This window comes from Tasmannia lanceolata, unplaced genomic scaffold (genome assembly GCF_043159265.1).
Source record: "Tasmannia lanceolata isolate RefF3 unplaced genomic scaffold, GAP_Taslan_0.1 ptg000044l, whole genome shotgun sequence".
Taxonomy (NCBI): Eukaryota; Viridiplantae; Streptophyta; class Magnoliopsida; order Canellales; family Winteraceae; genus Tasmannia; species Tasmannia lanceolata.
The window spans coordinates 17,450,880-17,522,968 of record NW_027518721.1 but is presented as its reverse complement, the minus strand read 5'-3'; the positions used below and the strand labels follow the sequence as shown (position 1 = coordinate 17,522,968).

General features: G+C 39.0%; 1 protein-coding gene and 2 pseudogenes across 1 annotated transcript; 2 read left to right on the top strand and 1 right to left on the bottom strand.

Annotated features, from left to right (window-relative positions):
* Window positions 1-15,185: 15,185 nt before the first annotated feature.
* Window positions 15,186-15,677, bottom strand: LOC143863361 (benzyl alcohol O-benzoyltransferase pseudogene; annotated as a pseudogene).
* A 10,586-nt stretch (window positions 15,678-26,263) lies between these two features.
* LOC143864052 (alcohol-forming fatty acyl-CoA reductase-like) lies at window positions 26,264-59,961 on the top strand. The gene is made up of 10 exons (XM_077374869.1): window positions 26,264-26,481; window positions 26,623-26,726; window positions 27,866-28,068; window positions 28,409-28,509; window positions 28,768-28,957; window positions 29,361-29,522; window positions 54,766-54,847; window positions 58,028-58,294; window positions 58,620-58,747; window positions 59,640-59,961. Exons 1-10 carry the CDS (start codon window positions 26,391-26,393, stop codon window positions 59,791-59,793), a joined length of 1,482 nt encoding a protein of 493 aa, XP_077230984.1. The 5' UTR covers window positions 26,264-26,390; the 3' UTR covers window positions 59,794-59,961.
* Window positions 29,929-34,128, top strand: LOC143864051 (putative cadmium/zinc-transporting ATPase HMA1, chloroplastic pseudogene; annotated as a pseudogene).
* Window positions 59,962-72,089: the final 12,128 nt, after the last annotated feature.

Genomic DNA, 72,089 nt, shown 5'->3' with positions numbered 1-72,089 from the left:
GTTAATAATTGCTGGAAAGATATGTTCTTTAGTAACCGAATCTTGTGAAGTGTCGGAAGTGGGATTTGGGTTCTTGAGAATGGATTGAAAAGAAATTTTCCACCATCTAAATCTATTATCAACCATCCTTCAAAAGAGCCACTACACATTCCGATGCGAGCACATGGAGTATGTAACGTATGTAACTTGAAAACCTTTCCATCAGAAATACTGTAGAACCACTCCAAACCATGCACCGACCATGTTCTTCCTATGACCATTAGAAGAGGGACTTTGCGTTTCTCTGCTACAGACAATCTCCACGAGACACAAACTGCACCTAGAAGGACGTGATCTTTTAGATTTAATCTCTTTAGGATCAAGTCCATTATCTCATTGTGAAGATCACACCGTCACAGCATTGCTATTCATTTTCTTGCTACATGATAAAGGGACATCATTTATAAGACTTTTCATCTTCACAAGTAAAACCGTAGGAAGTTTGTGTTTAAAAGTGAAACACAATGACAATGACAATGACAAGAATCCAAGGAAAATTCTCAGCTAAAAAATCTCTTCAAATCCTAAAATATTATGTATCTTTCTATCTTCCTTTGTTTTCGGAAACTCACCCCAAAAAGGTATATTTTTGGTACACATGGCCGAATCATGTTTATGGCACCCAAAAAGATATATCTTTCGATCATGAAAGAGTATATTTCATAAATAAGTGTCCCCATAAAGAATAATGGAGTTGGGGACCAAGAGTGTAACTGAACAATTAGCCTCTTAACACACTAGAAGTCTTTCTCTTGATTTTTGGCATTTTCTCCATGAAAATGGCAAAATTACCCCTCCCACCATGTTAAACAAAAGAGTATGTTTCATATTTAGGGACCATCGCACATTTCACGCCTGGGCTGTTGCATGTGCGAGCAGCCACACATGCTCAGATTTTGTCTTATTCAATTCATTCATCTGAGGTGGCTGCTCTCACATGCAATAGCTTGGGGCAAAATGCCTTTTGCAACGGTCCCTTGCAAATCCCACATAAAATGACAAAGAAAAAAAGAGAGGCAAAATATTAAAAATAAGATGAATTAGGACAAAGGAAAAGTGAATGTACATGTGGGTAGTTTTAGCTTTGGGCACCTGAAAGACTCGCATAAAAATCAAACCCCTTGTGGCCACTTTTTTGGTGGGTTTGAAGAGGTAAGATGTTGTGAAGGGGAAGAGATTATGGCGTTTTGTTTTGTGAAGATTTTAAGGCTGATTTTAATGGATATGGATATATTATTTTATCAAGTCTAAACATGGGTTATCAAGTCTTATGAACTTGTTAGTCCCTGTTTTCGTACTTGATAACCTCTTAGGAGACTCAATAACCCTGCTGAGAACTTGATATCCCCGGATGAGATTTGATAAACCTGTTTAGATTAGAGTTGTTAAATTATATTTAGACCTGTTAACCAGTTGATAACCCCTTTTTGAACTTGATAACCCCTTTTTAGACTTGATAACCAATAGGGGCATTTTGGTCAGGTTTTCTCGCAAATTCCGTTTTCGACTTCCATCTATAATTTTTCAAAACAATGTCCCCCATTGGCAATTCTCATATTTTGGTGTCCCCCATTTGCAATTTTTCCAATTACTAGTCTCGAGCTAGGACCCTCACCATAAACGAGATGGAAGACCCTAGTGATTATGTGCAAGTTGACCCAATCTAAGCCCCACCCTTACCATATTTGAGATGGAACACCCTAGTGATTATGAGAAAGTTGATCAAATCTTAAGCCCGGCTAGAGAAATGGAAAATTTGCCAAAACCTCCAACTAGAAACCCAACTTTCCAAACCCAAGAGTGCATTACATTTGACTCACCAATCCTTGGTCCTAATGAAACCTCCCAAAGTGAGAAAATTCCTCAAGGTGTAGAAGAATAAGGATTTCTTTTCCTTTCCTTTTCCTCAAACAACTAAACATATTCTTCTCTTCTTCTTTTTTGACACATCATTCCCTCAATTTGTACGACCCCTAAAAAAAAGTTGAATAGAGCGTAAAGATAAAGTGGATTCCTCTATTGTAACAATTATATGATCAAAATGGCTAGGCACATACTTCTAAGAATCATTTTTATTACTTTTTAATCCTAAGAATCTTCTCTATATTTATCCTTAGGTTTTGGTAAATGGTAGGGGCAAAACATTTTAGAGTAGTGTAATGACTCCAAATTGATTTACCCTCGAATTAATTTCAATTGTTATAACGTAAACTAAGGGGAATATTCAATTTCCAGGGTTCCATTGACCCCTATAGTAAGGGATATAACTTTTTTGACTAGCATATTTTACAACATGTAGATCAGAGTGCTAAGGCCATTTAATTTCTCAAGAACATTTTTGGGTCATGGCATATCTACAATGGGGAGAACTAAATGGATAGATTGGATCATCAAAATAAGTGAGGCCACTATATGATCCATTTCATAGTAATATTCCAGACCGTTTGAGGTGTTTAGTAATGTTTTGAACCTCTCTGGGCCAGTCCTTTTACACCAGGCTAGGATAATCTTCTTGAGAAACTTTTCGGCCACGTCCTATCTACGACCGGTACGGTTGGGGGTTCGGGTCATTTTCTTGATAAAATTTTTGGCCAATGGCCTACCAAGGTGGGAACACAAAAATTAATGACTTGGATCTCATTGCATGATACATCCTGCAATAATATTTTCAATACTTTGTGTTGTTTAAGTCAACCTCAAGTTTAAGCCAAATAGATCGGCTGGATTTGATCATCTTCTTCAGACGTTTGGGCCATGACCTACAGACGATGGGTACCAATAAATGAATCATTTAGATGTTAGATCATGTGGTCGTTAGCCCTCGATCAGAGATCCGTGATGCTCTGATTGTGACCATTGGTGAAGATCATCACATGACAATCACCAGACATGTATCGTTTTCTAAATTATTATGTAAATATTATTTTATATAAAAATAGTTACTTTTCAAATGGGTATCTTTATCAATCTCATGGCATATGCATTGAGGACAATAAGTTATGAAGACTGAAAATCCACACTCTCCCGAGAGAACACTGAGATTCAATTGGGAGATCTATACCCTATCTCTAATCCTCCCTTTTGCATGTCGACGCTTGGCATCAACACCCCTACAATCTTCATTAGACCATGCAAATACGCCAACACTTCTTTATGTGTACTACTTATAAATTCATATGTAAACACCCCTAAATCTTTTTGTACTCGCGCATTTGTGTTGAAAAAAAATAGATTGCAAAGTTGAGGATCTTAGTGGATTCGAACTACCATCCCCTTGAGAAATTTTGAGGCCATTAGGCCATTTGTGACAAACTTTTTTAAAGTGACACATCTATAACAGGCCTCATATGACTGTGATGACGCTGCTTCAATAGCGAGAGAAACCGCGCATGTTGTGTAAGGTCAGAGTCTTATCAACTTAGTCCTTTGTGAGTAGAAGAATCAAAATTCTCCATTATCATCCAACTTAACAAAAGAAGGATTCCTTCTATCAAAATATGGGTAAAGGATAGTGTCATGTGGCTCCCATGCCTTTTTAGATGCTCATTCAAATTCTCCAATATAAAACATAACGATTACTTGATCAAATTGAGGGGAAGGTAAGAAATATTTATATCTAATCCTTCAACCAAGACTCTATCCCTTTTAAGAAAACATGGCAGGGCATTTTTGTCATGTTTTTTTTACCATAGAGGTGTGGCTTTGTTTATAGCTAAATGCTTAAGCAAAGAAGAGAATCAAATCAAAGATACGATTCAAAGAGAGATAAACGAGACCAAGTGGGCTACTATCCTAGGCTACAAGCATCCCCTTCTAGCAATACAACATTTCTTGTCTTCCTTATAAATCTCCTCTCTCCTTCTCTTTGCACTACAACAACAAGAGAATTACTATAAACAAAAGCTCATATATCAAGACCAGATGTCCTCCAAATCCTTAAGCACAACTAGGCAGACTCTAGAGACCGCACCACCGCGTATCATTACAATTGAAAGAAGGCTGAGTTTGGAAAAGAGGCTTGAAACCATTCACGAGGAAAGCGAAGGCCATGGTTTTAAGGAAAAGCCTTCGGGTTTGGCGGATTCAGCAGGAGACTTCGTAAAGAACTTCCCCTCTATATTTGTTGGGTGAAGGGACTCATATGTTATTCACATTGAAGATCTTGTCTAGTGTAATTTGTAACTATTTCTGATAAATGTTTGATAAATGTTTGCCTGTTGTAATAACTTGTAAAAAGACATGATAATAAGATATGTTTAAAAAGCTCAAGTGTATTCGATACTTGAAGGAAAAAATTCGGGTTAAATGTAGTATTGATTGAGAAAAATGTAGTAAAAAATGATCAAATAAACAGAAAATGGCCAAAAATATGTTCTGAATAGATTATAGAACGTATTTGTGGGCCTCTAGGGTGAGTACCAAGCTCACTATATATGATCTCTGGGCAGGTCGTCTCATGAATTGGACCACCAATAGGTATGTTAAAACCAGGGTACCCAGTTGATAAACTTCTGTAGAAACCGAGCCAACCCGTTCGCCACTCCTGCTCCATATATTTTGCTCAACAATACAAACTCCTCACTATAGAAAAGAAAAGCTAAAAAGGGGGGCCATTGACAAATAAAAATCGGAAAAAGGACTCAGAAATTACCTAAAAATTCTGAAATTTCCATAGAGTGGATAAAAAATAGAGCTGATTGGAATGTGTCATCATACAAGTGCAAAAGACCAATATGCCCCTGTGGGCAGTTTTACCTTGTTTCAAACACATTTCTCTCTATCAAGATAAATTTGACAGGAAATAATCCTAATCCAATCTACTTTCCTAATCTCTTTGGATTACCTAATCCAATTTACTTTACTATTCTCTTTGGGTTACCTCTTCTAATCAACTTGCTTAATCCAACTAGGTTACCTCACTTAATCAACTTGCTTAATGTACCTCGATTAAATGTTGAGATGTACCCAAACAGGGCCTATGTGTGCGTGCGACATAGAGTACACTTTTAGTAGGGGTGCAACTCGGGTCGGGTGCAACCCGACAAAAGTTGGGTTGGGTTTGGTAAAATTCGTGTCGGGTTCAGGTTCGGCTTGAGTTTTCCAAACCCAGGTTGAGTTCGTATCGGGCTCAGGTTGAGGGCTTGGGCAATCCAACCTGAGTAAAACACTACATTTTTAATCATATTTTTTTTCTACTATGCTTAAAAACTTGAGTTGGGTCGGGTTGAACTCGGATCGGGTTCAGGTTGATTGAGGGTAAGCTGGAGTGCCCAGGTACAACCTGCAGCTTCACGTATATATATATATATATATATATATATATATATATATAGAGAGAGAGAGAGAGAGAGAGAGAGAGAGAGAAAGAAGTGTTGGTGCACTTAAGCGCACCATTTTTTTGGTGCGCTTAAGTTGTTATAACGCCTCCCATTGGTGCGCTTTAGCGGGACCCAAACATTTAAACGAATGGGAGGCGTTATAACAACTTAAGCGCACCAAAAAAATGGTGCGCTTAAGCGCACCAACAAATTTCTCATATATATATAGTAGTTGCAATGGTTCGGTTTCGGTTCAGTTCGACCCCCAAACCAAACCGAACCGTTTTACCGAACCGAAACAGAATTTTCGGTTTGGTTCCGCCAAATCATTGAAATATTCGGTTTCGGTTCGGTTTGATCCCCAAACCGAACCGAACCGAAATTTGAATCGGTTTGGTTTAACCAAACCGAAACCGAATTTTTGGTTCGGTTTCGGCTCGGTTCCGGTTCGGCCAATTTTAACACCCCTATTCCTTTCCTTCCCTCTTCAATGCAGCAATACTCTCCCCATTAAAAGTCTCTATCTTGTCCGCTGGCTTGGGGTTGGAACTCCCAACTGTAGACTTTTTTTTGGTATTCTAAGAAGAAATTCACTATTGGATTTAATAAGGGAGAGATGAATAAGCCTTGAAATACAAAGCTTGCAAGTAGGGGTGTAAACGACCCGAGCCGAGCCGAGCTTGGCCAGGCTCGGCTCGGCTCGTTAAGCTCAAAAGCTCGGCTCGGGCTCGAACCAGGCTCGGCTCGGCTCGGTCAGGCACGGCCAGGCTCGCGAGCCTTACCGAGCTCGGGTTATATTAAGTTCACACCCCTCATCTTCCCTGGACAGCCCTATCTAGTGTAATTTGACTACTTTTTTTACACTATGGGGCGTGGTCCAAGTAACAAATGGGGTTCCAAAAATGAAGTGAAATATTTTGCCTCCCCCTTTCACTCCTTGGATAACCCTTTTAGTGTATATATTAATATAATATATATATATATATATATATATATATATATATATAAATATTAAATTCATAACGAGCCTTAACGAGCCGAGCCTGGCCTAAATTGGGCTCGGCTCGTTAAGCTTAACGAGCCTGACAAGCCGGCTCGGCTCGGCTTGTTAAGGATTCGAGCCGAGCTCCAGCGAGCTTCCGAGCCCGAGCTAAAATTGACACCCTTACTTGCAAGCACTCTCAAAAATAAAAAAACGTTAAAGCTATCTCTCTCTGCAAAAGAACGTGAATGACACTAAATTTTATTCACTTCAAGAACAGTATATGTGCATCTCCTCTTCATTAGCAATGTGCTTTTGAAAAGTGGATTTTGCCTTCTTCTTGCTTTTCTTCGTTTTGGAAGAGGTGCTAGATTCATTTGATTGGCTTGAAATTGACTGGGATGGAGATTGGGAAAGCTGTTAGAGAAAGGTGTCCTTTATCTTTTATACTTTAACACTCCCCGCACATGTGGCTCTCTTGGCAAACACGTAGCACACATTGCTAATGAAGAGGAGATCTTCATTGGATATGAAGAACGGGTTTGGAATCTCATGGCTGCAAACACCATTGTAAAACCCCTTTCAGAAGATAAACCCAACTCACTTGGTGTTGAAATTGCCCTTTAAAGTGAAAGATCTGCATGAAAACCACTTGCCTCCTCACTTGGTGCTGAAACCGCTTTTGTCCCCAATACCACCTAGAATTTGGGTGAAGTGGTTTTGTCCAGCTTAGTGAATGATCACATTTCTCCACTGCCAAGTCCTTCTCTTGTGAAAAGAATTGGTCTTCCTGTTGTTGTTGGAGCATTAAATGTAGACAACAGCATATGAGTAGTGCTGGTCCTGGTATTGATGCATTAAAGGGACCTTCCTTCACTAGTACACCTACAGCAAATGGCTTTTCTCATGTCAGCAGCCCTCTAGTTTGTACGACTCTATTGAATAATATAGGTGGTGTGAACTAATCACCACCGACTCATGCAGTCTTTTTATTTTAGGACTGTGATTTCTAGAAAGTTTATTTTTACTCTTTACTTAAACGGTTTGGATATGCCGTGTTAGTTGAATCGGTTTGGTTTAACCAAACCGAAACCGAATTTTCGGTTCGGTTTCGGCTCGGTTTCGGTTCGGCCAATTTTGCCACCCCTATTCCTTTCCTCTCCTCTTCAATGCAGCAGTACTCTCCCCATTAAAAGTCTCAATCTTTTCCGCTGGCTTGGGGTTGGAACTCCCACCTGTAGACATTTTTTGGTATTCTGAGAAGAAATTCACTATGGCTCTGTTTGGATGCCGGTAATTCGTTGGGAGATTTATATCCCAGCGGTCAAAGGGGAGTTTAAAGGGGAGATCTAAAACAGATCAGTCAACGGGGAGATTAAGGGTGGAAGTAACATTGTTTGGTTTGTCTTGCAAATATTGGGGGGGTTTGGAATAAGGGCAAAAAGATCTCCCCAAGATCTTCTCCCCAAAGTTCTTAGGGAGGCAGGCATGATTTTGTGTACGGAGTTTTCTTGTAAGACATGGATTTATTGAAATTCTTAGGTATCTTGCCTCATTTAATTTTGAAAAATACTTGGGTAAAGGCATCAGGAATCCATCTTACAATAAGGAGCACAAACAAGAAATATCTGAACCATAAAGAATGGCAGTGTCTTACTGGTTCAAATATGTGTCTCTTTTTATATCCCTTTTATGGTCTGTTTATTCATGGAATTTGCTACATATCTTGCCATGCCATCATAATAGGATTAACATCAGTAGGTGTGTTCCATTTATAGCTGAATTTCTCTCATTATCAGTGCATTGTTATAGAAGGGGTGATGACCTTCTATGGTTGGATCTTCTAAGAAGGGCTAATTAGTTTGTGCCATAATTAAAAGTATTGTTCTTGTTAATAATTCTTTTCCATTTTTATTAACAATATTTAACTCATATAGGGGTTCAGAACCTGTGTGTTACCCTTTTGTTTGAATTCTCTATGCATCCATGTCTAAATGGTAATAATATTGTGGATCATTTGGTACTATAAATTGAACTGGAGATGTTATGGCTATTGAAATAGGTTGACATTGAATTTCTGACCCTCACTACCATTACCATTATTATCTTTCATTCAGTAACATTTTCTATTTCTTTATTCCAGCTAGTTGAATTCAATTGCTTGCTTTGATTGTATAAAACTGATTTAATTATCATTGCTTTAAACACTTCAATTGTCAGCTTTGGTATCACAAAGTCGAACCTGTTCCCGTTATAGTTGTGTGTGGGCGTATGAATGTGTGAATATGTGTTTGTATGTGTGTGTGTGACTATAAGTGCATGAGTGTGTGGCTAGTGCGCGTGTCTGTGTGTATGTGTGTGAGTGTGTCTAATGCTACTTTACTTGTTTGTGACCACGTTGGTGTACCTGTTTGTGAGCACGCTAGTTTACTTGTTTTGTGAATCACATCTGTTTACTTGTTTAGCATCTTTATCTTGGCTTGATCCTCTTCCACGAGGTACGTAGTGCAGCTTGGGATCCATATCCCAAATCTAGCCAAACTTTTTTGTAAATAATGTTTTAAACCTTCTTCAAAAAACCTTTAAAACCTTGTTTTCAAAAGATCTTCCTCTAGAGTTAGGAGTTTCCTTTTGATATGGTGTTTGATTGTTGTTTGTTGTATGCTTGTTTTAGAGTTAGGGGTCTGTCCTAAAGTTATAGGAACGCCTTCGTCCGGTCAGTTGGCGATCCATATCGCCGATTGATGACTAGAATAGGGTACGTTAGTCCACCCTTTGTTTTCCTTAGGAAACACAGCCTAGTTACACATAGGTTGTAGGAACCACCTGTATTAGCTTAGGGCTAATCTGCATTTAGTTAGGGTATATAGGGTGTCCTAAAATCTACAATTCACTGGAATTTAAATAATCGCTCAAGAAGCTTTAATAAGTAGTATGGTCTTTTAGATCGAGTCTAGGATAGAGGTCTAGGCGTCTTAGGCATCATAGTTTAGAATAGGCGCGAAGAACTACGTGACTCCAATTCTTGTGGAGGCGGGGATACGTAGCCTTCTTTAGATGAACATCAGATCATCTGAAGACTCGGCTCAAATCGTTTAGAGTCTTAGGATTTGTTGTGTTGTTATTGTATGTTTTGACGTGTTTTCTTACTTTCTTGTATTGATCCTATACCTTTAGCTGTAGCTTGCATGTGTATGTCCACTAGAACTTAGACACCATTTAGGCATGTCACTCACAACCTAGTTGTCATTAGGTGACACATCTTTTATCTTACTTTATGTATGCTTATTATTTCATCCCCGAGTCATGCATGATTAGGTAGACGTTCACTCGGGGATATTTGTTCTCATTTCATACGATTTTACCCAAAATTCTTTGGATCTAATAATAAATGGCATAAGAGACCAAGTGCTTGCACTCGGACGAATTGGAGGTGCTCTTCGGACCTTCTCCATTCGTAATCAGGCACGAACTCATTCATTTCTGGTTATCTATGGTATATGAAAATCCAAGGGTGGTCCCGAATTGGCACCTAATGAGGAGGTAAAAAATTAGGTTGCTAACAAGTTTTAACCTTTTGAAAACTCAAATCCAATTTAGAAGATTAAGAAATCAACAATGAAAATTAAGCGCACGAGTTAAATCCTAAGTGCAATGCAATTAAAAAGCAAGGGTTTAAGAGAGAGTGCACCCGAGATTTAAAGTGGTTCGGTCCTCAAAACGCGAGGCCTACTCCACTCCACCAACCAAACCCGTTGATGGCTTCACTATTGGATCTTCTTAACTTCGGCGAAGATCAATGCCGATTACAATTCCGATCGCCTTTAACCTTGTGGCAATCTTCACCACGAAGAGTGGGCTCGGCTTCTCCGAACACTCGCCCAATACAAGTTCTTGATGAGAAAGAAAGAACAAAAATCCCTCACAAGGGTTTACAAGTTTTGTAGAAGATGTACAAATTGAGGCTAATGATCCAAATCCTAATCTTAGAGGATGAGAGGCATAAACAAGCTTTGATCACTCTTTGGATGTTCAAATGAAGTTTTAGAGTGTTAGGATTGATCATTGGGAAGATTAGAATACCCATATATATATATATATAGGAAAACCCAATATGACCGTTTGAGAGGGCATTGTCGTAAATCTGGCAAAGTTCCCAACGGTCAAAATTCTTCCCGTTTTAGTGTTCTCGGAGTTCCGAGAATTTATCTCGGAGTTCCGGGAATACAAACAGAAGTTGGAAATTTTCTATTGGACCATTTCTCGTAGCTCCGAGTATTTCTCGGAGTTCCGAGCTCGGAGCTCCGAGAATTCTCTCGGGGTTCAGAGAAGCCTATGTCAAGCAGATTTTCAATTCTTGTTTCTAGGCTTCCAACTTTATACCAAGTTGGGATTGTTATGAGGGTTCCAAAGTGTTGGAACACCACAAAGACATCTCTTATACATTTAGGGTGTGTTAGATTACATTTTTTATGCCTCCTAGAATCTAAACTAAGATTGGACCGTATACATTCTATAATGACTTCGATCTTCAATTGATTCTTCAAGTCTTCATTCGTCTTGGATCTTCGATGTCTTTGGCCTTCCGAATATGGTTCAATGAGAGCTTCTTGGCCTCAATCCAAACAATCTTGTCTTAACACCAATATGATCTACAACTTAGACATTTAAACACATTAGTGATCTTAAATCACTTGTGTATTGGAATCATCAAAATAAGATGGGAATTGCCAAGGTGGGAACCATTGGGCTTACAATCTCCCTCTTTTTTATGATGACAAGCACAAGAGATTTTCAATAAAAGCATGCATATATGTCCTTATACTAGATTTCTCTCCCCCTTTGGCATCTATCAAAAAGATGGGGTAAAAGAAAAACAAAGGGATAAAATTTTCAACTTTCAAGCTCCCCATTTTTCAAGGAAAAAGACAAACATAGAACTCCCCTATTTGAAAAACAAATTCAATACAAGAGGGGATTTTAAATAACTATAAAAAGATATTCAATTTAAAGCAAAAGCCCCTAAACTAAGAACATATGAAGAGAATCATATGGGGGCTTTGGAAACTCAAGATTTCTTGGTTCCAACACAATCCTAATCTTAGATGCACATTGGAATTGGTAATGACCATTAATTCCACAATAATGGCATCTAACATGAGGGTTAGATAGACTAGTCCTATCATGAAATGCATGATTAGGTCTATGACTAGTCTTCTTCAAGATTATGTCAATAATTTTGTCGCCATTTAGGAATCCATGGAGACATAATCTTAACCTTTCATTTTCATTATGAAGATGTGTTAATTGATTTAAAGAATTATTAAATTCATCTTCATAAGATTTGGAGGAGCTTACCACATTTTGAATTTGTGCTAATTGGCAAGTTTTCTTATCCAAAATACCCTTAAGGGTTTCAATCTCAAGTTTAAAATTTACAATATTTACTTTAGCTTGAGATATGGAAGAAGAAGATTCATTTATTAAAACATCAAGTTCATTTTCTAATTTAGAAATAGATTTCTTTTGAACTTTATTTTTTGAAATTTGAGAATGCAAGGTTGTGCACAATTCATCATAAGATATTTTTTCACTATCACTACTTGATGAATTACAAGAGGGGTTAGAATTTACCTCTTCTTCATGGGTGAATGCCATGAGGCAAAGATCATCTTTTTTATCTTCCTCTTCGCTTGAACTTTTGCCCGAGGTGCTAGTAGCATCCCAACCGGCGGCAAGAGCCTTGTTCTTCTTCCAATCCTTCTTTCCCTTGTACTTTGAGGAATATGATTTGAGAAGTGGACAATCCGGTCTTTTGTGTCCAATCTTCTTGCAATTGTAACATCTTAATCCTCCTTCAACTTCATTTTCTTCTTTCTTCTTCTTTTTATCATTTTTATGCTTTTTTCTCCATAAGCTTTTAAATTTTCTTAAAGCTTCTTCTTCATCACTATCTGCCTCACTTGAGGATGATGAGTCTGCTTTCACCTTGAGTGCTAAGGATCTACTCTCTTTTTCTTTTTCTTTTGGCTTCTTCTCCTCTTGTCGGCTAGTGAGGAGCATCTCATGGGTGATAAGAGATCCTACAAGCTCTTCCATAGTTAGTGTCTTGAGATTCTTGGATTCTTGTATGGCGGTGACTTTTGGATCCCAATAAGGAGGAAGTAACCTAAGCAACTTACTCACAAGCTCATAAGTAGGATAAGATTTATCAAGATTAGCTAATTCATTAGAAATTTTAGAAAATCGGGTATACATATCGAAAATACTTTCATTTTAACCCATTCTAAACATTCATATTTGCTCTTTAACAAGTTTATTTTAGAATCTTTGACCTGTGATGTTCCCTCATGGGTAACGGCAAGTGTATCCCAAATAAGCTTGGCGGAATCAAAAAGAGCTACTCTATTAAACTCCTCTGTCGATAAGGCGCAAAACAAAGAGTTTATAGCTTTGTAATTTAAATTTGCATGTATTTTCTCTTCAACATTCCATTCTTCAAATGGCTTGGAAGGCAAAATGTATCCATTTTCAACAATATGCCAAAGTTCCACATCTATCGAAAGAAGATAGATGCACATCCTTGTCTTCCAATGTCCATAGTTGGACCCATTAAAGAAAGGAGGTCTAGTTGTGGAATGGCCTTCCGGAAGTCCGGTTCTATTTATATTTGCCATTTCACAAATAGAAAGTTTATGATCTTTCCCTTGTTAAAATTTTAAAGAAAAATTTACCAAAGATTTTAAGAAAAGAAAATCTTTTAAGAGCCAAGGCTCTGATACCAAGTGAAAATCCAAGGGTGGTCCCGAATTGGCAACTAATGAGGAGGTAAAAAATTAGGTTGCTAACAAGTTTTAACCTTTTGAAAACTCAAATCCAATTTAGAAGATTAAGAGATCAACAATGGAAATTAAGCGCATGAGTTAAATCCTAAGTGCAATGCAATTAAAAAGCAAGAGTTTAAGAGAGAGTGCACCCGAGATTTAAAGTGGTTCGGTCCTCAAAATGCGAGGCCTACTCTACTCCACCAACCAAACCCGTTGATGGCTTCACTATTGGATCTTCTTAACTTCGGCGAAGATCAATGCCGATTACAATTCCGATCGCCTTTAACCTTGGTGGCAATCTTTACCACGGAGAGTGGGCTCGGCTTCTCCGAACACTCGCCCAATACAAGTTCTTGATGAGAAAGAAAGAACAAAAATCCCTCACAAGGGTTTACAAGTTTTGTAGAAGATGTACAAATTGAGCCTAATGATCCAAATCCTAATCTTAGAGGATGAGAAGCATAAACAAGCTTTGATCACTCTTTGAATGTTCAAATGAAGTTTTAGAGTGTTAGGATTGATCATTGGGAAGATTAGAATACCCATATATATAGGAAAACCCAATATGACCGTTTGAGGGGCATTGTCGTAAATCTGGCAAAGTTCCCAACGGTCAAAATTCTTCCCGTTATAGTGTTCTCGGAGTTCCGAGAATATTTCTCGGAGTTCCGAGAATTTATCTCGAAGTTCCGGGAATACAAACAGAAGTTGGAAAATTTCTACTGGACCATTTCTCGAAGCTCCGAGGATTTCTCGGAGTTCCGAGCTCGGAGCTCCGAGAATTCTCTCGCAGTTCCGAGAAGCCTATATCAAGCAGATTTTCAATTCTTGTTTCTGGGCTTCCAACTTTACACCAAGTTGGGATTGTTATGAGGGTTCCAAAGTGTTGGAACACCACAAAGACAATCTCTTATACATTTAGGGTGTGTTAGATTACATTTTTTATGCCTCTTAGAATCTAAACTAAGATTGGATCGTATACATTCTACAATGACTTCGATCTTCAATTGATTCTTCAAGTCTTCATTCGTCTTGGATCTTCGATGTCTTTGGCCTTCCGAATATGGTTCAATGAGAGCTTCTTGGCCTCAATCCAAGCAATCTTGTCTTAACACCAATATGATCTACAACTTAGACATTCAAACACATTAGTGATCTTAAATCACTTGTGTATTGGAATCATCAAAATAAGATGGGAATTGCCAAGGTGGGAACCATTGGGCTTACAGTAGACAGAGCATATTTGTTTAAGGATCCATGGTCGTATACCATGGATGGCGACTCTAAGTTTGTTTAGGTACGTTTTGAATCCGGACTTGTTCCCGAATCGAAAGGTATCTCTTTTATATCGTCACTCGTGCTATGCTATGAGGGTGGCACCTGTTTCGAGAGTTCCTTGGTAGAGCTCTCCTTTACGCGTGGATGATCCAAGAGGCCGCTGGGGGCCCGTCCCTCACATCTCTCTCCCGGATCGGGGTCCACACTACACGACAAACAAGTGGAGCGCATAGTAATGGATACCAACCATTTTCCTTGGAAATCCCCATGAAGTGGCTGCTTTTGTGTAATATAGCAAAAAAGCCCCTATTGTTTAGCATATTCATACGAAAACATGGAGCCTATTTTCCATAATTTGCCACTATCGAGTTGAACATGGGCCAACAAGATTTCAGTTGGGCCTATGCCGCACCTGGGACACTCTAACGGACCCATAACTTATGTCTCACTCATTGAAATTTGAATGATTTGTATCCCTTCACAATCACACCCTATCTCTAATAAATTAATTAGAAGCTAGGCTTAATAAATATTTTCTGAGGAGTTTTTGAGAAACAACTAAAAAAATAAAGTTGATAAAGAAAAGGGAAATGTTATCAGCATAAACATATTTTGGTATTTGCACAAACCCAGCTGTCCTTTCTACTTTATTTGGCTCATGAGACCTTTTTAGGAAATGTAATAACCTTTTGGCATCTCTTTAAATACTAAAAGACAAGATGGGTTACTGAAAATATCAAACTATAGTTGTGCTGATAACATTTTTCCTAAAGAAAATGATGGGTTAATAAGGATCACCTGCATCAAGAGCAAGGGGCAATGGAGGATCCCTCCGGAGCCAGGAACATCATAGAGAAGCTCATCAAAGCAAGGAAATGGTGGTTTTAAGGATTCACCGAATTGCTCGAGCCTCACATCTGCATCAGCCTCTATGAACATGATACCCTCCCCATTGCACTCGACTATTATCTTCCTACCCGGACCTTCCCTAAGTCTACCAGCCAACGGGTAGTAGAAAACCAGGGCCTTCGCCACCGCATCTTTCAACACCCTAACTGGGTCTCTCCCTTTCATCGCAATATTACGGTAGAAATGTATGGACCTAATTTGGAACCTCAATCCCTCCTGGTCATCAATATCTGAAAGAGGCTTGAATTCATGGGGTGTGGACTTTGCAGGTGGAACCAACACTGGTTCACGCCTTGTTACGGAGAAGACAAGAGGGGATGCCATCAAAGAGGAGAGGGGAAAACTCCAACAACAAAGGGGGTGGTAACTTTTGGTTAGGTTGGGTGAGGTTGAGAGCTTTGTTTCTTCATGCATGGTTTGGGATATGGATTTATATATAGGGATGAAGAGTGGGTTTGTGTAAACTTCATTGTTTCTAACATAATTAAGCTAAGTAGGGGTTGGGTCTTTGAATGGCCTTAGGTGAAATGCAAAAGAAGAGTCGTCGCTGTTATCATCCATGTGATGTACGGATGAGTCAGCTGGTATTCTGCCTACTTGAGTAACTGCTTAGAAGAGGTCTAGTGTGGCCACCCTAACTACTAGGCACTCCCATGCATGTAAAAGAAATAGGACAACATATCAAATAGATATGCTAAAGTCCCATTAAATTTAGGGAAAAGATATCTGCGCCAAAGTGTTTTGATAAACATGGGCTCCACAGAAATATCCTCTGACATATCTTTAAATACTACACGACAGACAAGTGGAGCGCATGTTTATCAAAACACTTTGCCGCAGATTTCATTTCCCATAAATTTACGGCTTGCTAGCAATACCAGGAAAGTCACACAGTGGAGATCAATGGTTACAATAAATTTTTGGTTCCCACAAGGGGTGTAAATCGGAAATCAAGACAGCTGATCTTGCAGAACATCATTGATCAACCTTAAGATAAACCACTACAAAAATCAATAGTTTAGCTTTATTTCTTTGCTCAACGGTAGGGGAGGATCCATGGATCGTGTGACCAAAGCATTCTCAACAGCATTTGACAGTTGGGATTGACAGAGATCTGATCACTTACAAAGGAGGCACAAGTAGAGCACCCCCAATGTGTGTCTTTTTGGTGAAATTAATGAAGATTCATGATGACTAATCACTTTAAGTCATATACCCTCTCTCTCTCTCTCTCTCTCTCTCTCTCTCTCTCTCCCGACAGGAACAGTTGGTGGGCCCAACAAGAACCGTTGGTGGGTCCATCTTTTGAACAACCTAGGCCTTGCCCATACTTTTCAAAATGAACGCCACACCATAGGATGATCCAAACCGTCCATTTGATAGGCTATGCGTCCCAAGATATAATTTCCATAGGCTGATCCTAGCCGTCCGATCTAAATAGAAACTACATATTGTGCAACCTCTATAGGTTGGAGGGTTGCGATCATCCTATGGAAATGATTTTTGGGGCACAACCTATTTACATTGCGGCCCATCAAATGGATGGTTTGGTTCATCCTATAGAGTTGGTTGTACAGTATCATTAAGGCCCAATAGTAGGCCCCACCCATTTTTTTCAAAATGAAGTGTACGGTCCACACCATAGGATGATCTAAGCCGTCCATGGTTTGGATCATCCTATAGTTTTTTTCGTACAGTAACATTAAGGCCCAATTGTAGGCTCCAGCCATATTTTTGAAAATGAAGTGTATGGTCCAAACCATAGGATGATCAAAACCATCCATTTGATGGGCCACAATGTAAGTAGGTTGCGTCCCAAAATATCATTTGCATAGGATAATCGCAACCCTCCAATCTATAGAGGTTTCCATAATAAGCAGTTTCTCTTTATAACAGAGGGCTAGGATCATGATATGGAAATGGTTTTTTGGGACAACCTATTTACGATGTGGCCTATCAAATGGACGGATTGGATCATCCTATGGTGTGGGCCATAGTTTATTTTGAAAAAACTGGATGGGGAGAGAGAGAGAGAGAGAGAGAGAGAGAGAGAGAGAGAATAAGTGGTTATCTAGTCCCCAGTTTTTATATATACCAATTTGTTTTGTAAATTCGGAGTTGTATGGTGGACCACAACGTAGAATGATCCAAACCGTCCATTTGATGGGCCCAATGTAAATAGGTTGCGCCCCAAAATATTATTTCCATAGGATGATTACAACGCTCCAATCTAAAGAGAAACTGCATATTATGGAAACCTCTATAGATTGGAGAGTTGTGATCATCCTATGGAAATGATATTTTGGGGCGCAACCTTTTTACATAGTGGCCCATCAAATGGATGGTTTAGACCATAGGAAAATGGATGGTTTGGATCATCCTATGGTCTGGACCATACACTTCATTTTCAAAAAGTTGCCCATTTTTCACGTCAAATCAGGTTATAAGTGGGGTGTGCATGTAATGCAGGGGGGTGAAAATATCATCTCCCTTAATAGCAATTATGAAGGGATGGTTATGAAGAGAATAATTTAAAAAAAATGCCTTGTCAAAAAAGACAAGACGGGGTGGGAGCTTCTTCTCTGTACTTACAACGCAGTAGCGTCTTCGTCTAAGATCGAGATATACAGTGAAGAAAAGGGACGTGATGGCAATTCGCCTACATTATCATCTCAACTACCGTGTCACCTTGAATCCTTGATATACAAAACTATTTTACTCTTTTAAGTCTACTTTTCTCAAAAGTATTTCATATAGTTGCATTGCTCAAATTTCTCCCATAATTAAATTGGGGTAACACATCACTTCTTGTCATACACATGAACATTATCACTCATTTTATCATTTACTTGATTTGTTACTCACTTTCACTACGTAGTCTCGTTTCTTAATGCATGTCCATTACTTTAAGTGCAGTCATTTTTTTCTTAAACCAATATGCATGACATTAATTGTAAAGGGAAAGAACAATACTTTTGGGGGAGCTTTGGATACTGCATGTATACTGGCGCCGAACATCCTGATGATACCTTGAGTCACTGAAATGTAATACCCACACTGATCATGTGCGGGGCCACAAGCGATGTCATTTTTTACTTGCCTCCAGCCCTGGGCTGAGAAACTTTCCTCCAACTCCTTGCTAATAGTCTAATAGCAAGGGGTGATATTTCCACACCCTTTGCTATCAGAGGGGCTGGAGGAAGTTCCTCCAAACCCGGGCTGGAGCCAAGTTTTGTTTTTGATTATTTAGGGCATGAACGCCCAAACCTGTATCGGGTTTATCAAACTTTGATCTCTTACCCACACGCCTTGTAAGTATACATCTCCCTGGTGCGTCTCTCTACAATTGATTGAAGAAGACAAATGAATGGTTGGGGTGGGTGAGAGGGTGTACAGTCTCTAGTGGTCCTGTCTTTATGGTTGATCTTTTTTCATGTTAATTTGTAGTCCCAAAACAGGTGACCTTCGTTTTCCCATTAAAAAATCTGGTTGAATTAATGACACCGACAAATAGGAAACTGGGCTGGGGTAGTTGATGACTGCAACTGGATTATACATGAAGGACTGAACAAGAAACTGTGTCCGGGGCTAGTCTGAGCAAACTTTTAAGGGCCTGTCTGTTTTAGATTATGACAACCGATTGTGGAGTCCCCGGCCGATTATTGGACTCAAATTTAGTGCAATTCTCAGTCCAATAATCTGTTGGGACTCTACAATCGGTAGTAATAATCTAAAACAAATGGGACCTAATAAGTCTTTTAGCTCCCATTGGCAGTAGTGAGGGACCCGCATAACCTGAAATTGTGCTATTTCCACGAGCCCGGGAATCGTGGGCCTTTAATTGGTTTGGATGCTCCTAGTGGGCCCCTTGATGCATACATGGCTGAAAATCTGCAACAATCATCCTACCAATCGACTTACCCATAAGTGCTATTGTCACAGAAAAACGACTTCGGCCATCTTTGTTAGGCCGACGGGCTCACATTAATTTCACTATTCATTTAATGATAGTGTCTTTTAGTTATAGAAATTATATAGAATAAATGTAACTTACGAAAAGAACAACCTAACGTACCCTTGAGAACCTATCCTCTAATCAAACAGCCCCTACGAGTTATAAGATAAAAACTACCCTTGCTTATGATTCATAAATGTCAAGGTTGTACTAAGTTACCTTAATTATGGGGGCCTTTAATATCATTTCCCAAAAATAAAACATGTAAAATACTCGCACATGTAAAAAAATAAAATAAAGTTCCCGATATATATATATATATATATATATATATATATATATATATATATATATATATATATCGGGAACTTTTGAACTTTTGGTGGGTACCACAACCAATACTCTCCCTTCTATCTTCTCTCTTTGATGCAAATCCTTGGTGAGCCCAACAATGAATGGTTTAGATCATTGAAGAAGGTGGACCCCGTAAAAAGTGTACTCTTTTAAAAAACCACTTCCGCCTACCTAGTTCAAAGATCCTAACAGTTCATTTTTGGGGCCCAACGTATAGAGGCCTTGACCATAAAATTTCCATATATGATCCAAACCATCGGACAACCAAACACCAGTACAACTATCTCTCTCTCTCTCTCTCTCTCTCTCTCTCTCTCTCTCTCTCTCTCTCTCAACTTGAACCCTTGGTGGGGCCTAACAACTGAATTGTTTAGATCTTTGAACAGGGATGGCTTCACCCATACTTATTCTCATAACCAATATTGTCTTTCTTCCCTTTTTAATACGAACCTTTAGTGGGGGCCAACAATAAATTGTTTAGATCTTTGAAGGTGCACACCATAAAAAGTGTCGTTTTTGAAAAAAAAAAACTTCGGCTCACTTTTTAAATAGGCCTCAGAAACCATCTCCCTAGGATGATCATAACTCTTTGATACTGTCGCATGGTGCCATCGTATTAGATTGAAGGGTTAGATCATCTGATGGAGATCATTTTTTGGGGCACAGTCTATTTACGTTGATTCTTGACAAATGAACAGTTCGGATCAATGATCAAAGTGGCCCAATGAATTTTCTAAAAAAATTGTGGTATGTGATGTATGCACATAGGTGCCATATAATTGGTGGGTCCAAATGTATATTGCGTTCGTTCCTAGGTGAGTATATATTCTGAAAAATACAATGAAGCCCACTTTGTTTGAAGATCCAAACCTGTTGGGACCCAATATTACTAAACTGTGCCCCAAAAATCATCTCCATTAGATGATCCTAACCCCCCTAATCTGTATATATAAAAATCTCTATAGATCCTAGAGTTAGGATCAGCCAATGGAGATGGTTTTCGTGGTACGACATATTTACGTTGGAGCCTAACAACTAAATTGTTTAGATCTTTGAGCAAGGTGGGCCCCATTCTTTTAAAAAAAAATGCACCTACATACAGACACACATATTTATTAAATAATTCATTGTGGCCCACATTATTCTAATATATTGACTGTTCATTTGATGGGCCTCAGTGTCAATAGGCCTTTCCCCAAAAATCATCTCCATGTGTTGATCCTAACTCTCCGATCTGTAGAGGCTGATCAGAGGGTCTGGATCATCTTAAGGAGATGATTTTATGGGCAAGGCCTCTTTACGTTGGGCCCAACAAATGAACCGTACGTTTGGATCTTTGAACCAAGTAGGCACAAGTGAATTTTTTTATAAAAAAAAATACATTTTATGGGGTCCACGTTCAATGATCTAAACCATTCATAATTGGGCCCACCCAACTTCCACATATAAATACATTGTAACAGCATGTAAATTGTTGTCTATGATATCCTTGTAATATCGCCCTCATTTAAGGGCATTATTGTCATGTAACAATATATTTTGTATATATAAAGCAACTAGAGACGCGTGTGGAATCTGGGTTTCAGAATCATTTTATATTCAAGGATCAATTACCAATGAGGGACAAAAATTAGGTGAAATTATCAACAGGACCCATGCTTTTCAGAAATTATCAACGAGGGACAAAATATGTCTTGTCATTAAAAGCTGGACGAAAATGCCATTTTCTTAAGCAACACGTTTTGCTTTCCCACTTTTCCCTCTTCTCTCTTCTTTCCCTCTTTTTTTTTCACTTTTCCATTTTCAACTTGTTTTTTTGGCCCTACCAGTCATCTTCTTCATCATTTTAGTCACCATTGGAGGAGGAAAAGCTCGAAAGCTTGAAATGTGAGTTCATTCCCATCTCTCTCTATATCTAGGTTTTGTTTTTCATTTGTTTTAGGGTTTTGTATTTCTCCTTCTCCCTTTCAATGGAGGATGAGGAAGATGAATCGTATGGTAGAAAGAAAAAAAACGTGAAAATGAACGAGTGAAAAAAAACAGGAAGTAAAAACGTGTTCATAAGGGACTTGATAAGCCCATTCGGAATTTGGTAACCCCATTTTGATACTGGATAACCCCAACCCCAGAGACTTGAAAACCCCCTTCCAAAACTCCAGTACCCTTGGGCAATTTTAAGGGACTTGATAAGCCCATTCGTAAATTGGTAACCCCATTTTGATACTAGATAACCCCAATCCCAAATACTTGAAAAACCCCTTCCAAAACTCTAGTACCCTCGGCCAATTTTCAGGGACTTGATAAGCCCATTCTGAAATTGGTAACCCCATTTTGATACCTGAAAACCCCAATCGTAGAGACTTGAAAACCTCCTTCCAAAGTCAAAAGGTGTTGTATATGCCAAAGGGTATTTTCGTCCAGCTTTTACTGACAAGACCTCTTTTGTCCCCCGTTGGTAATTTTTGAAAAGCATGGGTCCTGTTGATAATTTTGCCTTCAAACTCTCTTCACATTGCAAAATCATTTTCTTTCTCATTATTTTCTTCGAAATGGACTTCCAAATGGATTCGGGGTGTATTTTTAAGTTTCATAATTAAAACTACAAAAATGCTACACAAGTAGACGAAGACTCGTATAAACCCAGTAACAAGTTCTGATTTCTCGTGACACGTGAAACTATAAATTGATAAGATATATTATCCAGTCAAAGAGTAAACTTCCTTTCTTATGCACAATTTTACATGGAATCTGGATTTCAGGTTCAACAAAAATAAAAAAATGAAAAAACACAAGAACAAGAACTTTTAATTCTCCGACATGTTTCCAAGCTGGTAATTAATTTATTTTCCCCAAAACCTGTACTTATGATCGAGTCATCGTAAAAAGAGCCTTAGCGTCATTTTCCCTTTTAGGGATATGATATTTTCACCCCTCTACATTACGCATTCGCCTCCCTTTTAACGTTTTTTTTACGTCAAAATCAAGTTAACAGGGGGCGAATGCGTACTACAGAGGGGTGAAAATATCATCTCCCTTTCACTATTTATGATGTCATCTTGACTAGGGTTTTGTTTTCCTTGACTTCTTAAGCAGTAAAACCCGGCAACCCTTTCGCCGCTTTACTTGGTACGAGTACGTCAATATCTCGTGTCCATATTATGGGAAGTTCTCGAGAATTTTTACTTTTTCTCGCAAAATATTTCAACCCCACGTTTTCCTGCATCTACACCCACTTCTGTTTGTCTTTTTCTAAAATGGGTGCACTTTCACTTTTCTGTAGGTGGGTTTCGTAGTCAACCTCGAGCTAGCTTAGTAAACTGATATTATAACTACAAAAATGCTAGTTTCATAATTATAACTACAAAAATGCTACACAAAATAATTTAAGTTGACAATATGATAGAAATATATATTCATAAATAGAAAATGCTTACACTAGCATGATATCCTCAACTGTGGCTGCAATGGGTGCAATGACCTCAACAGTTCGACAGTCACATAATGACCTGCAACAGAAGAGTTTGACAGTTACAAACTTGTCATCTACGTACAAATCCCTTGAAGTAAAAATACATATATTACTGCCTCAATAAAAACTTCTGGAACATGCAAATCCTCTTAAAGAAAAAAAGACATGGAATAGTAACAGACCACAAAACTAGTGCAGAAGTTCATGATACTAATTACACTATCATATTCTGCTTCCTCTGTATGAAAGTAACAAACTAAAAGTGGTTCAAATATATAAACGTACTCCTCCTATGCCTCTTCCTCTTCCTCTACGTCACATTCCTCTTGCCGCTTTCTTTTAGGCAACTTCTATTAGCATTAACCATAACAGAATCAATATATAAACATTAACAAATATCATTCCATATACACATACAAATGAATAAATAGGGAAGAAAACAAACCTCGCCTTTCTTTTTACATATGGACTTATAATGTCCTTTTTCGCCACATAATTTGCACGTTCGTTTCTTTGGTTGGGATACAGATGTCTCTATGCCAGATTTCAAGCGTGTTGGATTCTTTGGACGTCCCTTGGTCTTCGCAACGGGTGGGTCTCGAATTGTTATTTCAGGTATTTGACTCATGGCAATGTTTGAATATACTTCGCTACCAACGATTGGTAACTCACTACCATCCAATGTAACTTGCTTTTCTTTCTGCTTTTGTTCTTCTTCAGCGAAAAGACAATCACAAAATTCAGTCATCCTGTTGAAAATGTTGTCATCTCTTCCGGGTCCATCAACCAGTCGTTACCATCTTGAGATTAGGCACCACCTCTGAAACGGATTCACGCTACTACCTACTTGTGGCCTTGTAGATATCGTACCCTCTACTTGATACATTGCCTGAATAGACCATCTCCTCAACATATAATGGTCGGGTACCTTCTTCAATTGCTTCGTATCCATAATACGAAGGATATGTTTGCATAAGATCCCCTCCCTTTCAAACTTAGCACAATCGCATTTGACAGTCACACCATCGGAATCATCATAAAATACCCTAAACCATATACTCTTCACATCATTTCTGGGACCTACCAAATATTTTTCCACGGCCCCATCCTTGCTCAAGTGGCCGTACCAACAACCAGTACACTCGAAGAAATGTCAGCATGGACATGTATTTAGCAAGAACCGGTAAATTAAAATAAAATTAAAAGTGTGTACCTCTAAATGAGAAATTCCCAAATTTTATATTTGATACCTTGACCCATCAACAGATGCTTCATTCCTTGATTTTTGGAGGTAGTCTACGAAAGGATTTTTTGCATTGAAATTATTTACATGCATCTTTTGATTATTCATTTAATTTTTCTCCACACCTCCTGCAACGCATGGGTTTTCTTATATATCTAAGGTCGACAAAATGTGGTGCAAAGCATATAAAATAAAATATGTAGAAGAAGGTTTCGTGTAAATTCGTAGAGGTGTATATTTTTCTAATTTGCAACATCTTTAAAAAACCCAATAAAATATACAAATATAGTACAATGCGAAAATTAAAGGGATTAAGAATGAATAAAATAAATGGGATTTTGCAAAAGACGTCCACTATTTATTTGCAAAAGAGTAATGGTAGGGAGACCGAGAGTACGAATGAAAATATAGCTTCTCACCACAACGTCACGAGTGATGTAAGGCTGCCCTTAGGTTTAGGTAAATAAAGAAAAATAGTAATTTTTTTTTTGTGAGCATGGCACATGCTAATTGTTGGGCTATTCCATCGGTTCTTCATATTATTATTCTTTGGGAAAAATATCTTATAGTTTGATAATTTGCAAATAGAGTCACCACCTTTGTGTGAATTTTGCAAATCAGGTCATGTCATCGATTTATGATCTGATCATACTCATAAAAAAGAAAAAAAAATCAATTTCTGATCAAAATGGCCGTGATAGATTTTCGGAAGTGATATATCTGCCCCTTTTGATCACCAGGAACACCCACTGTCAGTGTTTGTGGCAATCAAGGGGCATTGAATTCTTCTGACATAAGTACAACAGCCCCTCTTTAGTCATTGATACATTGACAGGGGGTGTTCCTGGTAATCAAAAGGGGCGGTATATCATTTCCCTAGATTTTTTTACTTGTAAAAGACCAAAATGTCCTTATTTGTGAAAAGATGAAAATTACCCTGTAAAAAGACCAAGATACCCGTGAAGCTCAGTGATACATTTTAATAGGATGGGTCCCACCAACCCAATTCAAACACGTGCACCGGGTGGGGCCCACCATTTGCCTCATTCTTTGATGGCGTAGGTCCCACGATCTTCACCCAAGCCCTAGTATATGGTGGGGCTCACAATTTTACACGTCATGTTTTGCTTTGATGGGGTGGGCCCATTTTTTTACACCCAAGCATAAGAATTCTAGTATGCATAGACATGATATTACCACACCCTTGATGCAAAACTTATCTTTGATTGTCATGTGTATTTTGGTCTTTTTAGAAGGTAACCTTTGTCTTTTCACATAAAAGGACATTTTGGTCTTCTTCAATGAGTAAAAAAAAAAAACACTACATTGAGTATTTTGGTCACAAATTGATGGCATGACCTGATTTGTAAAATTCACGCAAACGTGATGGCTCTATTTGCAAAATCTCAAATTACCTCTCTCTCTACTAAGTATTGAGTCCATTGACAATGGATTAAGGGAAATGATATCAACACAACCATCTTTTGATATATATGCACTCACCTATCAAAGAACTTTCAAAAGGTCATTATGTTCCCGAAAGTTTTTTACAAACCAATTAAAAAAGAAATACATGCTAGAGCGAGCCCATAACAAGAAGTAGGTGCGCTGATATTATTTCCCTGATTAAGATCATATCATTTTAAAAAAAATATCATTTCCCTAGACTAATTACAGAAGATTAAAAAAAGTGTAGAACGCTGGTGAATACCTATGCTTCTATTGGTGCAATCCAAGATTTAATTATATGCCTAAATCTGTTCGTTTATCAACACGCACCAACATGAGTGAGTGAATGTTGCGTAAAGGAAACAAGTCAAGAACAGTCGAGTTTTTAACACCCACCCACACCCACACCCCCCCACCCCATTCTCTCTCTCACTCACTCACATAAGGAACCACGTTCTTGTGCCAGAACATCCAACTTGCTCTTATAAATATATTGCTCACATTCGAGGGACAGAACATACCTCTCTTCACTCTGGGCTTTCATATTTGCAAATTCTTTTCTTTGAAATGGCTTTCCAAATGGAATTGGCGTGTATTTTACAATCTCTGGAGCACAAAAGCATCTTAGTCACTGGTTCTACTGGCTTTCTAGCAAAGAGTATTAGCCCCACAATCTTTTATATCTTCCTTTTAATTTCGCCCTTCTTCGTTGCCTTGCGTATTTGATTTTTTATGATAGTTTTTCTTTCATTGAATGTAGTTTTTGTGGATGATAGTTTTTCTTTCACTGAAATTATAGTTTTTGTGGAGAAACTACTTAGAGTTCAACCTCTTGTCAAGAGGCTTTTTCTTCTTATAAGAGCTACAAATGATGAGACTGCTAAGCAGCGCTTGCAAAATGATGTATGCCACTACCCTTACTTCTCTATAGTATCATTTTTTTTGCTCCTCTTTCACACAAGTAGCTTTAACGAGGCAATTTGACAAATTATCACTTGGGACATATCAGTAAGTTTTTTACTTGGGACACATCAGTAAGTTTTTCTTATGCCAAGAGGCACCCGACTTCCACATATAAATACATTGTAACAGCATGTAAATTGTTGTCTATGATATCCTTGTAATATCGCCCTCATATAAGGGCATTATTGTCATGTAACAATATATTTTGTATATATAAAGCAACCAGAGACGCGTTTTCAGAATCATTTTAGATTTAAACTCTCTTCACATTGCAGAATCATTTTCTTTCTCATTATTTTCTTCGAAATGGACTTCCAAATGGATTTGGGGTGTATTTTACAGTCTCTGGAGCACAAAAGCATCTTAGTCACTGGTTCTACTGGCTTTCTAGCAAAGAGTATTAGCTCCCGCCCCCGCCCCCGCCCCTTTTTATCTCCTTTTTCCTCTAGCTCTTTTGTATTGTCTGGTAAATTTGTTTTTAATGATAGTTTTTCTTTCAAATGAATGTAGTTTTTGTGGAAAAACTACTTAGAGTTCAACCTCATATGAAGAGGCTTTTTCTTCTTATAAGGGTTACAAATGATGAAACTGCTAGGCAGCGCCTGCAAAATGATGTATGCCATTACACTTCATTCTTTCTTGTAATATCATTTTTTAACTGCTCTATCACTCAAGCCTCTTTAAGGAGGAGGTATCATATCTGTGAAACAACCAGTTATTCCAAAAGCTTAAGCTTTTGGAGACGGTGTTATTTAATCTTTTATACTTAACACTCCTTTCACGTGTGTGGCCCCTCTTTCTAGGGTTGGCCTACAGATGGCACATGTGGCTCATCTTTTGGGTTTGGCCATTGCATGTGGATTTTTGGTATCAGGGAGGTTTGAACTTAGGACCTTTGGCTCTGATACCATGTGAAAACTACCAGTAACTCCAAAAGCTTAAGCTGATGGTGATGGCGTTATCTAATCTTTTATACTTTAACTGAATTACCCATTAAAAAACTTAAAACTTAGTTTTGTCTTTCTAAAACATCGAACCAAGATGTTATGTATCATATCTTAACTTTGTTTTATTGTCAGGTTATGGAGAAGGAGGTATTTAGGATCTTGAGAGAGAAACATGGTAAGGATTTTTATTCATTTATATGGGACAAGGTCACTCCTGTTGCAGGGGATATCGCTTGTGAGAACTTGGGAATAGAGGAGAAAAGTATGAAGGAAGAGATGTGGAGAGAAATCAATGTCATTGTAAATGTAGCAGCTACTACAAACTTTGATGAGAGGTGATGTTGTAATGCAAATACTGTCATGTAGTATACGAAAATGAAACAGGTTTTTAAAAGCTCAGACTTGGACGAGAACTCAATTTAAGTTAAAAAGGAATTGACATAAGCAAGTCCATAATTGGCGAGGTCAATATTTTATCGATTCGGGCAAGTTAAAGGAGTTTTGACTTTGTGATGACAAAACTCAGGCTTGAATGAGAACTTGGCCAAGACAAAACCGAGTTGAGTTGTGCGAGTCCATATTTGACTCAGTGCAGTTTTTAAACAGTGAACGAAACCTTTTTTTATTTTTCTTTTGAAATCTCAAATTATTAATTTTTTTAATAATTGTCTATAGATATGATGTCTCTTTGATTACTAATACCATGGGAGCTAAGCATGTTTTGGAGTTTGCAAAGAAATGTGTGAAACTAGAGATACTTCTCCATGTGTCAACTGGTGAGTCTATACAGTGAGTTACCAAAGGATAGATGATTATCATTATTTTTATCTCGGCTATGAACTTATTCTTGAAGTTTGATTTTCTACTGCTCCTCTTCTCCTACTCCTCTTCCTCTTCTCTATCTTTTCTTCTTCCTCCTCCTGTTTTCTCCTCCATTTATTATTTGATCTATGTGTTTGTAATTAAGAATTGATTTCTTCTTATTGTTTGATAATTTAGCCCTCTAATGAATCAAATTTCATCTTGTGTTTTAGCATATGTTTCTGGGGAAAAGGCCGGACTTATATTAGAGAAACCATTTAACATGGAAACACTAAATGGAATCATGCGTTTAGACATTGAAGCAGAGATGAAATTGGCAAATGAAAGATTAAGGGAACTTCGTGATAATGGAGCTAGTAGAAAAGCAGAGACTATTGCCATGAAAGAACTCGGAATCCAAAGGTTTGAAACACTCAACTTGGATCCACCACAGAATGCAAATTTTGAGATCAATGTTTTTAAAATCAGAATGGCCCAGAAATAGGCATGGTAACTAGAATACTAAGTTGAGTATAGGTGAGACCAAGAGAATAGATTTTTTTTCTTTCCACTTCAAAATTTATATGGGATGGTTATAGCTGAATTCACAAATTGGCCTGTTCTTGGAAGGCGCAACACCCTTGATATATTCGCTCCCCTTGTTTTACTTGGGACAGCCCGCTTTAGTGTAAAAGAATAGTATAAAAAAAAGTGTAAAAGAATAGTCGTCAGTACACTAGAGGGGGCTGTCCCAAGTAAAAAAGAGTGAATATATCACTTCCCTAATCCATTTATTTATACAATTCTGCTACTTTATATCTTCCAGGGCTCGATTCTTTGGTTGGCCAAACACCTATGCTTTTACAAAGGCAATGGGAGAAATGCTTCTTGGACAGCTTAGAGAAAATGTACCACTAGTTATCATGCGCCCTACTATCATATCAACCACTTACAGAGAGCCTTTCCCTGGCTGGATTGAAGGCACCAGGTAACTGTAGAAATGTTGAATGCTTATAAGCTTTAACCGTTAAAGCTTGTAATGCTCTGTCTTGATTTTTATTGATGTTCATTTAATTTAGAGCACTGTTAGGAAAACGGGATCCCGTTTTGTTGAAAAAAAAAACATGGGCATCAACCATTAATGCCACGTCCACTAAAAGATAGAGTAAGGGAGCTCAAATCCCCATAAAAAAGCAATAAATACACCTTGAAAAGGGTTGGTGTTGTCACTCTCGTTTTTATTTTCCACACGGAATCCCTTTTTCAAAGTGTTTTCATTTAGGCCACGTTTTGATGCTTCATGCTTTTTTATTTAGAATTGGATTTGAGTTTTGGATACAAAATACATCAATCATCCTCATCCTTATGCTCAGGATGAGAGAGAGAGAGAGAGGGGTGGGGGGACGTCTGGCTGCTGCGGCAGCATGGTCGAGAAGCAGCGAGGATGAAGGTTAAAAAAACTGAAGGAAATTGCCACTTCGGAATAAAGTCACGGGTTTGCTCCCGAGACGAGTGTTCGAATCCCACCCGGATCGACTTACCCTGATGCACATTGTATGTGGGCCACTGCGTGCTACGTATAGGAATAGTCCTACTCCTGACGGGGTGAGAACACCCTGCGTCATAAAAACAATAAGGATGAGGGCAATTGCCATAAATATTGAGTTCCAAATAATTTCTTGCATAACAGATTTGAAAATCAGATTTTTTTTTTCACTGTTGTAGCTGATTTGGAAATCTAAGGATCTGATCCAGTGCAAATGTGAGAAATCCAAATCTAAATCTTGTGGGTATCCAAATGTGCCTTAATTATTTTTTGAATCAAACTTTAAATATTCCATAACTTTGTACAACATCAAACTCCACCAAATTATTTCTATTAATCATCGATTATCAGAAATAATCAGTGCTTAGATATGGACTTACAGATAAAGACAATAAAAGATAAGGATAATCACAATAATGGTAATCCATATGGAGATAGACATCCACTCCTTTCATCTTCCAGATTAAGAGACAAGTGAACAAGTGTCATCACTACATATGGAGACAAGTACCTCCACTCACACCTTTTTTCTCAGCCAAACCCACTCCTTTCATCTTCCAGCTTAAGAGAGAAGTCAAGTGAATAAGTGTCATCACTACATATGGAGACAAGTATCTCCACTCACACCTTTTTTCTCAGCCAAACCCAATAGACATCGGTCACCATCTCTCCTTCGGTTAAAGCAGTCATATGAAGGCTTGAAATGGTTTGTCGGTGCTAGCATTCAGCAGATACATTCTCCATTCTATCTGTCAAGGGCTCAGCCCCCTAAGCTTATCCTCAGGGTATGGTACGACTTTGCAACACTATGAAGTGGTTTCTTTGAAAAGCTTTGCTTCAACATATTTCAAATTTTTTTTACTACTAGGTTCAACATTTCCATTTATTAAACCAAACTCGCAAGACCTATTAAGCATATGAAGGTGATGGTTTTTCATTCATATATTCTAGTACATTCAAAATGAATAAACCATTGATATTTGTAGACACCCCATTTTGACCGGGCCCTAAACCTCTCTGTGAAAATGAATAATCCAACCAAATCAATCAGCTAGGGTCCCAAACTTCACCCTAAGCTAGGGTAGGATCCCATCTAGCTCCCTGTAAAATTTCGTCGAAATCGGAGTGCGTTTGCCTAGCAAACGAACTGCGAGAAGACCGTAGTGTAAACCAGAAAGGGGAGTGGATTATCCGAAAGGTGGTTGTCCAAATAAGAAAAAGAGGTCGAATTTATCACTCTCTTATAAAAAGAATCCATCGGGCAAGGGCAGAGGGGAGTTCATTTTCGTCTGAAAATTTCGGGGAAAAATCTCAAAGAGAAAAGGGGAGAAGAGCTGAAACCCTAACCCAAACCTTGCAATTTCCGATCAAAGCTTATCTTCCCCGATCTTCTTCTCCGGTAGGATTACCGGATCTCCGGCCAATTAGTTCTTCCTTGAATCATCTTATGTTCCTCCTTTAATTTTGATCTTTTCAAGCGGTAAAACCTCAGATCTAGAACCCAAACCCTAACCCACCGGTCATCTTCTTCAGAGAATATCCATAGATTCTAGCTATCTGCAACTAGATCCGTCAGTTTCTTAAATTCCAGTGAGATTTGCTCATTTCTAGGCAAGATCCGATCATCTTCTCCGGCGAGGAGCAATTTTTCCAGCCATTTCTTATATAGATCGAAGATCTGATGTCTGCAAATCTGCAGAGGAAGAGAGAGAGAGAGAGAGAGTTAAAAAAGAACCTCCTCTTCTCTTGATCTCCCGCGCAGTGATGTTCTGATACTGAATTTTCTAGTTAAAAACCCAGTGCTGTAGAACGATGGATTCTCTGCCTTACGCAATCGGAAGCATCAGATTCCTTATACCGAATTCCAAAAGAAGAAAGGTCCCCTCTCCCTTTGTTTCCATCTATTCTATACCTCAGTTCTCCCTTTCAATTCCTAGGTCCGTTTCTCTTTCTGTAAATCCCCGACTCTTTCCCTACAATAGGTCGATCCATTGTCGTTCTACCTCCCAAAACTCTCATCATCATCATGAAGATCATCACAGCCACAATCATTATCACAATCATGATCATAATCACAATCATAATCACCACCACCACCACCATCACGAGCAAGACACGAACTTGAACCGATATCAGGAAGCGATTCTCGGCTTCGCAAGAGTAATTTGATGGGCTGAATTGGCAGATTTCCTTCGGGAGCATTTGCAGCTTTGTTGTTGTTCAACGGCTCTGCTTCTGGTCGCAGCTGCGTGCCCTTTTGTGCTTCCCAAGTTGGTTGCAAAGCCTTTCCAGCGCGCCTTCATTGTTGCTGCATTCCCACTCGTCGGAGTTTCAGCAGCACTTGATGCTGCTATGGATATTGCTGGTGGAAAAGTAAATATCCATGTTCTAAGGGCTCTTGCAGCATTTGCATCTGTACTCAATGGAAATGCCCTTGAAGGAGGCTTGCTTCTTGCAATGTTTAATCTGGCCCACATTGCTGAAGAGTATTTCACAGCCCGGGCAATGGTTGATGTTAAGGACTTGAAAGAGAATAATCCCGATTTTGCCCTTGTGCTGGAAGTGAATGGCAACAGATCACCTGATATCTCTTCCCTGGCATATAAAAAGGTTCCTGTGCATGACCTGGAAGTGGGTTCTTACATCTTGGTCAAAGCTGGTAAGGCTGTGCCGGTAGATGGAGAAGTTTTTCAAGGTAGTTCTACAGTTATGAGCACCTGACTGGAGAAGCCAAACCAATAGAGAGGATAGTGGGGGATAAAATTCCAGGGGGTGCAAGGAACTTGGATGGAATGATGATAGTGAAAGCAACCAAGACATGGAAAGATTCTACATTGAGCAGAATTTTTCAGTTAACCGAAGAAGCACAGCTAAATAAGCCAAAGCTGCAACGGTGGCTAGATGAATTTGGGGAGTTTTATAGCCAGGTTGTTGTGGCTCTATCGCTTGCGGTTGCTCTCATTGGGCCATGTATTTTTAAGTGGTCCTTTATTGGCACACCAGTCTGCAGAGGATCAATTTACCGGGCTTTGGGGCTAATGGTGGCAGCATCACCCTGTGCATTGGCAGTTGCTCCTTTGGCATATGCTACTGCAATAAGTTCCTGTGCAAGTAAGGGAATACTTCTCAAAGGTGGGCATGTATTGGATGCTCTACCATCCTGTCACACCATTGCGTTTGATAAAACAGGGACATTGACCACAGGGGAGCTTATGTGCAAAGCAATTGAGCCCATTCATGGACATCGGGTTGTAACAAACAAATTGGAAGTTGCTCCTTGTTGTGTTACTAACTGTGAGAAGGAAACCCTTGCTGTAGCTGCTGCCATAGAAAAAGGTTCTACATACCCTATTGGCAGGGCTGTTGTAGACCACAGTGTGGGGAAAGACCTACCATATGTTTCTATTGAAAGCTTTGAGTGTTTACCTGGTAGGGGCCTTTTGCGACATTGACTGGTATCAAGCTTTTCTCGGATTCTGTCGATGATCTGCGTTTGGAGGCAGAGGAGTGCTTTATCTTTCTTCTGAAACGATTTTGTTTTTCAAAATGAAATCGAGTCATATCAGTTGAATTGGGCAAAAAAGTGTCTTTTGAGGGAGATTGGTTAGGAATTAAAGTAGTCGAAAGATCCTGCCTTTTCCCTTCCTTTAAACAGAGACTTCAAAAATGACCACGATTTCAGGTTCAGCCCTTCAATTCCCAACTGATTCAATCATTCTTCCTTCCCTTAATCATCAAAAGAGCTTCCTTGCTTTGGGCCAGTGCAGAAAAAGAGCTACATGCTGCTCTGTTTTGACGTGAACTGGCGCAGTCACGGTGGAGAATATTTTTTCAGGACAAAATTGCGTTTTTCAGATTCAAAACGGCAGCATTTATGGAGGTCTGATGGTCCTGGATATTCTCCAAAGCTCAGAGTTATGGTACCATCTATGGCGTTACAGGTGCCAGACAAGCCACTGGGTCTGTATGATCCATTGTTCGATAAGGATTCTTGTGGAGTTGGATTTGTTGCAGAGTTATTTGGTGAATACAGTAGGAAAACTGTGGGAGGTGCAATAGAGATGTTGGTGCGAATGTCCCACAGAGGTGCTTGTGGCTGCGAAACAAACACCGGTGATAGGGCTGGCATTCTCGTGGCGCTTCCCCATGACTTCTTCACTGAGGTTGCTAAAGATGTTGGATTTGAGCTGCCACCACTAGGTGAGTATGCAGTAGGGATGTTCTTCTTACCAACATCAGAAGTTCGCCGTGAAGAAAGCAAAACAGTATTTACCAAGGTTGCGGAGTCACCGGGGCATGTTGTACTTGCGTGGCGATCTGTCCCAACTGATAATACAGGCTTGGGCAAGTTTGCTCTTCAGACAGAACTTGTTATTGAACAACTGTTCCTTACTCCAACTCCAAGGTCAAACGCTGATTTTGAGCAGCAGATGTACATATTACGGAGGGTTTCGATGGTGGCTATTCGAGCTGCTCTAAATCTACAACATGGTGGAGTGAAGGACTTCTATATATGCTCTCTTTCTTCAAGCACTGTTGTTTACAAAGGTCAACTAAAGCCTGATCAACTGAGAGACTACTATTATGCAGATCTTGGCCATAGTAGGTTTACGAGCTTCATGGCCCTGGTTTTCAACAATTACTTTCCCTAGGTGGGACCGTGCTCAACCTATGAGAGTTTTGGGCCACAATGGTGAGATCAACACACTACGTGGAAATGTAAATTGGATGAAAGCACGAGAAGGTCTTTTAAAGTGCAAGGAACTTGGCTTGTCGAAGAATGAGATGAAGAAACTTCTACCCATTGTCGATGTCACTTCATCTGATTCACAATTGAAGTAATTGGCGTGAAGAGGCTAAATTCATATCCCTAACCGTGTTTCAGGTAAGCATGATATCTCTTTATCTAATCAAGAGTTTAAAAGAAATTGTAGACATTAAAGTCTGTTTAGATACTTCTTGTTGTGTATTCTAGCCTAGAACTGCCATGTTTGTGTTATTTGTTATTAGGATAAGTTTCTCAATTATCTTGTTTAAATGTTTACACTAGTCAGTGTATTTTGTGTCTTTAGCATTCTTATGCTTAGGTATAAGAGTGTGTGCAGAAAATTTTATTCTGTTTATTTTCTGAGGAGCATAATGGATTGAGCCGTGCATTACATATAGGAATTTTATTCTGTTTAATGTTATTATGTTATTGCTCTTTATATAACCTGTTTATGAATGCTTGTGCTGTCATATGATATATGTGTTAACGATTTGCAAATGGAAAATGTTAGCAAGGGCGATGAAGGCGTTAGCCCAAGCCCATCTTAGGGGACTTGCATAGTCTGAATAGTGCTCCCCTCTTCAATTTTAGACTTTTCCAGTGTTTTAGATACTCTGAGACCTTAGCCCCTATTCATTAGGGCGATGAAGGCGTTAGCCCAAGCCCATCCATAGGGGACTCGCTTAGTCCAAGTAACACTCCCCTCATTTACTTTTAAGACTGGCTTAGTCTTTTAGGTACCCTTAAACATTATAAACCCATTCATTGCAAGGGCAATGAAAGAGATATCTTGAGCCCACCTTTTAGGGAGACAAGCTACGTCTCAGCAGAGAGTCTTACCCTCAGGGAGACAGGCTATGTCTCATGCAAAGAAATTATATCCTTTAGAGACAGGCTTTGTCTCATCAGTAAGTCAATCCACAGGAGACTATTCAAGTCTCACAAAGTTGCCCCCCTTTGAGGAGACAAGCTATGTCTCATGTGGGAAAATTCAAACCTTTTGGAGACAGACTTTGTCTCATTGGCCCTATATATCCTTTTGTTTTAGAAGACATGTAATGTCTCATTAGAGCCATTCTCAGAGTCATTAGCATAAGAGTCTGTCCTTACCTAGAGAGTCTCAGTTTCAGGAGTCAGTCCTATCATCTTAGGGGTTAGGATTCCATCCAACCTTTCGTCAAGTCATATGATTTTATCCAGCTCTTGCGAGGCATAGGATGCTGTCCAACCCTTGTAGAGTCGTGTTTCTGTCTTTTTTTCCCCCCAAAGCATAGGATGCTGTCCAACCTTTGCGGGATATCAGGAGTCTATCCTGCCCTTATGACGATAGGATTTTGTCCTCTTGAGTAAAAAACACTTGAAAATTCAAAAAACATTTCAAAAAAGCAAAAATCTCAAAAGTATTGAGTCTTTAGTAGTAGTTAGGAAAATCTATTCCGAACTACGTTGGCTTGAACCCTTTCCATAGGGTACGTAGTGCAGCTTGGGATCCACATCCCAGGTCCAGCCAAACCTTTAAAAATAAACATTTCAAATTCTCAAAAAATACAAAAATTCTTCAAAACCTTTTCAAAAGATCTTCTCCTAGAGTTAGGAGTCTGTCCTAGCTGTTTGGGGTGTTTTAGAATTAGGAGTCTGTCTTGATTTGTATTGATATGGTGTGTCCTGCCGTGTGACTGTCCCTAGAGTTAGGAGGCCTCGAGTTGATCGGTTAGACATTTAGTCGAACCGATGGCTAGGCTTGGAAGCATATAGTCAGCCCGTGGTTTTCTTTAGGATGCACAGCCTAATTACACATAAGATTTAGGGCCCACCTGCATTAGCTTAAGGCTAATCAACTTGCTTTAGTTAGGGCATATAGAATCCCAAAAATTACAAATCATATGAACTTAAGCAATTGTACAAAAAAGCTTTAAAAATCAGTCGAGTCTAGTGAATCGGGTCTAGGATAACGGTTCTAGATGGTTAGGCATAGAAGTTTAGAATAGGGCATCGCACTACGTTGACTCCGATTCTTCCCGAGGCCGGGATACGTAGAGCAGCTGGGATGGACGGTCATCTTGGTCCGAGTCAAGTCCTGCATTAGAGTTTTAGGATTTGTCTTGTCCAGTCATGTGTATAGAGTTAATTTGTGTTGTGTGTTTTGTTGTGTTTTCTTACTTTCAAGTACAGATCCTATACTTTTAGCTGTAGCATGCATGTGTTTGCACACCAGAACTCAGACACCAATTAGGTATAACATTCATAACCTAGATATTCTCAGGTGACATTTCTTTCATTTATTTTATGTGTGTTTATTATTCATCTCCGAGACATGCATGATTAGATAGACGTCTTCTCGGAGATATTTGTTCCCATTTCATATGATTTTCGCCCAAAACTCTTCAAAATTATTAAATAAATGGCATAAGAGACCAGGTGTTTGCACTTGGGCTGATGAGGTGCTCTTCGGACCTTCCAAATTCGTAACCAGGCACGAACCTTATTTTATATCTCTGGTTATCTGTTGCAACAGAGCATAGTATGGGATCCTTGGCCCATTTCCTTGGATGGCGACTCTCCTTTGTTTAAGGTACGCCTCGAATCTGGGCTAGTCCCCGAATCGAGAGGTATCTCACTTTTTATCGCCACTCATGCTGTGAGGGGCACTTCTTTCAAGAGTTCCTTGGTAGAGCTCTCCATTCACGTGGATGATCCTGAGACTCTCCGTGGGACCCGTCCCCTCGCCTCTCTCGGATCGGGTCCGCAGGCTGACGACTCTGCTGGGGATCTCTCGAGTTATTGCCTAACTCTGTTAAAATGCCATTTGTTACTAATTTTGAAGAAATTTGGGCTAAAATCATTATAAATGGGAATTTAATCGCTTAGAATCCAAGGGCACCAAATAGGTGTTTAAAATAAGGGATTCACACACTACACAGCATACATCATTTTGTCTTTTATTTTCTTTTATTGATTTTACCATTATTGGCTCCACGGGATAGATACAATGGGTGCCACATGGGATGTCATTACCCTGTTGGTCCTGTTGTATTTATTTCCAAGCTCTGCGCCAGTGATGCAGTCGTAAACACTCAGTGTACTTGTGTTTACAGCAGCCAGTGAGTAATGAAGCATACTGTATATAACACTCGGTGTACTTGTGTTATATATTTAAAGTATGGATCATATGCATAGTACCCGATATATTGAGTCTGGAGCTCTACTTTCATTTTTACATATATTATGTACATTGATATATTTGTTGATTTAGTAAAACCCAATTAGGATCTGCATGTGCTTATATATATATATATATATATTGCATTCATATAAGGACGAACATGTGTTGCTGACACATGTTGAAGCATAGATTTGGGAACCATGTCCTATCCATAGATTATTGTAGTTCACCTTATGTGGCTACAACGCGGTCCTAGTACACTAACATGTCTGTCATGAGTCGAGACTCTCTCGACTCCACTAGATTAGAATTAGGGTGGTGCCCCTGGTTAGGGTGTATATATGTATATATACCTATTTATTTATTATTAGATTAGGGCATTCTTATTTAGTGGAGATTCCCTATCTAATCCAATCAATTATATCAATTCATCTTTCCGATATAAATCTGGTCTATAGCTCTTACTCGCCATCATTATGGCTATAGTCTATCCTTTGACTCCTTTTACTATACATTTGACTCGTATCTTGTATCATTGATCTATATCCTATACATTGATATTTAGATTAGGGCCTATCTCTTAGTTAGGTTCTCCTGTGTAATCTAATCAATTTTTTCTATTTATCCATTTTGTGGATTCTATTTATCCATTCTGTGGATTATCATTAGATTATTGGTTCTTTATCCATAATCTATTCCTTGATCTATTGGGTCTTAAAATTGATCCGTGTTTTTCATTGTTAGATTAGAGTTTACCTCTTAGTTAGGTTTTCCTTCCTAATCTAATCAATTATATCATCTATTCATTCTTTTAGATTATGATCAGATCGATGACTTCTAATCATCATTCCTATGGTCACGATCCATCCTTCGATCTTTTGGTTGCAAATCCAACCCATCTCTAAATGTCGTCATTCATGGTCAGCCCCTCACATCCCTCTGATGACCATATTCTGTTTTTCACTCATGAGCCTATCTTGCCACCATCATTTGAGTGCAAGTATCCTTGCTGGGAGTCTTATACTACCGAGTTTATCCATATACCCTTATGATGACTTGTGGGATCTCTTTATATGGCCGTCATGTTGCCGAATTTTACCCAACACATTTTCAGTGTGATTGCTATCCTTTAGCGATATTGATAAATCATGTGTTTATCTTACCATAACCCTTCTTACAATTGTTATGCTGTTGGTTCTTACCCGAGGGAGAGATGTGTTTGTATTATCTCTTGTTTCAACTTGTGTATAACATTCAACGAGATTGCCTCATACTAAAGTTAGTGTTTGTCATTTCCATGACAGGAGTCAGACCTAATTGACTTCACCCATTTGTTGAACCAGTTTCCTTTCATTTCACCCAGCCAAGTCAACAGAACCTATACCAGGATTGGACTCCCCAGTCATACATCATAGAGGAAGGGCTGCTACCCATAAACTTTCAGTGCCAGTGCATTACTGACGAAGAAGTGTCCTGTTTTGTTAGGTTTGTCTTTCGTTGAGTGTACACCAACTTTCTTCTCTCAAAGTTGGTAAGTCTTATTGTGTCAATGTCAAAAAAAAAATGTGTGTCATATTTGTTAGTCATGATAATTCAGAGTCTGTTGTTTCCATCCTTTGTCAAGTTCAATGTAGAGCCCATTGAGGCGCGTCGAAAAAAAAAGAATTAGTGATGTACTTAAGAGTCCTCAATTCAATAAAGTTGTTCATTCTGTATTTTTGATGTTCTATGATTCACTTCTAGATTTGATGTTTAAATAACTAAAGACACCCTTCTCGGATGAGAATGCAGACGAAATTCCCCTCGAGATCTGAAAGATGGTCAAACGAGAGGAAGAGCGTTGAGCATAGCCACTCAAAGAAGAAACGAAGCTATTGATAGTGGTATCGAAATCTGAAACTCGGGAAAGATGGATTGGCAAAACTTTATCTCCCGAGGAGCGCAAAGAATTGATAAACCTATTTAGAGGGGGTTCGAGGTAGTCTTGCTTGATCCTATAAGGATAAACAGGGTGAACGCCATGTTGTTGTGAAAACCAAGACTCCTTCCGCTTTAGACACCCAGTCGAAAAGTAAGAATTTGAGAGAGATGAACATCAGACATCCAGTGGAGCTGATGAAAAATTGAGAGAAGACTTTCCAGAAAATGAAGTCATAGAATGAGCCTCAAAAGAACACTTGGGTTGCACATCTCTAACGAGATTCCAAGTTGGAATATTTCATGATTACGGACAATTCTTATGTCCAAAAGAAACAAGAGCATGAAAAGATAAGAAGGAGAAAGGAATGTGTCCCTAAGACAACTTAAAAAAAAATCAAAGACCCAAGTGATGGAGTCTATGAGATAGATTGAATATTAGAATTGTCTCCAACATTTGGAAACTATCGAGAGCTGTATAACCTTGAGCATAAATTCAAGATATTCAAGAATCGCATAAGTTCAAGTGGAGCACTATGGTTGAAGTCGTGCTTGCAAATACCGCCAGACTCCTCGACAACAATATTCAAAGCTGTTGAACATTTTTCCTCAAAAGCTTGTACATCAAAACACCAGGAGGCCATCATTGGACGTTTGAGCCTTTATAGCCATAATCCCAACGCTTAAAAAATCCTTTTGTGAGCCCTTTGAGCCAACACTTTAAAACCAAACAATTCTTTCAACCACGTTATAAACCAGGGGCATTTTATGCACCTGAACTACGTCATGACCTGATCCCCAACTATTCGGGGGTACGTAGGCAACCTGATCAACTCAGGTTCGGTCAAACCTTTGGGATAAAAGTTAAATCATCCCCCTTTCAAAATTTTGAAGCTAAAGAGCTAAACCATTCTTTGTTAAACCCCAAAGCGAACTACGCGGATCTGATCCTCCATTTTTGGGGTACGTAGGTAGTCTGGCAAGACCAGATTCGGTCCAAATCGTTTGAACTTTTGATATCTAACCCTTTTGAACCCGAGCCTACCTATAAAGTTCTTCTGGTGAAACGAGCATAGGTTCAAGGCAATTGAAAACAAAAACAGAAAGAAATGAAAAGGACGAGAGTCTGAAGACCTGCTAGGTTGAAAACCTGAAAGGGCGGCCTAGAGAAAAGTGAGAATCATTTTTTTTGCTAAGTCAACAACTAAAGAGGTTAGCTTATGCAAAGTAAGGGTATCGGTCTACTAGATTGAAAAATTCAAGAAGGCAATCTAGTCAGCAGCAAAGACTTCCCATAGACAGAAAGTTGGTGAGATACAAAAGGAAGTTCTCAGTTATGGAGAATTTCAGAAATTGAGTTAAGAGTGAGAACTCAAAGCAAGAATCAAGACAAGCGGTCTGCAAGACTGTAAACCTGGAAGACATCAGTTTGACTTCCTAGAAAGAAGGAGAATCAAGGAGATGGAGAAGCAGTCTTCAAACAGGGCAGGATCCTGGAATCTGAGTAGTGTCTGCGAGACTTACTTTGATACCCTTCTAAACTAGGGGCATTAAAACTGAGCAATCCGAAGAGGGGTAGTAACCATGACGGAAATACCGATGGAGGAAATTAGTGCATCTTGACATGATTTTCGAAATTACTCTGAGAGCGGCTAGCCTTACCCTAAAAAAATAATACATTGGATCTAAGGGTGAATCAAAAGTGAGTCGTCCCTTGAATCGTATAAATTTTCTTTCATCGAGTCCTTCGACGTCTGTTCCTCATTCTTATTCGTTTCTTTCAAGATCCAAAGTTGTCTGGCACTGGGAGAATGGGTGTATACTTTCCAAATTGAAAAAAAAAATTCTCAGAATAGACCCTGGCTTAGGTACCAAAGAAAAATGAGAAATATCCTGTTCGGACCTACCAGAGACATCAAAGCCTCAAACAGTGAGCAGCGACAGAAGGAATTCTCAGACCTAGCCATTGTAAAGATTTTTCTTCCTATTTCAAAGAAAGAACCCATACAAACTCAAATTTTCTTACCTATCCCTGTTTTACTTTTCTTGGGACTCTTGTCATGGAAGTACAATACACTAGTGGCATCTTTTATGACTTGCGTCATAAAAGATATCAAGCACATAAAGGCAATCAGTGCCAATGTTTATAACAAGTTGAGATAAGCGAGATATGAGCACGTCTTGAGCCAAATCTCTAAACTCCTCATATGAGTCCACTCTTCAAAAGAGTTAATTTTCAAAGAACATCAATTTCCCCATTGGAGTCTAGAATTTGCTCCCACAATTTTCAAACCTCAGCATAATACTTTTTACCTGTTAAAAAAAGGGTCAAAACCCGAAAACCCCTGTCAAGTTACTTGTTTTTCATCCTCAGCAAGGAACACGTACTCTTTATTTTTCTCGGCAAGAGATGATCAATCAATCCCTAGTTAAGTCATTCAAGTCCGTTTTCACACGGCATTCAAAGTCCGTTTTCACACAGCATTCCAAGTCCATTTTCACATGGCACTCTAAGTCCGTTTTCACACGGCATTCAAAGTCATTTTAAGTCCATTTTCACATGGCATTCAAGTCCATTTTCACATGGTACTCTAAGTCCGTTTTCACACGGCATTCCAAGTCCATTTTCACATGGCACTCTAAGTCCGTTTTCACACGGCATTTATGTCATTTTAAGTCCATTTTCACATGGCATTCAAGTTCATTTTCACATGGCACTCTAAGTCTGTTTTCACACGGCATTCAAAGTCATTTTAAGCCCATTTTCACATGGCATTCAAGTCCATTTTCACATGGCACTCTAAGTCCGTTTTCACACGGCATTCCGAGTCCATTTTCACATGGCACTCTAAGTCCGTTTTCACACGGCATTCAAAGTCATTTCAAGTCCATTTTCACATGGCATTCAAGTCCATTTTCACATGACACTCTAAGTCCGTTTTCACACGGTATTCAAGTCATTTAAATCCATTTTCACATGGCATTCTAAGTCCGTTTTCACATGGCATTCAAGTCATTTAAGTCCATTTTCACATGGCATTCTAAGTCCGTTTTCATACGGCATTCAAGTCATTTAAGCCCATTTTCACATGGCATTCAAGTCCATTCTCACATGGCATTCCAAGTCCGTTTTCACACGGCATTCAAGTCATTTAAGTCCATTTTCACATGGCATTCAAGTCCGTTTTCACACGGCAACCAGGTCAATCTTTTGAGCTTTTGACTCATTCGCAGTCAAGCTTTTATCCTCAACTTTTTGGTTAGTCTGTAACCAAGTCAATCCTTTAGTATTTGACTCATTCGCAGTCAAGCTTCTATCCCCGACTTTTCGGTTAATCTGTAACCAAGTCAATCCTTCATCTTCTGATTCTGTCAGGTTATTACATTTTTGGTTCATTCGCAACCAAGTCATCGTTTCGACCTTTTCGGTTCATTCGCTACCGGGTCAATCCTCGACTTTCTGGTTCATTCGCAACCGAGTCGATCTCTGAGCTTTGGACTCTTTCGCAGTCAAGCTTTTCGGTTAATCTGTAACCGAGCTAATTCTTTAACTTCTGATTTTGTCAGGTTATTACCTTTCTGGTTCGCAACCAAACCAAAATCTTAGGCTTCCGACTCATTCGCAGTCAGGTCTATTTTCTAATTTCTTGACTCATTCGCAGTCAAGTTAATCTCTTTGACTTCAGTTCGTTCGCAACTAAGTCATCATTCCGGCCTTTTTGGTTCATTTGCAACCGGGTCAAAATCTTAAACTCTTCGGCACATTCGCTGCCAAGTTTCTCGCTGATTTCTTGATTCATTCGCAATCAAGCTAATCTCCCCGACTTCGACTCACTCGCAGTCGAGTCAATCTTCCATTTCTTAGCTCATTCGCAGCTAAAATCAAATTCCACCCATTTGGTTCATTCGCAACCAAGCTAAAATCTTAGATTATTCGGCTCATTCGCTGCCAAGTTTCTCGCTGATTTCTTGATTCATTCGCAATCAAGCTAATCTCCATGACTCTAACTCATTCGCAGTCGAGTCAATCCCTTGCTTTCTTGTTCATTCCAACCAAGTCATTATTATGGTCTTATGGTTCATTCGCAACTAAGCCAATATCCTTGACTCTGGCTCCCTCGCAGTCAAGTCACCCCTTTGTTTTTTTGGTTCGTTTGCAACTAAGCAAATTTTTTACCTTCCAACTCATTCGCAGTCAGGTCCATTATCCGATCTTCTGGTTCAATCGCAACCAAACCAGTATCCACCCCGAGTGAAGAAACCAAATTTTCTCCTGAGAGTATCCACCCCGAGTGAAAATACCAAATTTTCTCCCTAAGAGTATCCACCCCGAGTGAAAATACCAAATTTTCTCCCTGAGAGTATTCACCTCGAGTGAAGAAACCGAATTATCCCGAAATCATTCGCTCTAAGCGTCGAACCCAAATTCTCTTTGAAAGCATTCGCTCCAAGCGTCAAATCAATTTGTCTCTTTGAAAGCATTCGCTCAAAGCGTAGAACCTAAATTCTTCCTGAAAGCATTCGCTCCAAGCGTAAAATCATTTTTCTCTTTGAAAAGCATTTGCCCTGAGCGTAGAACCAAAGTTTCTTCTTTGGGAGCATTCGCCCCGAGCGTAGGAACTATTTTCTTGAAGAGCATTCACCCCGAGTGTAAAGCCAAAAATTTTCTTGAAAGCATCCGCTCCAAGCGTAGAACCAATTTTTCATTGAAAGCATTCGCTCCAAGCGTAGAATCAAAATTCTCCCTGAGAGCATTCGCTCCAAGCGTAAAGTCAAATTCTTCTTGAAAGTTTTCGTTCCAAGCGTAAATTCATTTTTTCTCTTTGAGAGCATCCGCCCTGAGCGTAGAAATCTGAGAAATACCAAAACCTTTCCAAATGAAGACCCCTGAGGCATCCCTTCCATTTAAAGAACCCTGAGGCATCCCTTTCATTTAAGATCCTTGAGGCATCCATTCCATTTAAGACCCCCTGAGGCATCCATTCCGTATAAAGACCCTTGAGACATCCAATCCGAGTGAGACCCCTGAGGCATCCGTCCCCTCCAAAGAGTTCAGTCTTTGTAAAATCATTTTCTTCATTCTTCTTTCTTTCCAATCAATTTTGGGCCAGTCAAAATGTGCTGTCTGTTCAGCTTTGACATTTGCGCGACAAGCACGCTTTGCCAAAGAGGGGCATCTGTAGACACCTCATTTTGACCGGGCCCTAAACCTCTCTGTGAAAATGAATAACCCAACCAAATCAATCAGCTAGGGTCCCAAACTTCACCTTAAGCTAGGGTAGGAACCCATCTAGCTCCCTGTAAAATTTCGTCGAAATCGGAGTGCGTTTGCCTAGCGAACGAACCGCGAGAAGACCGTAGTGTAAACTAGAAAGGAGAGTGGATTATCCGAAAGGTGGTTGTCCAAATAAGAAAAAAGAGGTCGAATTTATCACTCTCTTATAAAAAGAATCCATCGGGCAAGGGCAGAGGGGAGTTCATTTTCGTCTGAAAATTTCGGGGAAAAATCTCAGAGAGAGAAGGGGAGAAGAGCTGAAACCCTGACCCAAACCTTGCAATTTCCGATCAAAGCATATCTTCCCCGATCTTCTTCTCCGGTAAGATTACCGGAGCTCCAGCCAATTAGTTCTTCCTTGAATCATCTTATGTTCCTCCTTTAATTTTGTTCTTTTCAAGCTGTAAAACCTCAGATCTAGAACCCAAACCCTAACCCACCGGTCATCTTCTTCAGAGAATATCCATAGATTCTAGCTATCTGCAACTAGATCCATCAGTTTCTTAAATTCCAGTGAGATTTGCTCATTTCTAGGCAAGATCCGATCATCTTCTCCGGCGAGGAGCAATTTTTTCAGCCATTTCTTATATAGATCCAAGATTTGAGGTCTGCAAATCTGCAGAGGAAGAGAGAGAGAGAGTTAAAAAGGAACCTCCTCTTCTCTTGATCTCCCGCGCAGTGATGTTCTGATACTGAATTTTTGTGTTAAGAAACCAGTGCTGAAGAACGATGGATTCTCTGCCTTACGCAATCGGAAGCACCAGATTCCTTATACCGAATTCCAAAAGAAGAAAGGTCCCCTCTCCCTTTGTTTCCATCTATTCTATACCTCAGTTCTCCCTTTCAATTCCTAGGTCCGTTTCTCTTTCTGTAAATCCCCGACTCTTTCCTTACAATAGGTCGATCCATTGTCGTTCTACCTCCCAAAACTCTCATCATCATCATGAAGATCATCACAGCCACAATCATTATCACAATCATGATCATAATCACAATCATAATCACAATCATGATCATAATCACAATCAGAATCACCACCACCACCACCATCACGAGCAAGACACGAACTTGAACCGATATCAGGAAGCGATTCTCGGCTTCGCAAGAGCAATTTGATGGGCTGAATTGGCGGATTTCCTTCGGGAGCATTTGCAGCTTTGTTGTTGTTCAACGGCTCTGCTTCTGGTCGTGGCTGCGTGCCCTTTTGTGCTTCCCAAGTTGGTTGCAAAGCCTTTCCAGCGCGCCTTCATTGTTGCTGCATTCCCACTCGTCGGAGTTTCAGTAGCACTTGATGCTGCTATGGATATTGCTGGTGGAAAAGTAAATATCCATGTTCTAAGGGCTCTTGCAGCATTTGCATCTGTACTCAATGGAAACGCCCTTGAAGGAGGCTTGCTTCTTGCAATATTTAATCTGGCCCACATTGCTGAAGAGTATTTCACAGCCCGGGCAATGGTTGATGTTAAGGACTTGAAAGAGAATCATCCCGATTTTGCCCTTGTGCTGGAAGTGAATGGCAACAGATCACCTGATATCTCTTCCCTGGCATATAAAAAGGTTCCTGTGCATGACCTGGAAGTGGGTTCTTACATCTTGGTCAAAGCTGGTGAGGCTGTGCCGGTAGATGGAGAAGTTTTTAAAGGTAGTTCTACAGTTACTGTTGAGCACATGACTGGAGAAGCCAAACCAATAGAGAGGATAGTGGGGGATAAAATTCCAGGGGGTGCAAGGAACTTGGATGGAATGATGAGAGTGAAAGCAACCAAGACATGGAAATATTCTACATTGAGCAGAATTTTTCAGTTAACCGAAGAAGCACAGCTAAATAAGCCAAAGCTGCAACGGTGGCTAGATGAATTTGGAGAGTTTTATAGCCAGGTTGTTGTGGCTCTATCGCTTGCGGTTGCTCTCATTGGGCCATGTATTTTTAAGTGGTCCTTTATTGGCACACCAGTCTGCAGAGGATCAATTTACTGGGCTTTGGGGCTAATGGTGGCAGCATCACCCTGTGCATTGGCAGTTGCTCCTTTGGCATATGCTACTGCAATAAGTTCCTGTGCAAGTAAGGGAATACTTCTCAAAGGTGGGCATGTATTGGATGCTCTAGCATCCTGTCACACCATTGCATTTGATAAAACAGGGACATTGACCACAGGGGAGCTTATGTGCAAAGCAATTGAGCCCATTCATGGACATCGGTTGTAACAAACAAATTGGAAGTTGTTCCTTGTTGTGTTCCTAACTGTGAGAAGGAAACCCTTGCTGTAGCTGCTGCCATAGAAAAAGGTTCTCACACCCTATTGGCAGGGCTGTTGTAGACCACAGTGTGGGGAAAGACCTACCATATGTTTCTATTGAAAGCTTTGAGTGTTTACCAGGTAGGGGCCTTTTGCGACATTGACTGGTATCAAGCTTTTCTCGGATTCTGTCGATGATCTGCGTTTGGAGGCAGAGGAGTGCTTTATCTTTCTTCTGAAACGATTTTGTTTTTCAAAATGAAATCGAGTCATATCAGTTGAATTGGGCAAAAAAGTGTCTTTTGAGGGAGATTGGTTAGGAATTAAAGTAGTCGAAAGATCCTGCCTTTTCCCTTCCTTTAAACAGAGACTTCAAAAATGACCACGATTTCAGGTTCAGCCCTTCAATTCCCAACTGATTCAATCATTCTTCCTTCCCTTAATCATCAAAAGAGCTTCCTTGCTTTGGGCCAGTGCAGAAAAAGAGCTACATGCTGCTCTGTTTTGACGTGAACTGGCGCAGTCACGGTGGAGAATATTTTTTCAGGACAAAATTGCGTTTTTCAGATTCAAAACGGCAGCATTTATGGAGGTCTGATGGTCCTGGATATTCTCCAAAGCTCAGAGTTATGGTACCATCTATGGCGTTACAGGTGCCAGACAAGCCACTGGGTCTGTATGATCCATTGTTCGATAAGGATTCTTGTGGAGTTGGATTTGTTGCAGAGTTATTTGGTGAATACAGTAGGAAAACTGTGGGAGGTGCTATAGAGATGTTGGTGCGAATGTCCCACAGAGGTGCTTGTGGCTGCGAAACAAACACCGGTGATAGGGCTGGCATTCTCGTGGCGCTTCCCCATGACTTCTTCACTGAGGTTGCTAAAGATGTTGGATTTGAGCTGCCACCACTAGGTGAGTATGCAGTAGGGATGTTCTTCTTACCAACATCAGAAGTTCGCCGTGAAGAAAGCAAAACAGTATTTACCAAGGTTGCGGAGTCACCGGGGCATGTTGTACTTGCGTGGCGATCTGTCCCAACTGATAATACAGGCTTGGGCAAGTTTGCTCTTCAGACAGAACTTGTTATTGAACAACTGTTCCTTACTCCAACTCCAAGGTCAAACGCTGATTTTGAGCAGCAGATGTACATATTACGGAGGGTTTCGATGGTGGCTATTCGAGCTGCTCTAAATCTACAACATGGTGGAGTGAAGGACTTCTATATATGCTCTCTTTCTTCAAGCACTGTTGTTTACAAAGGTCAACTAAAGCCTGATCAACTGAGAGACTACTATTATGCAGATCTTGGCCATAGTAGGTTTACGAGCTTCATGGCCCTGGTTTTCAACAATTACTTTCCCTAGGTGGGACCGTGCTCAACCTATGAGAGTTTTGGGCCACAATGGTGAGATCAACACACTACGTGGAAATGTAAATTGGATGAAAGCACGAGAAGGTCTTTTAAAGTGCAAGGAACTTGGCTTGTCGAAGAATGAGATGAAGAAACTTCTACCCATTGTCGATGTCACTTCATCTGATTCACAATTGAAGTAATTGGCGTGAAGAGGCTAAATTCATATCCCTAACCGTGTTTCAGGTAAGCATGATATCTCTTTATCTAATCAAGAGTTTAAAAGAAATTGTAGACATTAAAGTCTGTTTAGATACTTCTTGTTGTGTATTCTAGCCTAGAACTGCCATGTTTGTGTTATTTGTTATTAGGATAAGTTTCTCAATTATCTTGTTTAAATGTTTACACTAGTCAGTGTATTTTGTGTCTTTAGCATTCTTATGCTTAGGTATAAGAGTGTGTGCAGAAAATTTTATTCTGTTTATTTTCTGAGGAGCATAATGGATTGAGCCGTGCATTACATATAGGAATTTTATTCTGTTTAATGTTATTATGTTATTGCTCTTTATATAACCTGTTTATGAATGCTTGTGCTGTCATATGATATATGTGTTAACGATTTGCAAATGGAAAATGTTAGCAAGGGCGATGAAGGCGTTAGCCCAAGCCCATCCTTAGGGGACTTGCATAGTCTGAATAGTGCTCCCCTCTTCAATTTTAGACTTTTCCAGTGTTTTAGATACTCTGAGACCTTAGCCCCTATTCATTAGGGCGATGAAGGCGTTAGCCCAAGCCCATCCATAGGGGACTCGCTTAGTCCAAGTAACACTTCCCTCATTTACTTTTAAGACTGGCTTAGTCTTTTAGGTACCCTTAAACATTATAAACCCATTCATTGCAAGGGCAATGAAAGAGATATCTTGAGCCCACCTTTTAGGGAGACAAGCTACGTCTCAGCAGAGAGTCTTACCCTCAGGGAGACAGGCTATGTCTCATGCAAAGAAATTATATCCTTTAGAGACAGGCTTTGTCTCATCAGTAAGTCAATCCACAGGAGACTATTCAAGTCTCACAAAGTTGCCCCCCTTTGAGGAGACAGGCTATGTTTCATGTGGGAAAATTCAAACCTTTTGGAGACAGGCTTTGTCTCATTGGCCCTACTTATCCTTTTGTTTTAGAAGACATGTCATGTCTCATTAGAGCCCTTCTCAGAGTCATTAGCATAAGAGTCTATCCTTAGCTAGAGAGTCTCAGTTTCAGGAGTCAGTCCTATCATCTTAGGGGTTAGGATTCCATCCAACCTCTCGTCAAGTCATATGATTTTATCCAGCTCTTGCGAGGCATAGGATGCTGTCCAACCCTTGTAGAGTCGTGTTTTTATCTTTTTTTTTCCCGCAAAGCATAGGATGCTGTCCAACCTTTGCGGGATATCAGGAGTCCATCCTGCCCTTATGATGATAGAATTTTGTCCTCTTGAGTCAAAAACACTTGAAAATTCAAAAAACATTTCAAAAACCAAAAGTCTCAAAAGTATTGAGTCTTTAGTAGTAGTTAGGAAAATCTGTTCCGAACTACGTTGGCTTGATCCCTTTCTATAGGGTACGTAGTGCAGCTTGGGATCCACATCCCAGGTCCAGCCAAACCTTTAAAAATAAACATTTCAAATTCTCAAAAAATACAAAAATTCTTCAAAACCTTTTCAAAAGATCTTCCCCTAGAGTTAGGAGTCTGTCTTAGCTGTTTAGGGTGTTTTAGAGTTAGGAGTCTGTCTTGATTTGTATTGATATGGTGTGTCCTGTTGTGTGACTGTCCCTAGAGTTAGGAGGCCTCGAGTTGATCGGTTAGACATTTAGTCGAACCGATGGCTAGACTAGGAAGCATATAGTCAGCCCGTGGTTTTCTTTAGGATGCACAGCCTAATTACACATAGGATTTAGGACCCACCTGCATTAGCTTAAGGCTAATCAACTTGCTTTAGTTAGGGCATATAGAGTCCCAAAAATTACAAATCACATGAACTTAAGCAATTGTACAAAAAAGCTTTAAAAATCAGTCGAGTCTAGTGGATCGAGTCTAGGATAGCGGTTCTAGATGGTTAGGCATAGTAGTTTAGAATAGGGCATCGAACTACGTTGACTCCGATTCTTTCCGAGGCCGGGATACGTAGAGCAGCTGGGATGGACGGTCATCTTGGTCCGAGTCAAGTCCTGCATTAGAGTTTTAGGATTTGTCTTGTCCAGTCATGTGTATAGAGTTAATTTGTGTTGTGTGTTTTGTTGTGTTTTCTTACTTTCATGTACATATCCTATACTTTTAGCTGTAGTATGCATGTGTTTGCACACCAGAACTCATACACCAATTAGGTATGACACTCATAACCTAGATATTCTCAGGTGACATTTCTTTCATTTATTTTATGTGTGTTTATTATTCATCTCCGAGACATGCATGATTAGATAGACGTCTTCTCGGAGATAGTCGTTCCCATTTCATATGATTTTTGCCCAAAACTCTTCAAAATTATTAAATAAATGGCATAAGAGACCAGGTGTTTGCACTTGGGCGGATGAGGTGCTTTTCGGACCTTCCAAATTCGTAACCAGGCACGAACCTTATTTTATATCTCTGGTTATCTGCTGCAACAGAGCATAGTATGGGATCCTTGGCCCATTTCCTTGGATGGCGACTCTCCTTTGTTTAAGGTACGCCTCGAATCTGGGCTAGTCCCCGAATCGAGAGGTATCTCACTTTTTATCGCCACTCATGCTGTGAGGGGCACTTCTTTCAAGAGTTCCTTGGTAGAGCTCTCCATTCACGTGGATGATCCTGAGACTCTCCGTGGGACCGGTCCCCCCGCCTCTCTCGGATCTGGGTCCACAATATTCTAGCCTTTTCCTATAAATGCATTATTTTTTCTTAAAATAGCCTTGTTCGCTTCAAAATTGAGTTTCAATTCATTCTTGTTGAGAAAAACCCCTGACACCAAGTTCCATGTATGTCCAGCACATGCAACACCTCTTGAAGACCAAGTATTTTTTCAAAAGTTAACATCAGTAGAGCCTTGCATTTTCCAATGAATTTTGATGTCTGTGAGTTGCCCATGTAGACTTCATCTCCTCCTTCAACTGTTAAATAGTTGCAGAAAGAGTTTCTATCTAGCTCCACAAATGTTCTTAGAAGCACCTGTGTCTAGCGCCCCCTCATTTAGATTTTACACTAAGTTCACTGATGTCAATCATATCAGCTTCAATTAAATTAACTTTAGCATTGTTCGAACCAAACTTCTTTCGTCGTCGACAATCCTTCCTATAGAATTCTGGTTTTCAGCATTCAAAACAGTTCCTTTTCTTTTTTGGTGTAGTTTTCTTGAACTTGTTTTCTCTTTTCATTTTCATATTATTAAACCTCTCATTTTTTGTTTTTACTATATTTGCCTTGGAGATAAACTCTTTGGCTTTTTCTTCTTTTTCTTTGACTCTGTTCTTTTCCTCTATCTAATTAATCTGAACTACTACTTGATCTATGGTTCATTCCTTAGTCTTGCTTCATTCCAGTTTTGAAGTCTTTCCAAGATAATGTCAATTTCTCTATAAGAGAACCAGACATGAATGCATCAGGTAATTTCATACCTTCCTTAGCCAATTCTCTAACTAAGAATTGATACTCATCAATTTTTCTAAACACATTTTTACTATCTTTCGTGACAAAATCCAAAAATTTTCGTATAAAATATTTCTTATTTTTAAGATTTTTTAAGTGCACATTTTCTATGTAGTGCATGGTAAATATTCAAAGAATGTGTATCATAATAGTATACATTGTATAATTCATTTAACAATCCATTCAAGTTATGATAACTGCAAACATAATCAGCTTGATTCCATCCATTAAATCACATTGCGTTTTCAACTGGTGATGGTTGGGTAAGTGCAACAGCCACCCTAATTTGCTGTAATGAAAATAGAATATGTTGTTTCCACCACTTGTAATTTGAACCATTGAACTATTCGATTTTTGAAACATCAAGAACATTGGTTACACTGATGTTAGTAACAGTGGTGGAAATAGAGGAGGACTTGGGGGCCTCAGTAGCCATAATATCAAAATATGATTCTTAATTGATATATATTGTTGGAACAATAGATGTATGATGGATGCTCAATAATATATATGGCGAAACTGAGTTTGAAGATTGTTGAAAAAACAAATTACTAATGAAAGTGGAGAGGCAGATGCACTAATCGATTTTGACGACATAACCCTTGCTTGAAAAAAAAAATTGTTTATTGAATGAAGAAGAAAGCTGAGTCTTTCCACTTGATCACTCTCCTTAAGTATCGTATCCGCCCCCTACTGTACAATCCAGGATCCTTGGACCAACCTCCAAGATAAAACTTCTCTTAGGCTCCAATAGACATGAACTAGCTTATTGATCTTCATATAATCACTTAAGAACTGCTCAAACATAGAATGGATATGGAGGAACATAGTGCGGAAAAACCTTAAGGAGAAAATCATTTTTTGTCTATGTCTATATTGTTTTTTATGTATCTGTATTCTGGGTGCTGGTGTTCTTCCTTCTTTATAGAGAATACCACCCCCAATACGAAAGGAAGGATGCCTCTTCAGAGAAGTCAGAGAAGACAGACCATAACATTTAGAAAACGGTAATAAAGATGTTAGATATAAATGGATGCCCTAATGGAGTCTGTTCAGAAATAAAAACTATTTGAAACTTAATTGTAGATTTTGAACGATAAACAAGTCATTTAGGATGTAAAATAAAAGATTTTTTTATTGATGACCAAGACCTAGACCTCAGACCATGGCCACGACCGAGCGCGGCGAGTGTGTGTGTTTATTTTAGTTCATGTAAAACTTGGCTCACCCAAACAATTTTAATGCTCCTTGAAAGGCCCAAGCCTTTTCCTGTGCACCGCCTCTTATAAGGAGGAAAATGTTTCTTCCACTTTTCAATATGGGATTAAATGCCTTCGATTGGCTTTCAAACACACCCTCACAACAAGCATGGTCTTGGGTTTGAGTTTCAAGGCAGGCACGCTTCGCTACCATGAATTTATTTCATGATAAATTAGCTTCTCCATGTGGTGACGAGGCTGGGCGAGGGATTTTTTTTCCCGGAATACAGGGGAGAGTCGGTGACGAGAGGATAAGAGAAGCCTGAAAAATCACGAAACAAAAAACTCTACTCCAAATGTGATGGACTTTTGCTAACTTTTTAGCCACTGCTCACCCTCGACTCATTCCTGCCCTCTCAAATTCCTCCTTCTCCCACCAATTACACGACATGGAGACACTAATTTATCATGAAAAAAATCCTGGCTTAAAAGACAAGAACCCATGGATTTGCAGATTACATACACTACTATCGTCGAGAATTTCATATTCTTCAAATTAGTTACTTGATTTATGACCTAGTTTGTTGACATACAAAAAAAAACATTTATTGACATGGGGTATCCACACCCCAATTTTTAGGGCGGGATTATTCCCTACGGATGCGCACAACCACCTGTTAACCGCGCGCATCGGGTAAGCCCAGGGGATTTGAACTTGCGTCAATGGGGACCATACCTATGACTCTAAGCAAAAGAGCCACACCCGTACGGGTTACATACCCCAAATTTACCTAACAAGAAATTTTAAAACATGTTAATGCTCCTGTAATCTCTCTCTCTCTCTCTCTCTCTCTCTCTCTCTCTCTCTCTCTCTCTCTCTCACACACACACACACACACACACACACACACACACACACACACTAACTGTAAATAATTTTCTTTGGGATCTTCTTCATAACCTTCATGTCTTGGATATCCTTCACTTCAAACTGCAATTTGATTCATTCAATGACATTCAGCACTGGAAAGAGGTTTTAGAGAAATCAAGAAAATTTTGGTATTTATGCATAATACCCTTTCTAATCTTACTTTATGTACTTTGGGTAACTGTAGAACCTTCGATGTCTTTATAATGAATTATGGTAAGGGGAAGTTGAGATGCGTGCCGATAGATAGAAGGATGATTCTCGATGTGGTAAGCTTGCTCCCTATGGTTCCTTTCATAGTTATGAATGTATAATACATGTACGTATTAAGTATAGTGTGTGGCATCCTTCCTGAAGTTGCATATATAAAAAAAAAAGGGAAACTGTTGAAAAAATGTCCATTTAACACGTCAATGTGGATGATTTTTACCGTTTTTTGCCCTCCCCACATATCTGTCTTATTTGCAAACTCTGTGGCATTAACACGTCGCTGGTAATTTTGTATCTTGATTTGCTAGCCACCTTCTCCAAACGCTACGTCTCGCCCATCCTTTGCAATTGTATGTATTCAGAGATTTGTCTTATTAGATTGATGAAAAACTACACCGAAGTACTATTTCTTGAAAGGTTGCTAGCAATAATAAGTAAAGAAAGAAGCTAGCAATAATAATGACAATTACGAAAAAACGGGCGAGTATAAATTTGTCTTATTAAATGGGCGGGTATAAATTTGCCCACTTACCTGTCCATTTTCCCCCTCTTTCACCTCCACAGTACGAAGAGTTGGGATGATTCTATGGAGCTGATTTTTTTGGGCACCCCTTATCTACGTCAGGGCCTATCAAATGACCGGCTCGGATCACCCCAAAAATGTGGGCCCACGAGCTAATATGAGGTGCCGCTCACAATCACTTTCCCCTATATATATATAAGTAAATAGTTCCTGAGGTAGCGCTAGCGCTACCTTATATGAGGTGGCAAAACATAGAGGGGCCACTTTGTTTGGATGATCCAAAGCATTCATTTGATAGGCCCTCACATAAATAGGGTGCCCACAAAAAATCAGGTCCATAGGATCATCCTAACCCTTCCATTTGTGGAGGTTTAGATATATGGAGCTTTATACCCATCCATTTTAAGCTCCACAAATGAAGGGTTAGGATGACCCTATGGACCTGATTTTTTGTGGGCACCCTATCTATGCGAGGGGTTATCAAATGAATGCTTTGGATCATCCAAACAAAGTGGGCCCCCTATGTTTTGTTAGCGCCACCTCATATAAGGTAGCGTTAGTGCCACCTCAGGAACCTCTCTCTCTCTCTCTCTCTCTCTCTCTCTCTCTCTCTATATATATATATATATATATATAGACACACACACACACACATGTTAATATGTATATATTTACACACACACATATATAGAGGAAAGTGTTTATGCGCACGTGCGCAGGGAGCTCCCTGCGCACAAGTGGCTTAAGAAGCCATCGGTTGGTCGCGTTTTGTGGACCCTGCAAAGGTGGACCCGCCATACCAACCAACTGGTGGCCTTTTAAGCCGCTCCCTGTACACGCGCGCACGTGTACAGAAACACTTTTCTCACACACACACACACACACACACACACACATATATATATATATATATATATATATATATATATATATATATAGAGAGAGAGAGAGAGAGAGAGAGGAAACTGTTGGTGCGCTTAAGCTCACCAAACTTATGGTGCGCTTAAGCGCCCGATCACATGGGTCCCACATTTTTTGTGGTGATCCAAACCATTCATTTGCAAGGCTCTATCATAGATAGGGTGTGTACCAAAAATCAGCTCCATAGGATCATCCTAACCCCTCCTTTTGTGGAGGACAAAAATGGGCAGATTTGGGGACAAACAAAGTCTGTCCATTTTGACCTCCACAAATGGATGGGTTAGGGTGATCCTATGGAGCTGATTTTTGGTACACACCCCATCTATGTAAGGGTCTTTCAAATGAATGCTTTGGATCATCCTAACAAAGTGGGCCCCCATGTGATTGGGCGCTTAAGCTCACCATAAATTTGGTAAGCTTAAGCGCACCAACAGTTTCCTTATATATATATATATATATATATATATATATATATATATATATATATATATATGGAGAGAGAGAGAGAGAGAGAGAGAGAGAGAGAGAGAAAACGGTTTTTACACACTACCTTAAAATACAATGGAGGGCATATTGTTTGTGTGATCCAAACCATTCATTTGATTGGCCCTCACATAGATAGGGTGTACATAAAAAATCAGCTACATAGGATCATCCCAACCCTGCGATTTGTAGAGGTAAAATGGACGTGTATAAACCTTCACAAATCTGTCCATTTTTTGCCTCCACGGTTTGAAGGGTTTGGATGATCCTATGGAGTTGATTTTTTGTAGACACCCTATCTATGTGAGAGCCAATCAAATGAATGGTTTGGATCACCCAAACAATGTGGGCCTCCACTGTATTTTAAGGTAGTGTGTAGATAACTTATCTACACATGTGTGTAGAAACCGTTCATTTGATATATATATATATATATATATGAGTTAAGTGAAGCTGCACATACGTGTAGCTAACTTAGCTACACCGACGGCTTAAAATACAGTGGGCCCACATTGTTTGGGTGATCGAAACCATCCTTTTGGTAGGCCCTCACATTGATAGGGTGTGCCAAAAAATCATATATAGAGAAAAGTGTAGCTACACACTCGTGTAGCTAACTTAGCTACACTAACGGCATAAAATACAGTGGGCCCGCATTGTTTGGGTGATGCAAAGCATTCATTTGATGGGCCCTCACATAGATAGGGTGTGCCCAAAAAATCAACTCGATAGGATCATCCCAACCCTATGATTTGTTGAGGCAAAAATGGACATGTAAAAACCTTCACAAATCTGTCCATTTTTGCCTCTACAGTTTGAAGAGTTGGGATCATCCAATGGAACTGATTTTTTGGGCACACCCTATCAATGTGAGGGCCTAGCAAATGAATGGTTTGGATCACCCAAATAATGTGGGCCCACTGTATTTTAAGCCGTCGGTGTAGCTAAGTTAGCTACACGTATGTGTAGCTTCACTTAACTCATATATATATATATATATATATATATATATATATATATATATATATATATATATATATATATATATATATGGGATTTGCTAAGCAATTTGGCATAAGGCCATTCGGCGGCTATCTTTTTCAAGAGAGAACAACCACCTTAGATGAATTAAATGAATAAGACAAAATCTGTTGCTAGTTAGTTGTTCTCTCAGTGACAAAATTTGCCTAATGGCTTTCTGTGAAATTACCTAGAAAATCCCAAATGTGTGTGTTTATGGTTAATTAGTGAATGTATCTTAAAACTGGATCAAGCTTATGGATTTTGACATGAGGCTTGTAAGCTTATACAGATCCCAGGAGACATGGTCGTAAATGCTATGATGGTGAGCATGGTGGCTCATTCAAATCAACCCTCACTATTCATCTACCAAATTGGTTCATCTGTGCGAAATCCTTTGTGTATCTCCATGCTTATAGATAGTGCGTACCACTACTTTTCTAAGAACCCATGCATCACAAACGATGGAAAGCCCATTAGGGTTTCAACGTTAACAATCTTCAACACCATGGCTAGCTTTCGCAGATACATGACTCTACGTTACAAGATACCCCTCAAGGTTGGTTTTTTTGGTGTAGTAAAGATACTTTTAAAAACCTACGGCTACTGATATTTGCCCTACCATGTCTTGATAATGACACAAACTCGCCTTGTATTTTCCTATTTAATTGGTTGCTAAGAGTTTTTATTATCTAATTAATCAGTTGTCAAAAGCTATTACAATTCCAGAAAAGCTCTTAGCAGCCAATTGAAAAGGAAAAGACATGGCAAGTTAGTGTCATTATCATGACATGGTGGTCCAAATATCAGTAGCCATCCCGAATCTATAAATATATACTAATGGTCATTAACAACTATTTTCTTGTGGATTCTTATCTTTTTAGGGCTTGGGATTAGCAAATGTCGTATTTTTCCAGCATTTCAATCGTTTATACCGAGATTCAAGTCGAAAGTACAACTTCATCAATCGTTTGATGGGTCTATATGAACATTTCTTTTTTTTCAAAGGAAGGTATGTGTACTCCCTCTTGTGTATGGAAATTATAAGATGTTAGTACAAGCTGACCCATCAAAAAAAATGTTATTAAAAGCTGCATGTGTTAGAGGATTTCCGAACTCTGGGGTTCTAAAGAATAGAACAATTTAGTTTTTTTCTAAAAAAAGGATAAGATTAATTTTTGTGTTCTATGTGGGCATTTTAACTAACTTCGTGGAGGGAAATGGAGTCACTTATGTGTTCCTCTGAATGCTTTTTCACATGAATACATTCCCACTGCCAAGTTACCAAACTCAAAAGTATATGTTTTCACTGTAAAAGTAAAGGAAAATTTAAAAAAGCTACTGATATTTACACCACCATGTTTTGATAATGAGACTAAACACTCCTTTTATTCTTTAACCAGTTGTCAAAGGCAATTACAATTACAAAAAACCTCTCACCTGCCAATTTAAAAAGAAAAGACAAGGTGAGTTAGTCTCATTATCAAAATATGGTAGTGCAAATATCAGTAGCCTTTAAAACTCAAATTTTAGGGTAATAGTTTTTTTTTTTAAAAATAGGGAAAATAAATGAGGCATAATGTTGAGAGGGATTTGCTAGGGACCATCGCAGAAGGCATTTCGTGGACATGTTGCATGAGATTGCAGCCACATAGGCTCACTTTTTGTCCTTTTCATTTAATTGCTATTAACTATATAATTTCTATGACTATTACAACCGTTATTTTCAAGTAATCATGATTAAGTTCAAAGGCATTTGAATATAAGATTACATGTAAATTATTTTAAAGATAACCAAAGAAACCCGTAGTATTCTTCTAAGTTAGATATATATAATCTAAAATGATTGGATCACATGCTCTCAAAATTGTTTAGTGTTTAACGATCCCAAGTATGTTGCGCAGATTCGACGACTTCAACTCAGAGAAGTTTAGGGCAGCGATGAAAGATGATGGCATGGTAGATGGGATGTTTTGTTTCGACCCCAAGTGCATCGATTGGGAAGAATATCTCATGAAAATTCACATCCCAGGTGTTGTAAAATATCTACTCGAATGAAAATTAGTAAAATAGTTGTGAGGTCATGCATTGATCGAACTCTCCTCAGCTTATGATTATGCCATTCTACTAAATGTGTAATAAGGTAAAACATGTACTCATATGTTTTCACTAGTTGCAGTCCCGTGATGCACGCACGGGGCGAAAGAATAAGAACACGATTGCCAAATTTGATTGCCCTAAGCGTAATTTGGTTCTAACTTATCAGCTGTTTAAAAGGAGAATAATGCGAATTGAGAATAATGCGCATACGAATAAATAAGAGAAACATATGAGAAATGAAGGCCATAAGGAATAAAATGCCATCTAAAGAAATGAAATGATGCATTCACACACTCATATTGGTTCTAAACCATTTAACATTTCCCATAAAGGAAAACAACTGATTGGTGATTTTTAACCTGAAAAACCAAATTCGTATACCATTTTTAATATTGTTTTGATGACAACAACTGTAACCGCAGTGTTTTATGGGATCATTTCATAAATAAAAAAGTTCAAACAACAACAATTGATGCCATAAAGCAGTCAATAAATTGAAAGCTAAAAAAGTTTAAAATTACTTGCGGGAACAGTATCACCAAGCCTATAAAATTGAATCTGAACCTTAGACTATAAAATTGATTTTAGGAGATTAAGAGTAGTTTCCAAAGCCTTGAAATAAGACTTAAAACAATAAGAGACTACGCGTGATCCCAAGACGACTTGTCGAAGCCTAATAACCTTGGCATGTATCTTTTCATCTCTTCTACAATTTGTAGCTGTAGGATGGCGAGGAAGCGGAGGAAAAGTTTTTTGAAAATCTGTACTTGGTTACCTTACGCTTTTGCAAAGATCCATCCACATTCAACTTGGTTTCAAGATCCACTTCAGCCCAACTATCTTCTTTTCTGCCGGAGGATCAACCAACTCCCATCACACTGCTAAACAGATTGAGTCCGGATTTGAAATACGCTAAAAGTGCAAAAAGATGTCAAAAGTGTAACTGCATAAAAAATGTCAATAAGATGTAAAGGTGGTGTCAAAAAGTAGCATTGTCCAAGCCTACATTTTCACGATTATTGAAGGAAATACAGTCACTTAAGTTGATCAAAAGATGTCAAAAAGGTAACTGCATAAAGAATTCTCACTCCAATCAAACCCCCTTCTTATGCACTCCCAACAATTTAATTACAATGGCAAATCAACAGCTGAAACCTGATTGGCAATCAACGATAAATCATGTAGACTAGTAATCCCAATTTATGTTAAGAAAAAAATATAAATAGTAGAGATTGGTGGACTCTAAACATTGTATAGATGTGCCACACAAATACTCCATAGAGTAGTTCACTATAGGCCAATTATATCATCGTTGGATCAAGATCAAATGGTGATGGCTAGCGGGATCCATTTGCTTCATTTTTCATGAAGAAAATAAGTAACTGATTAATGTATCAATAAAGCATGTTCAGACTGAATTTCCTTTGAAATATCAGTCGGTTCCCTTGGACAGAACAGCACATAAACTCAGAAGAAATGAGATAATTCTAATAAAGAGAATCCAAACCTTCATTGAGAACAGAATCCAAACCAACAAAATCATAAGCCTGTAACATAGCATGCTCCTATCCTAAAACATATAACAATCATAAAAAATCAACAATGTTTCAGTCCTAGAGAAAAGTAGTGAAACCTTATTTGAATCCAAACACACGTATTTGTGGCTGTAATAACCCAGGATGATATGTATTTCCAGATAACCTCCTTCCTGTCACGTAAAGAATTCAATTCATTTCACATTAACATAATGGGAAAAAACATATAAATATGGAATAAGAAACTGGATATCTGAAAAATAGCTCAGCGGCATAATCCATCGACGACACCTACACACTTCACATATATGTATTTCTATATATGTGCCAGGAAATTTGAGGTAGAGTTAATCATTTAACCAAACAAAGCAGGTTTGTAAAAGGTGCAGCGATGCAAGAAAGAGGCTGCAATGAGTTGTGTGCAGAATATACCAATACTAGGACAATGAAATTGGGAAGTGATTAACATGTATTACTTAATTGTGTCCAAAATCCTAGGAAATATAAAAACAGTACTTTGAGGGAAAATCCTCGAAAATATGAAGCATAGAATAGACTCATTAAAAAATTGCATCCATAATCTTACCAAGAAGCCCTGCTGATACCATTCGGATCGTCGATCGCAATCCTTAGGGTTGTGGAAAAAACACAAGAAGTAGAACTCTTGCTAAATGCTTAGAAAAGCTTTCTTTTTTTAACCAAAAACTATTATCCCCTCTTTGCTCATTCTCATTGATATATTTGGAGATACAAGAAGTAAATGAGATACATGGAAAATGACATACCAATAACTTCTCTACCTATTCTCAATACCCTATAATAACTTCTAGGACAATTTTCATGACAATACCATTTCCTAAGTAGTCAAAGTACAAACCCAATAAGTCTTAACAAAGTCCCTATAAATCATTAAAGAAAGATTTAACTAACACATACTAAAAACTAGACATAGTAATTGCTTATCTAAATTCCCATGCAAAACCCAAGACCAAGTCAAACCACATGGATGTGCCACATGGATGACAAATGGCATTATCCTACGGTGCCACTTGGATATGCCACTGTATCATTCTCCCCCGGTTGAACGTCAACTCGTTTCTGAGTTGACCGAGTTATTTTCATGGTATGGGATAAGATCAGAAACATTGAAAGTAGCTGAAACACCGTAATCACCAGGTAATTCAATCTTGAACGCATTATCTCCAATTTTCTTTAGCACTCGAAAATGACCATCCGCACGATCTTAAAGCTTGCCAAAATTCCCGGGTGGAAAACGCTCTTTGCGAAGATGAACCCATACAAGATCTCCTTCATTGATATCAATCTTTCTCCTATGCTTGTCTGGCCGTGCCTTATACTTTTGGGTGTTCTTTTCAATATTAGATCGAACTCTTTCATGAATTTTTTTAATCTCCTTTGCTCTTGCCTCTGCATCGCCGCTCAACTTAGTAGTAATAGGAAGAGGAACTAAATCAAGAGGACCTTGAGGATTACACCCATACACTACTTCAGAAGGACTAGCACCGGTGGTGTGGCTAGTGGAGCGATTATATGCAAATTCGGCTTGTGGAAGAACAAGATCCCATTGCTTCTTATTTCCTCCTACATAACTCCGAATGAGGTTGCCAAGAATTCGATTGATCACCTCCGTTTGACCATCGGTTTGAGGATGGTGAGAAGAACTAAATTGGAGTTTAATCCCCATCTTCGCCCATAATGTTCTCCAAAAATGACAAACAAATTTTGGATCCCTATCCGATGTGAAAGTTTTTCGAATACCATGCAACTTAACAATTTCTCAGAAGTAGAGATCGGCCACTTTGGATGCATCATAAGTCTTTTCACATGCCACAAAATGTGTCATCTTGGAGAAACGATCAACAACCACCATGACCGAATCTTTCTTCCTTTGCGTTCGGGGAAGGCCCAAAATGAAGTCTAAACTCACATCTTCCCAAGGAGCTTGAAGAATGGGAAGGGGAGTGTAGAGACCCACTTTGATACCGTTCGGATCGACGATCGCAATCCTTAGGGTTGTGGAAAAAACACAAGAAGTAGAACTCTTGCTAAATGCTTAGAAAAGCTTTCTTTTTTTAACCAAAAACTATTATCCCCTCTTTGCTCATTCTCATTGATATATTTGGAGATACAAGAAGTAAATGAGATACATGGAAAATGACTTACCAATAACTTCTTTACCTATTCTCAATACCCTATAATAACTTCTAGGACAATTTTCATGACAATACTATTTCCTAAGTAGTCAAAGTACAAACCCAATAAGTCTTAACAAAGTCCCTATAAATCATTAAAGAAAGACTTAACTAACACATACTAAAAACTAGACATAGTAATTGCTTATCTAAATTCCCATGCAAAACCCAAGACCAAGTCAAACCACATGAATTTGCCACATGGATGACAAATGGCATTATCCTACAGTGCCACTTGGATATGCCACTGCATCATTCTCCCCCGGTTGAACGTCGACTCGTCTCTGAGTTGACCGAGTTATTTTCATGGTATGGGATAAGATCAGAAACATTGAAAGTAGCTGAAACACCGTAACTAACACATACTAAAAACTAAACATAGCTATAAATCACTAAAGAAAGACTTAACTAACACATACTAAAAACTAGACATAGTAATTGCTTATCTAAATTCCCATGCAAAACCCAAGACCAATTCAAACCACATGGATGTGCCACATGGGTGACAAATGCATTATCCTACAGTGCCACTTGGATATGCCACTGCATCATTCTCCCCCGGTTGAACGTCAACTCGTCCCTGAGTTGACCGGGCCATTTTCATGATATGGAATAAGATAAAAAATATTGAGAGTAGCTGAAACGCCATAATCTTCGGGTGATTGAACTCGAAACGAACCATCTGCATGATCTTGAAGTTCGCAAAACTTCCCTTGTTCAAGAAGACTTGTCCTCGAGTTTTGATGTGTCGAAGAATCTTAAACTCTTGATGAACAAATCCTACTACATAATTCCAAAGGCGAAAATAGAATATGTCTCCATCTTGAATATGCTTGAATTCATGAAAAAATGCTATAGCCTTCGATGTCAGATCGAATAAAATGGATCAATGTAATTGGATGAAAAAATCGATGTAATTCTTTTCCATTTACCCATCTCTTCAATATCCATCGGTTCACTTAATATGTTGTCCAATCCATTTCCTTTGGTGATGAATTCATTAAATTGTCGAGGAAGTTCCTTGTGCTCCTCATTAGCTTCAACATCAAGTAGAGCATAAGATCTGCCATTACCCATGGTCTCTTGATCAAATTTGTTCTCGTAAAGAAGATAGTTACTCTCCTTCACTTTCTTGAACCATGCAAGTTCAAAATTCATAGGCTTCATCTTGGTCTCAAGATTGACATTGCCGACCATCTCTTGTGCCACCACATTCTCACAACGCCCCTTATCAATGATAAGATTGTACAACTCTTCATTTGACATATATCCTTTATGAAAAACATTATGCGACAACCCGTGAGGATTTTCTTCTACTTTGGCCGTATTCATAGCATGCCGAATAACTAATGCCTCGCCACGATCGTTCCAAATGATCTCATCACTCTCCTCATCATTGTAGTCATCAAAATGTGGTTGTTCATCAAGAACATTCAATACAACAAAAGTAGGGCATTCAATAAAGATATCTGATCGTATCTTTCCTTCAAACTCGGAAACCTCCTTCTTAAAATTGGTGAAGCGTTGACGTAAAGGGGGATGTCTCGAAGAAGAACCGTCACTCTCTCCTTGGCGTTGGTGTGGCCGAGCGAAAGGGTTGACATCCGACTCCGATCCATTGTTTTCCTCCTCATCTTGAGGCTCTTGAAGAGCTAACCTCTCGGTGAGAGTTTGGACTTGACGCATCAATTCCTTAACAACATGACGGACAACATAGACAATTAATGATAATAATCTAAAGAAACATCAATCCAAGATAATAGACAACATTATCAAAAGAAACATGCACAGATGGTTCAATTCTATAATAGAAAACTTAGGGTCGGACCGGGTCTGGCAGACCCGAGGTATTAACCCTAAACCCGACCCGACCCTGAGTCAGGGCCTAAAAAATGAACCCTGACCCGACCCTGACCCGCCCTCAGGGTTGGAAAATCCAACCTAGACCCTGTTCGGGCTCAGGGCGGGTCAGGGCTGACAGGGCCAAACTTGTACCCCTAGTAGGAGACCTTGGCAATTTGACAGGGATTCCACTCATAAGAGAAGAGAGAATGTCTTTGTTGTTCGCCAAAACAACAAGAGTTATGCACTTCAACCTATGGCGGATGAGAAGAACTCCAAAGCTTTTCAAGTGGAGGGGCAATCGTGTTTTGCGGTAAAGGAATCACTTGCCAAATCTGAGAAGAAAGAGATACGTGATGGCGTCAAAGAGAAGCAAAAGAAGCCTACTCCTCCTAAAGTTAAGTACAACACGGAAAAACCAAAGCATTGGCGTGTGAAAGTCTTTGAAGTTGGAGGTGCTATGGCGACATTACCAATGAACTCGAGGTCGAGTTCTCCTCAACTGGAGGAGAATGAAGTGGGCTTCAAGGCATTGAAAAGCTGTCGTTGCAAGGAGTTGAAAAGCTGCCCAAATTGCACGCCTCTTTCTAAAATTAAGAGAATAAAGAAGGAAACATATCTCTTTCCATGCTTAACCAATCCAAAGAGGAAAGCTCCTCGCGTCTTTTTTATTTTGGGATGGATTTGAGTCGTAGGTTCGAGAGTTATTAATAACAGTTAGATTAAATCAATTAGTCCTAGTTAGGGTTGAAGTTATTGTCTTCCTATAAAGGCCTACGTGCAAGGGTTGTTGCATGGTTTTCTTTGTTTTATTGATTTAAAAGAAAAGAAGAAGTTTCTTCTTGTTTGGCTCTATTTTTCACGGATTCGTAGAATGCCCTTCGTGATTTCGAAGGTTTTACCTTATCGGTGTCTACTTCGTTCAACCCCAACTCGTTCTTCGCGCTTCCGGGTACGCCGAGAAAACAAGTATGTTTTTTTTTTAAAATGGTGAATCTTAATTACATTGAAAAAGGCATGATGTAGGCGATCATGGAGACCAACAGTAACATTACAATGAAAGCAGACAAAGCACAACCAATGAAAAAACCTCACGAGAGGAGTGAATCGAAAATCTCTAGTTCCGTTCTAGCCACTCCTCAAGCAAGATGATCCGCTTCTTCATTCGACGACCTCCTTATGTGATGAAATTGGACCGAATGACCATCGACCCGATCCAAGATCTCATCAACGAGCTCTTAAAATCTCTTAGGGTGAGGATTTATGATTGACCTTCCAGTCAACTGATCACATTTAGGGAATCCCCTTCCACAATAAGATTGTCCATGTCTCTCTCTGACAACAACCTTATTTCCTTATTCCTTGAAGGATTACCCTCACTTCCGTTTCATCGGAGTCTGTAGTTCCTATAGGACCTGAAAAGGCCCACTTTGTGGTACTATTCTCATCTCAAAGAGTACCTCCAATACCTGACGGCCTGTGCTTCCCAAACTTAGCCATCAAAGTTTAACTTCAATCTCCCAGGGTCAGGTGTGGTCCATCTAGGTGCAACTATATCTTCTTTACTCATGCCAGTTTCTTTCTATCGTCATTTTAGAACTAAGGCTGTATAAAGTGAAAAATTAGGGAGAACTTTAGCCGAAGAAATTACTAAGGTGATGATCCTGGAGAAAGAGATAGAGGCATTTTTAACCACATTCTTAAAAGTGTGAGCATTCCTCTTTTCCCATAACACCCATATGGAAGCCATCAAGGCCAGGTTCCATAAGGTTTTGCCGTTTCTTGGCCATGGCACAAAACTCCAACTATCCAGAAGGTTTGACATGTGACCTTGAAAGACCAAGAAATCCCACAAAGGATTAGGACAAAATCGTATTGACGTGTTCAAACATTTTTAAATCCCAAAAATCGGGTCAAAATTTTAACATCCAAACGATGGGGTATTTTTTCAATTTTAAAAATTCATAAATTTTATCATGTCCAAACATTATCAAATCCCAAAAGTCAGGTAAAAAAATCCCATAATTTGGTCTCTAAAATTTTTTCATTGCATCAGGCACTGGTCAACGCACTGGTCAACACAGCCATTTTTCATCGTTTCAGTTGATAGGGATTTTCTTTTAAGTAAATGTGGGCTCTTTTACATATTTGGTTCATTTAAATGTTTCTTAGATTTTTCTAACAATTTTAATTTTATTCATATTTTTAACTATTAAAAAAAATCCCTCCGTCGTAAGTAGGGGTGCAACTCGGTCGGGTTGAGTCGGGTCAGGTTTTTTCACGTTGATTGAAAAACAAAACTTCACACCAAAAATCTCTAAATTTATGTAATCAAGTGTATAAATTTAAGAAGGAAACTATGTTTCCACATCACAAACATGATCAACTCAATGAAAACAATTATATCAATATATTGAAAAATAATTTGCTATGTTATTCAAGAGATAATTAAAAATGTCATAGTACACCTACATAAGTCGGGTCGGGTTTCGGGTTTCGGGTTTTTTTTTGTTTAAACCCGACCCTACCCAAGATTGAGCCGGGTTTATAAACTAAAACCTGACCCTACCCAAGACCCATGATTTCTAAACCCAACCAATGCTATTTTCGGGTCGGGTCGATGCGGGTCGGGTAAAACTGTAAAACCCGACCCAAGTTGCACCCCTAGTCATAAGGGAACGAAAAGTTTCGAAAGAAATCCGAACAAAATGACTGAAATGACCGCAATGTTCCGTTCCGGTCACCAAAACAAAACTGCGAACAAAATGAAATTTACAACTTAGGCTAGGGAGCATTGCAAAAGGTATTTCGCGGAGTGGCTGTTGCATGGGAGAGCGGCCACATATATATGCTCACTTTTCAACAAATTTTGTCTTATTCATTTAATTCATCTGATGTTGCCCGCTCTCCCATGCAACAATGCTCACTTTTCAACAAATTTTGTCTTATTCATTTAATTCATCTGACGTGGCCGCTCTCCCATGCAACAGCCACTCCGCGACGGTCCCTAGAAATCCCATGAGAAATTCTGGACGACCGTGAAAGTGTGCAGCCCAAAAATACAATGGGAAGCACATTGTTTGGGTGATCCAAACCATTCATTTGTTGGGCGCTGACATATACACTGTGCTCAAAATATATTCTCTACTGGATCGCTGATCCCATCCCTCCATTGTTAACTTCAGTATCAAATGTGTGTATGTATATATATATATATATTACATTAAAAATATAGGGAGATAATATTTTCACTCCCCTGCATTACGCATGGGCCCCCTTATAATGTGAATTGACATGAAAAGTGGGCAACTCTTTCGATTTTTGACGTAAAGCCACGCTATAATTTGTTGGGCGCTGACATATATACTATGTGCTCAGAATATATTCTCCATTGGATCGATGATCCCATTCCTCCATTGTTAACGTCGGTATCAAATGTAAATATATATATATATATATATATATATATATATATATTTATATTACATTAAAAATATAGGGAGATGATATTTTCACTCCCCCTCATTACGCATGCGCCCCCTTATAACATGATTTGACATGAAAAGTGGGCAACTTTGACGCTTTTTGACGTAAAATCACGTTATAATTTGTTGGGCCCTGACATATATACTGTGTGCTCAGAATATATTATCCATTGGATCGATGATCCCATCCCTCCATTGTTAATGTCGGTATCAAATGTGTATATATATATATATATATATATATATATATATATATATATATATATATATATATATGAGGAAACTGTTGGTGAGCTTAAGCTCACCAAACTTATGGTGAGCTAGCTTGCCCAATCACATGGGGGCCCACTTTGTTAGGATGATCCAAACCATTCATTTGAAAGTCCCTTACATAGATGGAGGGTGTACCATAGGATCATCCTAACCCCTCCATTTGTGGAGGACAAAAATGGACAGACACAAATCTGCCCCATTTTTGTCCTCCACAAATGGAGGGGTTAGGATGATCCTATGGAGCTGATTTTTGGTACACCCCCTATCTATGATAAGGCCTTGCAAATGAATGGTTTGGATCACTCCCCAAAATGTGGGACCCATGTGATTGAGCAAGCTAGCTCACCATAAGTTTTGTGAGCTTAAGCTCACCAACACTTTCCTCATATATATATAACATTAAAAATATAGGGAGATGATATTTTCACTCCCCCTGCATTACGCATGCGCCCCCCTTATAACGTGATTTGCCCACTTTTCATGTCAAATCACGTTATAAGGAGGCGCATGCGTAATGCAGGGGGGTGAAAATATCACCACCCAAAATATATCATGATCCTAAAATTGGATTTAAGATTTTTTTTTTAATGTTTGCTTATAATTTTCTAAATAATTTAAATACAAAAGTCTTTCCATCTTTTTTCATTATTCTATGAATTTTTTTCATTTCAATTAAATTAATAATCAATTTCTTTACTTTTTAATACTGGCACTGCACATACCTTTTTTATTATTTAATAAATTTCAAGGGGCTTGTTAGTCATCATGAACAACCCTCTTACATCATCTTTGGAAACCATAAAAAAAGAGAGTAAAATGAGTCATAAATACACTAGCTGGGTGGGGCCTGGGGAAGAAAAGGGGCCGAATATAACACTTCCCTAAAAAAAATTCAATAGAATTTGTGGGACCAATTGTGAGAGAAAGAGGAGAGGGATGAATTGAGATGGGGTGTTAGGGGAGCATAAGAAGTCCCTAAAAATAAAGAAAAATATAGGGCAGTGACTGACACCCCCCCACCCACCCCCCCCCCCCCCCCAACTCCTCTCTCTCTCTCTCCAAGTGCATTGAAAGTTAACGATTTCTGTTGTGTGTGTGTGTGTGTGGTGGGTAGGGGGGGGGAGGTTATTTCCCAAAATATATTGTTTAGATTATGAATTTTTCCCTAATTTCTCAGCTTACTCCCATGCCTTCCTTAATCTCCCAAATTCCTCCGCCCTATCCTTTCTTATCCTTACTCACAACTACATACATATGAAGATGTCATAAAAAAAAATTCATCATTGCCAAATATATGTTTATCCCGCTACCAAGATGGATGGATTTTTTTATCATTCAACTCCAAAATGTCTATGGGATGGCTATAGAAGTCTTTGAATCCACGGATTGGCATGTTCTTGAAAGGAAGTCACCCCAAATAGACCATATCTATTCCATTTATTTATCCATTTCTACTACTTTATATCTTTCAGGGCTCGATTCTTTGGATGGCCAAACACTTATGTTTTTACGAAGGCAATGGGGGAAATGCTTCTTGGACGACTGAGAGAAAATGTACCTCTAGTCATCATACGCCCAACCATCATAACAAGCACTTACAAGGAGCCTTTCCCTGGCTGGATTGAAGGCATTAGGTAACTTAATTAAGGGATTCATAGACAGATTATTGCTCATAATCTATCTTATTTTTACAAAATGTAAATTATTTACTTATGTTCTTGTAACCTTCATGATTCCCTTGCTAATCATACATTATGTACTTTGTGTAACTCCAGAACCTTTGATATCTTTATCGTGCGTTTTGGTAAGGGGAAGTAGAGATGCTTGCCGTTCGATCATAGGCAGATTATCGATGTGGTAAGCTTGTTGCATATGTTTTCATTTATAGTTACAAATGTATAATATAGGTAAGTGTAGTTTGTGATTTCTTAACTAAGTTGCATGCGAAAAAATTTTTTGGCAAAAATAGAAAAAATTGTGAACGTAAATCTAGATCAAATCACAAAAGCAGTAACGAAAATAAAATAAAATAAAATATAAACACATAATGTGGCAACATTTATATGGTTTGACATTGTGCATACTTCCACTAGATCAAATCACAAAAGCAGTAACGGAAATAAAATAAAATAAAATATAAACACATAATGTGGCAACATTTACATGGTTTGACATTGTGCATACTTCCACTAAGAAGATGAAAGTAATTTTACTATCTTTGATGTTAAGGTTAGAAGCTTTTCTCTACTTCAGAACCTTGAAAGTGAAATTGTTCCATGTGACCCTTAATAGAATATAAATACTCATTACAATTATCAAAAGGGAAATGATATGCCTCCGCTCTCCCCCCGCGCGACGGATAAAATCCTCCCTAACGTTCTTCGCTAAGTTTTAAAGGCAAAGAAAAATGTTTAAGGGGGTGAATTTATCCTCAGGCAGTGAACCATTCTCAAGAAAACCCGGGGGGATATCATCTCCCTTATCAAATTTACCCTTAATAACATGATAAAGAGTAACGCAAATCACATGACCAAATACCAATAGAATATAAGATGTCTATCACAATAAGTTAATGGATAATGTTCATTTGCATCTTATTAGAAAATATTAAAAGGAAATGTTGCTGCGAGACAACCAATTACTCCAAAAGCTTAAGCTGTTAGAGTTGGTGTTATTTACTCATTTATACTTTTGGGTTTGCCAAACATGTGGCACATGTGGCCCCTCTGTTGGGTCAGCCTTCAAGTATATTTTTAATATCAAGAAGTGTTGAGTTTAGAACCTACGATTGCCGTGAGGCAATAGCTCGTATATCATGTGAAACAACCAATTACTCCAAAAGCTTAAACTGATAAGAGTTGGTGTTATTTAATCATTTATACTTCTAAAGTCACAAATAGTATAAG

Bases quoted from the DNA above. Each gene is read 5' to 3' on its own strand.
- LOC143864052 (XM_077374869.1), top strand. From the start codon at position 26,391: ATGGCTTTCCAAATGGAATTGGCGTGTATTTTACAATCTCTGGAGCAC. The intron at 28,069-28,408 runs GTGATGTTGTAA...AATTGTCTATAG, and splicing joins ACTACAAACTTTGATGAGAG to ATATGATGTCTCTTTGATTA. The intron at 28,510-28,767 runs GTGAGTCTATAC...CTTGTGTTTTAG, and splicing joins ACTTCTCCATGTGTCAACTG to CATATGTTTCTGGGGAAAAG.